Source organism: Ictidomys tridecemlineatus, chromosome 6 (assembly GCF_052094955.1).
Source record: "Ictidomys tridecemlineatus isolate mIctTri1 chromosome 6, mIctTri1.hap1, whole genome shotgun sequence".
Lineage (NCBI taxonomy): Eukaryota > Metazoa > Chordata > Mammalia > Rodentia > Sciuridae > Ictidomys > Ictidomys tridecemlineatus.
The window spans coordinates 139526364-139598452 of NC_135482.1; positions in this window are offsets into that span (position 1 = coordinate 139526364).

Below are 72089 nucleotides of genomic sequence, written 5' to 3' on the forward strand. Positions count from 1 at the left end.
CAGTGACAGAATACAAACTATAGTTACTTACACCTCTGGATTTCTTAGCTTCGCATAAAATAGAACCTTCTTATATCTGAAATGAGTTAAAAATATGAACTGGTTCCCTGATTATTTGTTTTTCATATTCTTTTACTCTTCAGTTGTAGAACTCAGAGCCAGAAATCTTGATGATATATTACAAGCAAAATACTGCCATTTTATGTATTTTTTTATGTTGAAAACATAGCTTTAAATTGGGTTAAGTGTAAGCAACTAAAATGATTATGTCTCAGCGTACTCATTAGGGAATAACTTCTCATGTGAAATATTTCAAATGGAATCAGATTATATTTACCAATATTAGGTTTGAGAAGAGAAATAACCAGGATGTATGGAAAGAAACTAAAATTTCTTTCCTATGATTGATTCAGCTTCTCTAGATCTGCCACAGAACTGATATATATGGAGAAAGAAGGCAACATCTATCCTGTAGGGACTGAGATATGAAATTCATGTTCTTGTCTATTTCCCTGCACTGAATTTTACATCTACTTACATAAGCACATCATGTTTACAAAATGAGTAGTAACTCAAAGGGTCTTTTGAATTAAGGCATAGGAAATAGGGTTTTAAGTACACTTAAAGATGCACTTAGAGATTTAGAAAAGGGTAAAATTGTTTACTATCTCTTTATGTAAGGATATATTTATCTGATGGTAACCAAAAATTCAAAGTAACAATGATGTATGTAAGTTAAAATTTTATTTCATTTTCATTTAAACAAAACATATCACGAGATAAGTTATCCAGGTTTAATCTTTTGAAGCATCATAACAGAGAATGTGTTTATATGTATTTTCTGATTCTTCTTGGAAGAATATTTATATGCCTAGTCTGTTCTGATACATGCCACTCGTACACACACACACACACACACACACACATACACACACACACACAGTTTTGATTCATTTCAATTTCATTGATCCTCATACAAATATTCTGAAATATTATTTCTATCTTTTACCATATCTCAACTTCCCCAGCTGTATTAAATGACAAATATCAAACAAGAAAAAAAATCTTGGATACCTTTTAAGAATATCTATTTTATCTCAAAATACATTAGATATATTTTCTTTCCCTATACTTGATTGAATGTTGTATATGCGCAACATAACTTCTCTTTCTAGTGCATCTAATTTCTTTCTCTATGAAGGGCTTTTCCAGATCTACCTCCTGTAAGCTCTTGGTTGGGCCCCAGTTAGCTAAGAGATGAAACTCTTGAGGCTGAAAGATATGATGAGGTAAATAACATTCCTAAATTTTGATTTGTTATAATCCAAATTTTATAGTTGTTATATTGTAATACAGCATCAAATTAACATAATTGACTTTAATACAATTACAATATTTATAAAGACTTTTCTCTTAAAAATGATCATACCTCTGTGTTAAAAATGACTTATGATAAAATTTAGTCAGAAATAAAATAATGATATAAGTTGGTAAACAGCAAATCTATCTATATGTAAGTTTTTGAATGTGAGTGAACATACGAAACAAAGATGAGATCAAAAGAATAAAAATACATACCATAACTGAGTGAAAAATCAAAACTTACCACTGAGTAGAGTAGCCCACACAAATGAGTAGGAGAGTTATAAAAGGCTGCTACATGACAGAGTTTCTTATTTTCCTAAATTAAACAAAGCCAACTCTAAGCTTGTATTTTTTTTTCCAGGCAGGGGAGTAGATAATGTAATTGCACACATTTTGGAGACACTAGGTATTCTATTGACAACTTTTTGATCACTGGTGATACACCAGTTCCAGAAAGATTAAACAGTTTCTAGTGTTTGTGAAGAACATTCTGTTTTCAGTTTATAACTGTGGATATTTAGCTGATCTTTAGCCAGACCCACATAGTTCAGTTTGAAGGTAATTTGTGGCAATGGTACTATTTACTCCTGACCAAATTAAGTGTATGAAGAGTTTGTCACTTTGTAGTGACAATAACTAGAGTCTCTTCACTTTGGGACATCAGACAAGAATCTTAACACTCCCAGATACCCTCTCCTTTACATGAATAAAATTAAGAAAGCTTCATGCATTAGGACCTGTAATTCCATCACTGTTGGAAACACCTTACCATGCAACATTATATCCTACTCTCAGGAAAGCTCGATTTTCCCTGCAATGTTTTTCTCTTTTGTGCTTCCCCCTGGTGCATTAATCCTTTTCTACCAAAACCAGAGAAAGAGTAAATGGTTGTCGTATTTATATGGGGCAATGTTGGTTTTCAATCTTATAAAACGAAATCTGTTTATACTATATGGAGTCAAGAACTTAGATTTAGTATTGACAAGAACAAACTCCATATTGGAAAGAGAGGCAGAAGAAACACTGAAATACCTCAGATTTGGAAGAGATTATCCATCACTGAGAAACACACATACTTATTCTCTCTCTCTCTCTCTCTCTCTCTCTCTCTCTCACACACACACACACACACACACACACACACACACACACACACACACACATTCATGCGAGCATGCACCAAGAACCATTCAGTGAATTGTTCTCCCAAAGGAAGCTGAGACTGATAATCAGATGAAGACAGAAATGTTGAGAGCAGATTATTAAGATAAGAGTATTCTGAAGAGACAGGAGATTATGCTAAGAAAGTCAAAACTGTAACCTAGTTCAGAATCAAAAGCCCAGAAAGTCAGAGATTCACAGTTCTTAACTGTTCTATAGCAACACAAGTATATAGAAATAAATTTTGGTTGTAGGCACAAGAAACATTGTAAAAGAAAAAAACAATAAGGAGTAGAGGGAGATCATTAAAATATACCTCGGTTTTGAAGTTTCTGTTTTTCAACCCGAATTGGGTGATAAGGAAGAATCCCTCTTCTTGAAGAACACCCCAGCGAAGGCTTTCTGCAATGGACTTGATAGAACATTTTCACACTAGAACATCACCTAAGAAACTTCCTGAAATTGCTTCAGCACATAAATTGTTAAAAAGGAACAAAAATAGAGCAATAGGTTCATAATGTGAGTTTTAATTATTTCCCAATTATTAATTTGAGAGGAATGAGAATTCTCATTCTCTCATTTATTATTTTTTGAACACTGATGCACAGAAATGATCACTCTAAACAGCTAACCCATCATAAACAGATACAAGATATAACTTATTTGATCAATATTTGTTGTTAGAACACTGAGAAACTAGCTTTGGCAAGCAATATTGTACTAGCCTGGAACACAGAAATGTACAATACATGAAAACCTTTTTATATTTGTAATATACAGTCTGGTAAGGGGAGGGATTTGGGAAATGATCTCATGAGAATCAATCATGTATAACTGGTCAGTAAGAAACATGTATGTTGGAAAGGGAAAAAGGAATCAATCCCAATTAAGGATTTAATTATTATTATAATGAGAAGAGATTGTCAGATTAAAATAGGTATCGGTTTTGTTTATTGTTTTTGTTTTTGGTATTGGGGATTGAACCCAGGAACACTTAATCACTGAGCGACAACTTCAGCATTTTTAATTTTTTTTTTTTTTTTGAGACAGGGTCTAGCTAAGTTGCTATGACTGACCTCAAACTTGAGATCCTCCTGCCTGCCTCCATCTCTGGGGTTATAGGTGTGCATGCCCAACTAACAGGTATTATCCATGAGTATGTAATTTATAATTCATGCAGATATCCAATTTAATGAAATGAAACATATTTAATCTGCCATATTTTTTATTTTCAAATCATCTACAGTAAAATTTTTAAAGTCTTCAGATGGTAAATTCCCCAGGTAACTTAATACTCTGGGATAGCAAACTAGGAATACCCAACTCCGTTTGATACTGAGATCCTAAAGCCAGGGCAGACTTGATTACCTATAATTTAATAATATCTAAAAAGACATTAGATCAAGATGAAGTTCCTCTTTTACAATCAATTGAGGCTTGTTAATAAATGTTGCTGTAAATATAAAATTATTTTTAACCTAAAATTTAAATTACTGGTACCCAAAGCCTTTCTATTTAAAGCAGATTATACACACACAACCACACACACACACACACACACACACACACGCACACACACACACCCCTCTTCTGTGTGTATATGTATATAATTATATATAAATTGTCTTTAACTATTGTAGTACTTTTTGAGTTATCAATTCTGAATAAATTATGCTAAATTTGACCTGTAAGAAAAGATACAGTCTCTCTCTCTCTCTCTCTCTCTCTCTCTCTCTCTCTCTCTCTCTCTCTCTCTCTGCTTCCTAATGCAATGTGCTGAACTGCTTTCTTCTACTATAGTCTTCTGCCATTGATGTTCTGCCTTACCTCAGACCCAGAGCTATAGAGTTGATCATCTATGAACTGTGAGCCTCCAAATAAACTTCTCCTCCACTCATTGTTCTTGTCAGGTCTTTTGGTCACAGCAGTGAAAAATCTGATTGAAATATAAGAACATAATAATGCTATTTTCTGTGCATTGTCACCACACCTTTTTTTCCTTAATAATTCACCACTTTATTACTTCACAATACTTGACAGCTGTTTAGTGACTAAAGCCAGGCATTCTAAGTACAGTCAGTGAGATAATGGATTCCTGCTACATAAACTCAAAATATTATTCATTTATGTACTCTTTGCCAAATTATGTAAGGTCTTATACTTCAAATTTTCAATTTATAAAATGAAAATGATTATAGAATCTCCCTAATTTAGTTGTTATAAGATATGAATGTGAGAGTGTCTGCAAGTTAGAATGGTAACTAGCAATCATTGGGTGATTAAAATTACTGTCGGTTATTAGTATTATGACCCTGTGTAAGAATTTACAATTTAAAATCTAAAATTTGCATTGCGCTCTGGTTTTGATTGTTTTGTTTTCTCTTTCTTTCTTTTTGTTAAGCCAATCTTGGACCAGTGCTGAAAATAAAAGATTTTAAAAGTGAAAATTTTAGAAACAAAAACAAAAATTCACATTGGTATGTAAAGAACAGACATCATAATATCCCAGAAGAAAATCCACATGAGGTACTTAATAATGCCATTATAATTTCCAATCATAAAAAGATCAGGGCAATACATTTTTGATCTTCAGTTTTGTGAAGAGATAAGTCAAACTAACATGCAACTTCTCTCTCATTGTGAAACTTATTGGCTTCCAAAGAATAACATCTTCATCTGCTTAATTCATGGGAAGAACTTCATTTTTCAAAATGAAATATTCAATCAATGATATATAGAGTTCACATAGATAAGGAAATGTAGCAATTTGTCATGTCATTTGAACCAACTAAATTTCTTCTTACAAAACAAATTTATATAGAACAGACACATAAAAGTGATAATTGTATAACTCAAATTATGTAGTTAAAGTTTTGGTTATAGTGAGTTAGGTGCCTTATATTATTTAAAATACATGGTTATGAATGCATCTGAAAAATCATAAAATCTATTTTGAATATTAAGAAAATTATCTTTACTTTTTATCATATTTGATGGCAGATATAAGTGGAAAAAGATTAGTTTTTCAATATTTTCTGGGTGTTTCCAAGTTAAATATATTTGGGAAAAATTAGATCATTGGACATTTTTTCATATCGATATGAAAATAATTTTTTAAAATCATTTATAATTATTTTTGAAAAAGATTTTCTGGAATTCAACTGTCATAAAAGTTGACTAAGCCTTTTTGATAGTTTGTTTTGAAACAATTTTATTTACAAAAAAGACGCAAAGATAGAGTCCTAATATATCTCTCACTCAACTTTACCAATATTAATATATTACATAATCATGATGCAAATATCAAAATTATGGGATTAACATTAGCACATGCCTAATGTGGCACATGAGGAGAGTGCACCGCATTAACTAAGCTATGTGTTTTCCCCAGCTTTTCTAATTTCACCCATCCCTACCCAACAATTTATATTCAGTTTTCATCCCTTAGTCTTCTCCACTCAGTGACAATTCCATGATTGTCTTGTATTCCATCTTGGTCCCCAAACATCCTTGATGATTTATTTTTTAATTTGCATGTAATGAGTTTTAACTCATTTTTTAAATCGTACTGTTTTAAAAATTGTCAAGAGAGCATATGATCATCTATCCACCAGCATAATACCCCAGAGAATAGTTCTGTCATCTCTCAAAGCTCTTCTGTAATTATCCTCTTTCCAATTTAGAACTAATCTGTTTTCTGTTCCAATATGTTTGCCTTTTCCAGATTTGAATGGAATCATAAGTAGGTAGCACTGGGGTTTGGCTCTTTCTCTCAGCAAAATGCATTTAACATTCATCTATGTTGTCTGAATCAGCAGTTTTTCCCTTTTCATTGCTGAACGATATTTCATTATATGTTTTCTCATGGTTCATTTAGTCCTTCATCTTTGAGAGATACCTGACTTGTTTTCAGATTGGAGTTAGAGAGCTCTTATAAATATTCAAAAACAAGTTTTAGTCTTTGAACTCCATAAGAAGAAAACAAATATCTCAATTTAAAATATTGTAAAAATTTGAGTAAGCAATTTACCAGAGAAGTTATTCTAATAACAAGCACATAATAATATTCTCAACATCATAAGTTACTATGAAAATAAAAATATAACTACAATGATGGGTCACCACATCTCTTAGGAAGAATTGAAAGGTAATTGATTATCCAAAATGCTGCTGTATGTGCTGTACATGATTGACCTTTGTATGTTTATCAAAGTAGCTAAAACTTCTAAAGTGAACATAGAGAAGTGAGGAGGGGATATTTTGCCTTCTGCCCTATCATTGGGAGAAAACACCATCTCTCATTAAGTATGGTGTTATCTGCAGGTTACATGTGGATGAACTTTACTAGTTTAAGGGTTTCTTTCATTCCCAGTGTGTGGAGTATTTTCATTATGAACATAAAATAAATTTTGTCAAATGCTTTTTCTTCACTTACTGAGAAGATATAGTTTATCTTCCTTATTATGTAAATATAATGAATAACATTGACTTCTGAATCTTAAATTACCCTTGTGCACTTAGAATAAACTGTACTTAGTCACAGTGCATATTCATTTTTACATATTGCTGAATTCAATGTGTAAATACTTTGTTCAGAATATTTCTATTTAGATTGATGAAAACTATTGGTCTGTAGATTAGTTTTTTTAAAAAATAAGTTTTACTGTGTATTTCTAAGCCACAGAATATGATATTATGGATATATATAGATAGAACAAAAGGGTTTACTACATGGAAATAAATTAACTCATCTATCATCTCACAAAGTTACTCATTTTTGGGCATTATGGCAAAGGCAACTATATTGTATGCATTTAGCATGAGTTCCATATACAGTATAATTTTATTATCTATAATCCTCATGTTGTACATTTATTATCTATAGTCCTCATGTTGTTCATTCTGTATATCTGCTACTTTGTATCCACTGAATTTTACCTCTCCATTTATTCCTTCTGTTCCGCCCTCAATAATGACTATTTTCTTCTTTTTCTCCATACATTTGAATTTTGTATTTTAGATTCCACATATAAGTGAGATTGTGAATTTATTCTTCCTTTCTGAATCTTGCTTATTTCACTTACCATAACGCTATCTGGGCCTATTCATGTTTGCACTGTCAGGTTATGCAAAAGGCAAGACCTTATTTTGTTTAGGGCTGAATAATATTCTGTCTATTTATGTACCCAGGTTTTTTTTTCCCATTTACCCACTGAAACTTCAGTTGTTTACTAATTTTGGTTAATGCAAATGATACTGTAACAAAAATGGAAATGAAGATGCTATTTTTTTAAATATGTACACCAGATTTCATACTTTGGGAATTGTTATATTTTCAATCTTAACTTCTTCCAAAGGTTAAAGGCTTGTTTGTGAGCCTGTTGTGCTACTGGGAGGTGATAAAATTTTCAAGAGGAGGGGCCTAGTTGAAGGAAGTTAACTAGGTCATTGAAAGCAGGTTCTTGAAGGTGATACTATTAACCTAACTCCTTTCTCTCTCTCTCTCTCTCTCTCTCTCTCTCTCTCTCTCTCTCTCTCTCTCTCTCTCTCTCTCTCTCCCTTTAAATAAAAATTTTCTGGCTTCCATAAAAGGTAAGTGGTGAGTCTATTGTCTACTCCATACCATAATGCTTTATCTTGCCATGAAACCAAAATGAATGGCTCCAGCTAACCATGGACTGAAAATCTCTGAAATTGTGAGTTTAAATAAACTTTTCTTCGTTATAATTTTGTTTATCTCAAGTACTTTGCCATAGCTCTTGAAACTGACTAACACAAAAAACTTAATCCTCTAAATCATGTATTAATGCTCTAAAGAGGTAGAATTTTGAGGAGGTGAATGGATCTCAAGAGCTGTGTTCTCATGAAAGGATCAATTCAATCACAGATGGGTTATTGAGAGAGTGGTTTTGTTGTAAAAGTAAGCTTTCTCTGTCATGCTTGTTCTGCATAGCCATGTGATGTCTTACACTGCCTCTGGATTCTACAGAGTCTCCAGCAACAAGGTCTTCACTAGATGTAGATGTTGACCTTGGACTTTCCAGCCTCAAGAACTGAAAGAAACAAATGTCTTTTCTTTATAATTTACCCATTCTCAGATATTCTATTATAATGACAAAAATGGACAAGACACTAGTTATCTTTATGAGGTAATGAGTTTATTCCCTTTGGGGACATGCCTTGAAACAGCCTTGAGGAAGGGTCATGTTGCAGTTCTATCTTTAATTTCTTTAAAATTCCCCATACTATTTATCATAATCGCTACACCAATATAAATTCTCACCAACAGTGTATAAAACTTTTCTTTCCTCCACATCATTACCATCATTATATATTGATTATTTGATGATCGCCTTCCTAACAGGTCCAACATAGTATTGCATAATGGTTTTGATTTTCATTTCTCTGATAATTAATGAACTTAAGCAATTTTTATACTTATTGGCCATTTTTGATGTATTATTTTGGGTAAGATCTATTCAAATATTTTGCAATATTTAAAGTCAGGTTATTTATTTCTCCAGGTTCATTATATAATCTTGAAGAATTAATGATTTAAAGAATAACATAATGACCATTTTTATCCCTGATGACATTCCTGTTCAAAGTATACTTTTTTGATATTAATATAGCTAGTCCAGCTTTCTTTTGTATAGTATTAGCATGGTATATTTTCTCTATCATTTGACTTTTGGCCTAATAGTTCTTATGTTTAAAGTATTTTATACACAGCATGTAGTTGAGTCTTGCCTTTATTTTTAATCCAATCTATTTTTATCTTACTTATTATTATTAACTATTTAAATATTCTTCACTAAGTAGTAAAGTTCATAAGGAATATATTTTGTGTTATTAAAATTTTATTCCTTGGGGGTTGGGGTTGTGACTCAGTGGTAGCGTGTTCGCCTAGCATGCATGAGCACCACATAAAAACAAATGTGTCTGCCTAAAACTAAAGATACATAAATAAATAAATGTTTTTTAAAATTATTCTTTGAAAGAGCATATTTCCATTTGAGAATGCAGCTATGAGATCTGAAAAAGTAAACAAATTATTTAGTAAATATACTCTAAAAATTCTATGTGAATATACAAATCTTTTGAAGAAAATTAGAATTTAAGCTTTATATACACTTTAAAGTGATTATTAAATATTATATAAAATCTTAAAATTATATGTACCATGTTCCATTTAATAGGCAATTAAATTAGAAGTAATACTATAAAAATATACTATCAATTATATATTCATAACAGAGGAGAATAAGATCTAGTGAATCATTAGTTGAATAAAGTTTAAATTCAGTACAAATGCTACTGAAAATGTAAAGATTTAATTTGCAGCTTATGTGCTTGGTATTTCCAGGATGCATAATTCAACTAGAGAGTAATAGAGACCTAAACACCTACTTTGATACTCTATTTGTCCTCTCTGTAGTTTATTGTTTCTTTAGTTTTATACCTCTATATCTATATCTATACCTCTCAAGTATGCTCTTTGAAGTCACAGATTATAGTAGTTTCAATATTAATAGACAAAAAAAATGCTCTTCCCAAACAAAATCATTATGAACAATGGGAATCCAATCCCAAAACAAATTTTTCTTTGTAGTGCAGCCTTCTCTGCTAGTTAGGCTTTGCTGTTGATAGACAAACACATTAATCATCTAGTAATCATCTCTTTCTGTACCTTAAGCCCACTCTACTTTGTTTATCATCTTCTAAAATCCTATTGATTTATACCAGGTTGAGAATTTGAGACCATATTTTCTCAACTTGAGTTATGAAATTGTTTTGAGGACCTCCACTTAACCAGGAGAGGAAAGACTCATTCAAATAGATATACAAGCTTAAAGACCTGGTATTAGATCCTCCAGACAATCAAAGGAAACAATGCAATTTTCTTGTGCTATCTCTTAAGATATAGGACGAACTAATATTACATGGAAAACTGTGTGTATGTATTTGGCCTGGCTTACTCTCTAGCCTTTAAATCATTTTGTTAGAAGGCCAGAGGTCGTATACGGGTTGGGTCATGGCTTCATATGCAAGCATGAAGAGAGCATACAAAGGTTTGTCCACAAATCTTTGGATGTATTAACCTGAAAACCAGATGAAATGGTTTAGCTCTGATGAAATAATAAAAACTATTAGACAAAACAGATATTTTATTATAATGTTAGTACCATACTTTAATTCTTTTAATATAAGACAAGAAGGAGTAATAAAATCAAATGAAATAAAATATAAAGAATATGCTTTTGAAGGCAATAAGCCCTGATGAACCTTACCTTCAGTTCTTAAAATACCTTCAAGAATATAGCTATAAGGGGTTGGGGATATGGCTCAGTGGTAAAGTACTTGCCTAGCATGTGTGAGGTCTAAGTTCAATCCCCAACACTACCAAAAAAAAAAAAAAAAAAAGAGAGAGAGAGAGAAGAAAGAATATAACTTTAAACTTTCTCAAGGAAGCCAAACCCAAGTATCATAAAGAAAAGAATTAATTTCTAAATTTACATCTTTAATTTTTAATTAATAAAATTGAGCTACTAGAACTTCTGATTACTGTTTTATATTGCTAAATCACACTAAATGCTTCATTTTATGTAAAATATGAATGTGCCAGTTGGCATTATAAAGTAAATCTATTGTTCAAATATACATATCTCATTATGAGTATAAATCATGAGTCAGAGCATAAAGTTAAATGATTACAAAATATATTTTATCAAGCAATTTTCTATACTCTAGTTATTAACATTTTCTAGGAAAAATAACTTGAAAATAGACAAGGGTTCTCCTGAGGAAGAATGCATAATTTTTCCCAATTGGGTCCAGATGGTGAGATTATATGACCAATGTAATACATTTATGAAATCGTTAAAATGGACAGTGAAAGTCAGAGCCCTTGAATATACAAAGGATTAGAACTCAAAGGGAATTTGGCAACTATGAATTACTGTATAATTATCCCAATTATTTCATTATATGGGAGTCATATTCTACAAATTTTCTTTCTTTTCCTTTCTTTTTTATTTTCTTCCTGGTGGTGGTTTTGAACATCAAACACAGAACTCAGTATCTCACATGTTAGGAAAGCACTTTACTATTTATTTCCACCCTGAATCCTCTTTTCAGATTAACTAGCAAAAAAAATTAGTGAATAAATTTTATATATGGAATTACAGAGATGAGATGAAATATTTTGCTCTAGGAGGTATTTTATAAAGAGTCACCAGGAAGCACTGACCTCACATTTGATTAAAATTCACTTTAATTTTTTGGAAAGAACTAAAATGTTTAATTGATGTGATGTCTGCCTTCAAGATACAAACCAACTTTTCAAATGCCCTCAAAATCTTATATTCTTATTATAGACATTTTAATATATGACACCTGCACAAACAACTAGTAGCCTTCCCAAACTTTACATGGAAAAAGCAAATAGCATAGCTATGTTATTGAATGTTAAAAAAAAAAAGCATGTAGAACATTATTGGAAATGATTCAGTACCTCTAATTAACATTTACAGAATTTGGTATGGACAATTCATTGTACCAAGTACTATATTGAAAAAATATAGATCTGTGTTTAAGAGATATGATTAAAATGGATTTATAAACATAATTTTAGTAAAATAGGAGTAGTATAGAGGAGTCAAAAGAATGACTAATCCAGGCTAATTGTATTACACACACACACACAATTATTCAACACTATAAGAGCACAGTAATGGGAAAACAGAGCAATATTTTGTAAATTGGGGTTGATCTTGTATGTAGTATTAAAAGTTTGATCCTTTCAGTTGCAGTGGGAGAAATCCATGGCAAACAAGTCTTACTGAAGATTCATATTTCAATTTTAAAAGCAGAAAACTAAGCAACAATGTCTTATTTGGAAGTATATGATTTGTTCTGGGAATTCTCCCTTTAGTAGTTTTAGATAGATGTTGGCCAAAACCAACTTGAGAGTCTCCGTACCTCTTGGGGGGTTGCAAATGTCTTTTAACATGCTAATGGTAAAAAGGGAGTACCTTACCTTTAACAGGAGTGTTCTGAAATCTCCATAACTGACTATCTAGCTTCCTTGCAATCAGTTGATACTGTCTTAAACAATGACTATGGATTTCAGGGTTCTCCTGACCCAATAATTTCTTTCATATTGTCATTATGATTGAAAGTACAGATGCATGAGCCCAACGGCAAAATAGGCAATTTACTCAGCACACTAATGGTGAAGGTATCTGTGATAGTCAAGCTTAGATTGTTTTCTATCACCATCAGTGAGTCCCAGGTAGCTATAAGTATAGATCAAATTGATCACAAGTTTTATTTGAAAGGGATTGTTATAACTTTTATCCTTTAAAATCTGTTTAACTATTATATAACTTAAATACAAGGATGATAGAAAACAGTTTAAGTCATACTCCCCCTAGCAAAACCACAGAGGACAAAACACTGCCTTTAGTCACTTTGACTTTATTAGGAACTCTCCAAGTACACTCGTAATGATGGAAATGGCCCTTCTCATGCATTGATTGTATCAAACAATATAAGATGCATATAAATTTTGAAACCAAATATCTCAAAACACTCTTTCTTAGTAAGTACACATAGCAATTTTTTTCAGTTATATTGAGGTAAACAGTTATCAATCTTGAAGAACAATGTAGGAGATTGTAATGGACCAGAAAAGATTTATAGTATGAGCTCACTTTAAAAGGAGTCAGGTTTATGAGTTTCCTTGAAAGATGGAGAGCTTCTCTTATTTACTCAGAGGGATAAAAACAATCATTCCATGATACTCGACCAATATTACCAATGGGAAAACAGTAGCTGTAATAAAAATGCACTTTGCTGCATCAAACTAAATGTTTATGTATGATGAAAAAAATCATGTTTTAGGAAATGAAATTATAAGCCTCAAGGGACTCAGAAATAAATACACTAGAAATCAAATATCACATAACATACTCCTTTAATTAGCTTCTGTTCACTGAAAAGCATCTTATATTAGTGGGTTCACTAAAACAAATTCTGATAAAATTATACTCTCAAGATAAAATGTAATAATGAATACTGTATATGAGTATATCTCAAAATCACACATCTCTTAGACTAAGAACTACTTTAAGACCTTTTTTCTCTTTTATAGAAAATCAAATATATGTATTCTTGAATAGTATAAAATTGCAACCCATAGAAATAAAGGTATGATTTAATAGATATTTTCAGAGCTTTATATAGGTTAGTTCTGCCTGACAAGGAATATATATACCAATATCACCATATATGTGAGTTAGTGGAACAAATGCCTATAAAGACTTTAAAAACAGAATTCTATTTCTAAGATTTATCATTTACTAAGTATTCGAGGCTATATGTTCATTAACTTAGCCTCAGTGATAATTATTTTTCTTTTCTATTAAAAATGGCCTAGTAACAGCTACCAAACCTGAAAAATACTAGTATGTGTATCTGGAAAGAGAAAAGCATTATGTGAATCAAGATGTTGATTTACTGATAAAAACATTGTCTTGGCTCAAATGAATTTATTACTGAAATTTAGTTTTATTTTCTTATCTTTCTTCCTTAGCACAGACAATAGCAGTGTAAAATTGCATTTTTTGCTGAAATTCATTTTGTAAAAGTAAAGTTCTCTAAGATATGTTATAGGCATGGGAAATTGCAATTAGTAACAACCATCCAGGTGACTCATATTTGAAGACAACACTTTGGACTCCTTCAGAAACTATGACATGGATAGATTTCTTACTGGGAATTACTTTCCATCACCTTTTGTTACCTGTATCTGTTTGTCTATGTATTGATGCAGACAGAGAAATACAAGATGTTGAAAGACAGCTTTTAAGTTGTGGCAGTAGATATGTCTTCATCTCTCACAAGCAATCAGCCACTTTTTCCTTCCAAACTTTTACATTTCTCTTGATTTTGATCCCTAACATATATCTTTCTCCAAATGCAGTTTAGTTCTCTGATTTGTGGCCTGTTATATTGCCTACATGAACTTTTGTAAACAAATTTCTAACTTGATATCCAGACTGGTCTGGTGCCCCTCCTATTCATCCTGAGATGTTTTATTAAGAGTGGTCATTGAAAAAGTGTTCACACCACAATAAATAAAAAGGATATTTCACTATGCTATTTATGACTTCAAATGCATTTGTAAGTGTGTATTTACTTAGTCAATACGAATGTATACATATTATTGTACCACATTGTAGGGCAGGCCCAAGATGGCTATAGTTTGGCTCCCTCACTGTGGCCTCCAGCAAGCTGTTTTTAAATGTGTAGTCAAGGTCTTGAACACCCTCACTTAGCATATGTATTTAAGGTCATAAACATTTGCTTGTGAGCATATGCCACTGATGTAGCCTGTTGGCAATGTGCCTTCTTTATTTGGTCTACATTATTTAAAAAAGCCTATGGTCTCAGGGGACAGGGTGCTAAGGGCTAAAGCATGTCTGCTATCACAACTGTGTCTCACATCTTCTTCCACTTGCAGGGATTCTGAATCTGTTTCCCAGGGGCTGAGCCTCAGCCCATCATACATAAACTAATATTAGGTATTACTAATATTTCTTGTTGGGACAAACATAAAGTTGTATCATTGTATGATGTTATTTTAAAGTAACAATATAAACAAAAGTAAAATAATTTTATTTAAAAATAAATATGTACATGTGTACATAAAACATATAAAGTAGAATGCAAAACTTCTCATACTGTGCATCTGTTTGACCAAATATTTCCACTAAGGACTTTAAGGCAAATATTAAATGGTTCTAATTCAAGTACCTTAGAAAATTTGTATAGCTTTGCCGGCTCAAGTATAAAATCTTTGATTTGTATCCTGTGTGCCAGTCACATGGATCATTTCCCCAACACACATGCTTGCTTATATTCTTGTACTTTACCATGAATGGCCTTTTCCTTGTTTCCATCCACTGAAATGCAACTCATCATTCAAGACTAGCTTCATTGTAACATTTCTCTTTTTAGTTTTTTTTTTCTCTCCCTGAGGCAAATTTTATACTTTTGTCTCTTGTGTTAAACTTTTTCATAACCAGTTGGTATATCATTATATCACACTGAAATATGAGCAGCACTATACCATTTCCATGTCCAAAGTGTAAGGTTTTTGAAATTAAGCAGTATATGTATTATTATATATCTATTTATGGATCCTTAACCCATAACATAGTGCCAAGCATAGCTGGTGCTCAATACATTTTGAATGAGATTTCTTTTTTGCATTTGTCCTCCCTATTGAGTCAATATGTCATTAAGCAAAATCTACTCTGTGTAAACCTGCAAAGAATGCTTAGTTTTCAGTAGCTGCAGGTCTATTTTAAAATGCAATAAGACTAAAATATTTCCTGTGTAGTTTAATTTCTGAAATATTTTATTGTACTGTTTATAATAAATCAAAGAAAATTTTATTTTTAATATAAAATAATGCTTATTGTGTATATGGTTACATTATATAATATGATTTTTCATATTCCAACCCATATTGAACTGATTATTAGAATCAAGGAAATTAACACAGCCATCATCTCACATATTTATCTTCTCCCCCACCTTTGTGTGTGTGTGTGTGTGTGTGTGTGTGTCTGTGTGTGTGAGACATGAGTACCTAAAAGCTGCACTTTCAGAAAATTTCCAGTATGCAACATAATATTAACTAAAATCCCATGTTATAAGGCCTGGCGCTGTGGTTCAATGGCAGAGTGCTTACCTGGCACGCAAGAGGCACTGGGTTTGATCCTTAGCAGCACAAACAAAAAAATAAGCAAATAAAATAAAGGCATGCTGCTCATCTACAACTACAAAAGAAATTTAAAAAATTGATATTTTAAATTGATACTTTTAATAAAATTAATGTTTTATATAAGCGCTTGTAATTTATCTATCCAAGTGCAACAGTGTTCCACTTCATCTTTTGAAAACAGCCCTTTGAAAGGGAGATTTTTTTTCCCTCTCCCTCATAGGATTAGAGAAAGAGGGTTACCTTTTCCATCTTCCGTCTAGTTATCTGTCTCGGAGCCATCATCCACCACAGGAAGAACATGTCATCCTGAAGATCCAGGAAGTGACTATCTCCAAAATTAAAACACCATGGAGCTTACCTGGGACCCCACCTCCTCTTATGAGGAATGTTGAATCCTCTTTGAATCCTCTTTGAAAAATCCCTCTGTTCTCCCTGATGGGCAGAATCACAGGTTTGGGACAGGAGTCTCCTGAGCTTCTCCTTTGCTAGCAAAATATTAAACTGTTTTTCCTCTTTTTTTCAAAACTGTGTCCTCATTATTGGATTGCATGGGGAGAAGGACTGAGCTTTCAGTAGCAAAACTGGTAACCCACGAAGGGATGCATGAAGGGACCTGAAAGCAGACCCTGCCCCAGTTTTCCTTGGCAGGCCTAGCTGTCTGGGAAATCCCCCTTTCATGCTTAAGATACAAGGTGGTTCCTGAGCTTGTGGAGAGCCTACTGCTGAAGAATTAGGAGATGAATTGGCCTGGGGTCAAATCAGAAAGCTATTCTGGTGAGTAAAAGGAAGGACTGAGGGACTGTCCCAGCAACTGTTGAATGAAGCCCATTTTGCTTCGGGGAACTCCTGCTTTCTCTCCCTGAATGGTACAGGTTGCTCCAGGTAGTCTACTTTGAGAAAAAGAAAACCACATGTGGTAAACTCAGCACCTTTGACCACCTGCTAAGTTTCCAGGTGTGCACACCAAGACTCTTGATTCCCCACATCTGGTTTCCATTTTATGGGAACATCTGGTCCCTCTTTGTGGGAACATCTGTGGCACTACAGGTATAGGAGTTACAGTTAAGTGAGACTGGAGAAGCTCAGGATTTTATTCCCTTCCGCTGTTTTCTATGTTCTCATCTGTTCATAGGCCCTGGGTTTGGTAATTTCTTCTGGTGATCTATCTCTCTATGTGTTCTTTGTATTCATTAATGAGACATGGGCAACACTGTGTCAATTTCTGCTGATGACCCCATGGAAAAACAATTTTAGTTGAATGGGTCAAACATTGTATGTGCCTATGACTAAGAAAAAGATGACATTTTCTGTAACAGTATGGCTGATGTATGTTCTAGAAGGGGGAGAAAGGTGGCCCTGTCTGCTACTCTTAATTACCATATAATCTTGCAGTTGGAGCTGTTCTGCCAGAGGGGAGGAAAATGGGAAGAAATCGCATATGTTCAGGCTTTCATGAAGCTATATAATAAGGGATCTGAACAATCAGGGACTAGATGGATGGGGAAGAGAAACATGCAGTCTCTAGCTATATGTTTTGTGAGGATAGAAGAGAGTTGGTTGAGGAGGATTTGATAAATTTAAGTATAATGAGCACTTTTGATCCTAATTCTAACCCAGTGTTTGCCCAGCCAGCTGTTTAAGCACCACCTCTGGCCCCTACTAGCTGTCTTATTCTCAAAGGGAAATTTTCAGCAAAGGAGAATACGGAAATAAAGAACTCCCCATTATTGGCATTACCGGACTACAGCAGAGTCTGGGATATTCTGCCCTTCTAAAACCCACCAATGCACTTCTTTGGGCTGAGGAGCACCTCTTGCTAGGGCAGGACAATTCCTAGTAGGGCAATACCCCATCAGCATAAATGCACAAGGGCAACCTGCAGGGTATTGATGAGCTAATAATCTCTTCTCAACCTCTGACTTAATGATTTGGAAAAATTCAAACCTCTCCTATCAGGAAGACTCAGAAAATGACTGAGTTGTTTACTACAATTTTTGCCACTCAGAACCCCACTTGGGTGGACATACAAACTCTGCTTAATATGTTACTCAGGGCTGAGGAGTGCCAACTAGTGATGGATAAAACAAGGAAAGAAGCTAAGAGGCTTCACAATGTGAACCCAATTCAGACTCCTGCACTAGCAGAAGCCATTCCTACTAGGGAACCCAGTTGGAACCTAAATGTGGCAGCAGACAATACAATGATTAATCATTATCAGAAATGTATTTGGGGGGGATTCAGGAGGAAAGTACCCAAACAAAAATGTTTAAATAAAATTTAGGAGTTATAACAAAGATCAATGAAGACCCCTCTGAACTTTAGAGAAAACTTACCAGCCATACAGGAAATACACATATGCAGATCCAGAAGCCCCTGAAAACCTTTAATATGGTCTATATGACTTTCATCAGGCAAAGAGCCCCAGACATAAGGAAGAAATATAGTGAGTGGAAGGGACAATTGATATTGCCTTTAAGGTATACAATTCCCGGGAGGAATGGAAACAAAAGTCAGCGGGTTTTTATTGGCAGCCTCTGCAAATGGATCATTAAATAAGTCAAAAGGAAAGTATAAGAATGGGAACCTTCCCACTGAGGCAGAATCAGTATGCCTACTATAAAGAGGAAGGACATTGGAAATAGCATTGTCCAAGGAAATAAAGAACATAGGACCAGATTGCTCCCTTGAAAAAAAAATGGTCTCCAAAATCCAAGGATCAGATGATGAGTGATGGGGCCTGTTGTTCTAGATTTGTCAGAGAGGCCTCTATACCAATAGCCAGAGAGGAACCCAGCATAAAATTGACAGTGGGGACCCAACCAACTGAATTTCTGGTTGATACTGGTGTCAGTTATTCCATCTTAAATTCTAAACTGACCTCTTTAAGTAATAGCCCCCTGACAGTAGTTGGAGTGCCAGGCCAACCTCAGCATCATCCCTTGCTCTACCACCCTGGAATGCAAATGGGAAGATTTTTGTGTATGCCAGATTGTTGCCTCTCTCCTGAAGGAGGAGATTTGTTGTGTAAATTAAACAAACAGATAATGTTCATCCCAAAAGCAAAAGCGTCACTAATGAATGCCTCTTGAAAATGTGCTCTGGTTCCAGCTTTTGCTCATGAATTAGGAAGAGGATACTGAGCACATTCCACTGGAAGTCTACATAAAAAGTTAGTGAAGCCGCCCCAGAGAGGGCAGGCAATGCTACCTGCATCAGGATCTTGCTTGGGGAGGTGGTAACTTGCTTCAAGAAAAAGCAATACCCACTCAGAAGAGAAGCCCTAATAGATATTCAAACTCTTCTAGACAGATTCTTAAAATATTGATTGATTAGGCCTTGCCAGTCTCTCTATATTCACCCTGTCCAAAAAAAAAAAAAAAAAAAAAAATTCACACTGATGAATACCTATTGGTACAAGACTTGAGAGCTATAAGTATTATTATTCAAGATTTCACCACATGTAATACATAATCCTTGCACCCTATTGTCTATGATGCCAGGTAACTAGGGCTCATTCACAGTTCTAGATTTAAAGGATGAATTATTTTCTGTCCACCTGGAAATGAAGACCCAATTATCATTTGCTTTAGAATGTCAGGATCCAAATACCAAAGTAACTACCCAGTATTACTGGATTGTCCTACCTCAGGATTTTAAAAACTCTCCTACATTTTTAAAATGAGAGTATAGCAAAAGAATTATGAGAGTTATAGCTGGATCAAGAAACCTTTTACAGTGTGTAAATTTTGGGGAGTCTCCCCGGCTCCAAAGACTAACTTCCCCATCTCCAGAGAAGAGCCATCCAATGATGAGCCCTTCTGGCTCACATGATCCTTACCCACCAATCAGACTAGCCCTGCTGGCTCACATGATCCTTACCCATCAATCAGACTAGCCCTGCTGGTTCACATGATCCTTACCCACCAATCAGACTAGCCCTTTTGGTTCACATGATCCTTACCCACCAATCAGACTAGCCCTGATGATTCACATGATCCTTACCCACCAATCAGAAAGCACCCCATTCCAACTGTCAAACCCTTCAACCATTAAACTGTCATAACTTTAAAACCACCCCCGGCTCTATCAATATGCAGAACTGTTCCTCAATAAATGGGCATTGTCTCCGGCGATGAGCCTTGTTTGTTCTTTCATAAATGACAAACTTCTAGCTAACCTGGATTATGAACACTATCTTTCAAATGCTAGAATCATCAGCATCATGTGGATATAAGATGTCCACCAAAAAATGTCATATTTGCAAACAAGTATCACTTATATAGGATTCTAAAATAGCCAACATACCTAAAGTTTGGTCTCAGATCACAATCTGGCTATCTTGAACCTTAGAGAACTCAAGAATCAGAAATAATTGCATTGCTTCCTGGGAATGGCAGGATTCTGCTGTATCTGAATCCCTAATTTTGGACTAATAGCAAAACCTCTTATGAAGCATTAAAAAACACACAAATAGAATATTTGTCTTGGACCCTAGAATGTCAGCTGCTTTTGAGAAATTAAAACACAGCCCCTGCCCTAGGCCTACCTGATTTACAAAAGAAATTGTGATTATATGTTCATGTGAAACAAGACACAGCCCTTGGAGTTCTCTTACAGACAATGGGTGATATACCATGGCCTATAACCAGTGGCATATTTGTCAAAATAGCTGGACCACACAGCAAACACATGGCTCTCCTGTCTGTGGGGAGGAACTGCCACTTGTGATTTAATATAAGAGGCTGAAAAGTTCACTCTAGGACAATCCATTACTGTGTTTATCCCTTACCAAGTCTTTCTCCTACTACAACAGAATGGTATCTCCTGGCTATAAGCTGGGAAGATGGGAAGATAACAGGCCATCCTATTAAATAAAGCCAATGCCAGTCTTAAAATTGTGTCTGCCTTAAATCCAGCAACATTGTTGCCATTAAATGATAATGGGACAATACATCATAACTGCCTGGAGATCTTAGAAATAGTCTAGTCTAGCTGGTTGGACTTGTGTGATCAGCCCATCACAGAACCAAACTGGGACCTCTTCATGGATGGGAGAAGCATCATGAATAATGGTCAGAAGAATACCTGGATATGCTGTAATTACAGAACAAGGGTACTAGAAATTGAGGCTTTACCACTGGGAACATCAGCCCAAGAAAGCCAAGCTAATTGCTCTGACAAAACCCTCTCAGACTGTCAAAAGGAAAAAAAAAAAAACAATTGTCTCTATACTGACTCAAAATATAATTTATTGACAGGAAACACACCTGGAGCTATCTGGAGAGAAAGAGGGCTCCTCACTTCTGAAAACAAGGACATCAAATTCCCTTGAAATACTGGCATTAATACAAGTAGTGGCAGAACCAAAGCAGGTGGCAATCATGCATTTTCCTGGTCAACAGAACATAGATACTTAAGTGGCCAGGAGGAATCAAGCTGCTGATGAGGCAGCCAAAACTGCTACAAGGAGGAAACCATTTACTGGGAATTTAATACCTCAGCTTGAACTTGAGCCATACAAACACTTTTAAACTGAGGAGGATGAAAAATGGGCAAAGAAAAGGGGTTTTAATTCCTGGGATAGTACTGCCAGATGGAGACAAAGTTACCATAGATCTGTTCTCCTGCTGAAAGACTGCTCTGGCCCCTGGGAAACATCTACATGAAAGTGCACACTATAGGAAGGGTGCCATTGTGAATTTCATCAAGCCCCATTTGTGAGGACCATGCCTCCCAAAAAAACATTCTGTGGTAACTCAGAACTATGCCTTATATGTCCCAAACAGTCCAAACACTGAAAGGCAATCTCCTATAAGAGGAGCACAACATGTAGGAATATAGCCCTTTGATGATTGGCAACTGGATTTTACTCAAATATCCCATGCCGCTTGAAACTTCAGATATTTGAATGTATTGGTTGACACCTTCTATGGATGGGTAGAGGTTTATTCTTCCAAAAAAGAAAAGGCCTCAGAAACAATTAGAGTTCTCTTGAAGTAGATGATCCCAAGATATGGACTCCGCTCATCTATGCAAAGCAACCATGGATCATCTTTTATTGCCAAGATGACCCAACAAGTGAACAAAGCATTAGATATCCCGTGGAAGCTACATGCATTCTGGAGACCCTGATCTACAAAAAAGGAAAAACAAAACAGAAACAAAAACAAAAAACAAAAAATATGAACCACACCTCAAAGAATAGGGCTAAAAATCATGCCAAGAAATTCACCTGCAAAGGGAAAAGTGTTGCTAATTGTTCTCCTTTGAATATGAATGGCCCCCAAAATACACTTAAATTGAACCCCTATGAAATAGTGTAAGAGAGACCTTTCCTGGTACCCTGGGGAAAAGGGAGAGGATAGATTACAGTAGGAGAAACCATACTAAAGCAGTATGTACAACAGATCAGTCAAATGTTAACTACTGGGTATAAGTGTGCTTCTTTCAGGTCCCCTCCAGGTTTGGAATCACCTCTTCAACACTTACAGTCTGGGGACCAGGTGCTACTCAGTTCTTGGAAAGAAGAAAGACCACAGTAACAACTGGGAGAGAAAAATAAAACATTGGATCCACCACACTATAATGAAGAAGTGACCAAGGGACTTTCTGGAAGCTATGTCACCTACATGGACATCACGATTCTTAGGGGATCTAAAATACCTGTTCATGAAAACACAATGAGAGATTTTATGTTTTACTAACTCTGTTATTTTCCCCTATTCCCTCTCTAGGCTGGGAAGATGACAATTTGGTCAGAGTAGCACAAACTTGGCCACGCTGACTCATGCAGTTAATGGCTGGATCTATCTTCCTAGACCCAATTCTCTGTGGACCACGGTGACCCCTTTGTATATCCAGTTACAAGCTTTACTCAAATCCGAGATGAAGACTAGATACTAACACAGGACCTCAAAGCCTGAAGCATTATGTATTGGGTTTGAGTAACATATTACACAGGTAAAACTCTTTCTAATGTTCCCTGTTTTACTCTTCCTCTTATAGCAACTAATACCACTTACCTGGTCCATAGGGGAATGCAAATTCCAGAGTATCTCAAAATGAGACCCCTTCTGAGCCAGAGCAACTACCTCTGTGTGTACAAAAAAGATTACAGTTTCCTGCAGAGAAAATTGCAGTAGTAAGTGATTTATTTCTTCCCAGATTGTTCTTGGATGGAATGCATAGGATTTAAAGTTGGGGATTACTTGCTCATTGGGGACCTACTGGATTTCATTAGAGAAATAATGGTATTCTGTGCCCTAGTGGGACATGTGTTTTTCTGTAAAGTTAGTAATTAACTGTGGACTGCAGAACACCTCAGAAACTTCACAACTCCTATATAATATTTTCTAGGAAATTCAGTGACACCATTCTCAAATCAGTCCTTACATGAATCCTCTTATTGGGCAAGCTTGCAAAAGCTCTTTACTGTGCTGACCAGAGACCTCCCAGGGGAGATCCCTAATGGCAATGAATTTTTCTTTGGCTACACCTTATTACTCTGGTGAAGAGTTGGGGTACATCATTGGGTCCTCTGAAATTTGGCCAAAACTTTGATCACTCTGGTCAATGAAACAGCCTTTCAAATTTACAAACCTCTCTGGACTCCTTGGCCAAAATAGTTCTAGATAAACTCATGGCTTGAGACTCTCTGTTAGCTGAGTAAGGGGGGAGTTTGTATTATAGCTAATGCATCTCACTGCATTTATATTAAAACTTGTGAAGACAAGTGTGTAGGTATTCTGACCATGGAAATAGTCAAGGAAGTGTTTCCCCAGTGAGCAAACTCCTGGTGGTGGTGGGGGCGGGGGTAACTGGAACCCTGATTCCCATGATTGGAATGGCCAGCCTCCTCCCTCTGAAGTAATAAGACAACTATGCAGGCACTATCTGGTTTCCTTAGCAATGTCCTTGGAGAGAAGGACATATCCACTTGTTCCTTTACACAAGTGGATACAAGTATTGCACAGATTAGGCAGCAAGCAACTTAGGTACAACAAACATTTGACCAACACACATCCCTTGGACAGGATGGGAACAGATCTAAGTGATTTGTTTACTAACATTTTTTTTTTCCTGGAGACCAAGGATTAAGTCTAGTTTATCAGGCCTTCTCCACCTTATTCTGACTATGCCATTCATCATTGCTTTTGTGTATGTGTCTTTCTATTTACTTTTCTGTTGCTGTTCCTCCCTTTGCAATTATGCAACCAAACACAAGAAGAAAGAATGGAAACAAGAAGTAAAAAGCTTCCATTGTAAAGAATACTTCATCACCCATTTTCAGTAGGAAGTACTAGGGACCAGTTATCACCTACTTTGCCATAGAAATGGAAGATAGAAATTCACAGTGGGGAAATATATCAGTGGTCTACTTCACCTTTTTGTAATCATGGTCCACTTCACCTTTTGAATATAGCCCTTTTAAAAAGGACTTTACAGTCCACAGCCTCCTTCCTTGCGCCCAGGAGCTAGTCCACGTTAGCTCATTTGTCAGTAGAACTTCTCATGGGCTGCTCATTCAAGTTTTAACTAAATATCTTCCATAGAAATTATGTGCATCCAAATCAGTGCACACAGGGAATGTGGCATTTGAATGAACCTTTAAAAAAACCTTCTGTTGTCCCTGATGGGCAGAATCACAGCCTTTGGATCGGAGTCTCCTGTGCTTCTCTATTCCCTAGGAGGCCTTCTGACTGGAGGAGCAAAGAAGACAATGTGTGGTCCAAAGTGGATCAGCAGCCCTGAATCTGGGCCAACAGTACACCCATAATACCCAGGCCAGGACCCAGAGACAGAAGTTTAAGAGCTGCTGTCAGCCATCATCAAACAACACAGCGCAGCACAGCCCATCTCTGGGCCCTTTCCTTGATCTACAGCCCAGCACAGGGGAAGCTCTTTGAGAAAGGAGAAAAAGGGAAGATGGTGAAGTCCATCACTGCTTCCCAAAGGCCTGATCTTCTAGGGGTACACCTAGCAACACAGTCAAGTGTGGAATATGAGCCCACATAGAAAACAATGACACTATTGTAAGAGTGAAGCTTTGGGGGAAAATTCAAGACACCCATTCTGAAGCTTGAGTAAGAATGTGGAAACCATACCAGTATGCAGGTATAGTCTGTTAAAAAATCTAGATGGATATTTTAGTTTTCAGGTACCATGTGAAAACTTGAATCTTAGTACACAGATTTAGCAGACTTTAGAGATCCTACATCTAGAATGGTTTAAGCAATCCTTTATAACCATTTAGTGAAAAAAATATCACCTCTGGGTTTTCTGATATTTGAAATTAAACATAAAACCAATTTCCATCAACATAACTGTCTAAAATGCATGTAAACAGATTTATGAAGCAATAATGCCCTGATAGAACTATATTCAGCCTTTCAAATTAGGTGCATTGGGCCATCAACCACCCTGCATATTCTATCAAGGGTAAGAGCAACACAATTGGGCAGAAATTATATGATGTAAGATATACATTCTTCCATAAAGTTTTAAGAGGTAGGGTAGAAGAAGGGAACACAAAAACAAAATTCCCAAGAATTCAAAATAATTCCACATTGTTCTCATACTCCGTGAAACTCTAAGATGAATAGGAGACCTCAAACTCCTGTGTCTAGATCCAGGCCCACCAAGACACTTCAGTATGCTTCCAGCTGGCTCATTCTTGATCATCATCAAAAATAGTGCCCCATTGGCAGGGAATGCATGAATCATAGTAGGTTTCAGTCCAGAATATAAGGCTGTTATTTCTTCATTTTTCACAACACCTAGAAATGTTTCATGCTTTTTCAGTATTGGAGCCTTTTGCATTTGGGGCTGGCGGTTTAAATTTTAATGAGTATAGATGGGTGTGAATTTACAAAGAAGTGTAACATAAGGAAAACAATTTTATTAAACTAGATGGTATGTAATATAGGTGCCAACCAGAACAAAGCCCACAGTTCAACTAATCTCCATAGATTTGGGATGGGCAGCTGTGGCCTAAGAGGGTCATTTTTGTTACCACTAATGTCAGCCTTATCATTCCGTGCTACTCCAAGACCAACAGGGGCACTCTCAGTAGAAGTGTTCTTAGACAGCCTATAGAGCAGAAGTGAGGCAGGCTGACAATTTTAAGGAGTCTTACCAGGTATGTCTGTCCTGTGGGCAGAATGTAAAAGCTGGGCAACGCCTCCAGTTCCCTTCAGCTTTCTGCTATCAGTCAAGCCTGTGGCAACTCTTAGCCATGGTGTCATGAGAACAGGGTCAGGGAATCAAGATGCTTCATGAGAATAGGGTCAGGGAATCAAGGTGCTACCAAATGGTCATAGTGGAGAGCCAGGAACATTTGGGGTGGAGATGCTTGTCATGCCTGATGTGCTGCAGAGCTAGAGCTGGTCCTGCATTTGCTTTTTCTTTATGAAAAAAAAAAAGATTTTTTCTACTTTTCTCTCTATACATAAATGCTCAGTAGCTACTGAATGGCACTTCATCTGAACAGGCATGAATTGAAGCAAAACAGAACATGGGACTGGCTTCTAAGCAGAGCACTGCTTTACAGTCCACAGCCTCCTTTCTCGTGCCCAGGAGCTAGTCCACGTTAGCTCATTTGTCAGTAGAACTTCTCATGGGCTGCTCATTCAAGTTTTAACTAAATATCTTCCATAGAAATCGTGTGCAGCAAGTGGAAGTGAGGAATGGAAACCTAAGTCTGGTGAATTTATGTTTCTTTCTATTTGCTTACATTGTAATTCACTATTTGGGTACAGTGTGTACCATTTCAGATCTGTACTCCAGACAAAAATATAATAACTTGAAATACTGTGTTAAAGAAATTTGAGTGTTCTGTCATTAAATTATTTACCTAAAATAAATAAATAAATTAATAGATAGATAGATAAAAGGGCTTTGTTCTTCCATTCTCTTCTCCCATTTGCAGGCTCTAAGATGATCTAGGAAACAGGTTATCTTTTCCATTTTAGGCCTGGTTTTCTGTCCTTGAGCACACACCCACATGAAGAAGAAGTCACCCTGAAGATCCAGGAAGTGACTATCTCCCAAATTAAAATATCATCAGGGCTCACCTGTGACCATCCCGGACCCCTGCCATCCAAATCAGTGCACACACGGAATGTGGCATTTGAATGAACCTTTAAAAAAACCTTCTGTTGACCCTGATGGGCAGAATCACAGCCTTTGTATCGGAGTCTCCTGTGCTTCTCCTTGGCTAGCAAAGAAATAAGCCCCCCCCCCCCAGTTTTCTCAAAACTGTCTCCTTACTATTGGATTGGCATAAGGACTGAGCTTTCGGAAACAGGATATTTCTTTAAACAAGTGTTAAAAATTACCAATTGATGTAAAGAAGACTATAAAATAAACCTTATAGAAATACATTGGCTATTTAAACATAGTTTAATAGTTGGTACAAACATACATAAAGTTATGCTACTATCAATCCAGCTCTATCCTGTTTTACATAGAGACACATATTATATATTTCATCTACTCTAACACAAAATCAATTCAGGAAACCCCATTATTGACATACCACTCAGGTAAGGAAAAATACCTCATTAAATGCTTTTATATAATATATGTTATTTTATACTTATTTAAGAAATTAGGATTTACTTAACTATAGACTTTATCTTGTATTATTTGAATGACAAACAATACAAAAAAATGCAAATAAAATACAGTGGGTAAGGTGTTTTCTAACCCTTTTGACATTTAGGGCAAAATATTTCTGAAACACTTTACTACTAAGGTAAGTTTTTTTTCCACGTAAGACAGTTCCATCAAGAACACTGATGTTCTAACACTTCATAAAGAACTAGTAAGTATTAATTCTGGGTTCTCAAGCTCTTTTGTACTTACATAGACACAGAGAACTTTAATTCTTGTTCCAGGAGCATTTCCAAAGATTTCTAAATCACCACTTCTATTGTCCTCATGCTATTTTCTCCCCTGGGGTTAATACTGTTATTTGAGATTTTACTCAATGCCACTGATACTTATTCTGTAATCCTTGATGTTTGAAGTTTTGGAAACTTGTTCAGTCCCTGACATCCACTTCACTACTATCTAAGCAAGGTCACTGGAGCATGCCATCAATTACAAGATATGTTCCAGCTTGTGATATTAAAATATGAAAAAAAACCTGTGACATATAGTCAGAAGAATATGGAATTATATTTACTGGCATAAACTATTGGATTTTGATTTCAACAGTATAGTATCAATTTTTAAATTTTTAGTTATTACCTTTTCCTATTTAGAAAAAAATAAAAGCCATGATGTATATGCAGAAATCTTAATTTCAATAAAAAAAGATATTTTGTATTATTTCTTTCATGAAATATAATAATATATTATTTAGTTCAGGAATTGCAATAGAAATTTAAAATACTTTGAAAGTTAAGAATAAGTTATTTCTTTAAAGAGGAAACACAGATTCTATTTCTCCAATCCCAGCTGTATCCTTATGCAAAGTTGTTTGTTTGTTTGTTTGTTTGTTTCTACACCTAAAGGATAACTTCCCCTAGGAAGAGAATTTGTTAGAATCTAAGATCTGTATTTGCATGATTTCTCCAGAAGGACTTTCATGAAAATTAGTCAAAATCACTCAGAGTAAAGTTCAATAAATGTCCTAAGATAAACCATGTATTTAGTTATTTGGGGCTAACTTTGTGTGATATTCAGGACTTGTGAGGTCAATGTACTGAGTTTAAGGACTGATAAACCATTCAATAATGCTACTATAATTCTCATGATTAAACGTGTCAAATTTTTTTTCTTGGAACATTTTTAAACTCCTTACTTATTAGACATCAAGTGGTTTCCTTAAATAGGAAAATTCTGCTAGCCAAGGAAACTAATGCTCAGAGTCTTAGGATCTCATATTCTCATAATTTTCTTTATAGCAGTCTTTGCTTGTGGGGTTATGAAACCAACTATAATATTTTATAAAGTTTAAATTGGTATGAGTCTTAGCAGTGTAAAATGCACAACATCTCTGAATTTTAGACAAGTCAAATTCATATATATTTTGAGTCTCTTTATGTCAGTATAGTATCCACGGAAATGGGCAGAAGGTGGTGTGATAGCATAAGTCATTGATTCACAGAAGTACAGACTTAATATGCTCTATGTGCATCTTTTGGCTTCTTCCAGTGTGTTTTCCCTGCTTACTGCTTTTCTGACATATCTTTGGAATATGGTCTTCTCTTTGCTACTTCAATGTCATGCTAAGGTATTGAAATATATTATGGACATACATGAACAATATAGATTTCTTTTTGTGGGAGTTTAGGGTTAGAAGTGGTTTGCTGCATTTCCAAAGTTTTGACCAAAGAGAAGAACAAAGAATCCTTCTTATGAAACTTGCAAATCTTATCATCCTTTCTTATTTCCATATTATTAGCATAAAGCTAATAATAAGTATCTGTCCTAATCTCCTTATGGGTTTTCCAGGGCCATCTCTGTTTCTCCCTTCCTCTTTTTCTTCCTTTCCCTCTTTTCTTTTCCCTCCACTCTGTTCCTCTCTTCCTTCCTACATTTCTTTTTTCTTTCCATTCTCTCATTTTTTGAATGATCATATGTCTTTTTAAAGATAATACATAAGTCTATTATCCCATTGAACAGCAAGTAAAAAAAAGAACTAAATTTAATAAAATGAATTCTGGTGAGTATCATCTAAATATTAGCCTGCTACACCTGCTGTGTTCATATATAACTCAGAACTAAATAGAGGATGTAGGAACACATCAGAAGGTAATGAAAGTTGCTGAAATAAATACAGTAATACTGTCACATTTATTCTATGTTCTTAGAAAAGATCTTATATCTGTGGACCTAGGAAAGTTGTGTCTGTGCACAGAAAAGGTAAAAGATAAATGGAGAATAATTAGGAAAGTATGTACAGGAAAGGTAATGAGTGAGAGAGGAGCTGAAAGAGAATTAAGTAGAATATGGATGTTGAGAGCTGAGGAAGGCTTTAGAACTGCCATACTTGACTCCCTACCTCACCATCTTCAAGTGAGCCCAACAGATAAATTCCATTTTTATCTTCTCAAGTATAATGTCCAGATGGCATGAACTCTCTAACAAGTAAATTTATTCTATGTGTTTTGTTATATACAGGGCACAATTTGAAAAGTTCACACCTTTCAATCTGGTGTTCTTTGTGGACTCTTCTTCCTTTGAATTCACCAGGAATATGCCATGTAAATGTCATTCTAGTAATTTTAAAATAAATTAATGGTACTGAAGTTCAAGTAAAAGAAGGAAGACAAAAGACAGGCATTGGGCAACATAGGGGAATAAAACAGGAATGTCCAGATGATTACATTCCTTCAATATGATGGTAGGATGTCTACTTTAGTCATCTTGTTGACTGAACGTGTATGATGTCTCCTGGGTGCCCAGCATGCTAGCTACTTGGTGCTGAGACTTGAAAACTATTTCTCAAGGTCAGGAAGTCCAAGTCAAAATCTTAAAAGCTATTTATGTGCAGATGAGTGATCTCTCGTCTGTAAAATGTTAATACAATCTCTCACTTCACAGACTTACTTTGAAGATTAAATAAAATAATGCACATGATGCTTAGAGGAGAGATTGGTTTATAAGGGATGCCCTATTATATTCGATACTTCTTATCCCAGGTTAGAAGAAACTCAGTCACTTCTCAAGGCATATGAATACAAAGAGATAAGAAAAGGCATCATAAAATAAATTATATTTAAGTTTATTTTTTTCTTATGAATTTTACTTTTATATCTCTATTTTTATTCAAAATGGTACGTACCTAGTATAAAAACTTAAATATCAGGGAAAAGTTATAATTAACAGTAGTAAGACTTAATATTAATTGAGGTAAACTTTGTATGTGCTTCTATGCCTAAGATTTATCATAACACCATAGTTTGACATTAGTTTTATTAAATTCTCAAAACAATCCTATGAGACATTTTATTATTTTTCTCTAACTCAGAGTTGAGAAAACCAAATCACCAAAACATTACCTAAATACTCCTGAGTTCCACAGGTCTCTAAAGAAGGAAACAATAAATAAATAACAGGCAAAATCCTACCATAGATAAATAGTCATTGATCATGCCTGAGCTAATTTTATACTTAGAATATAAAATTTATATGTATAGGAAACACCATATATATGTATATGTTGTTGCAAGCAGGTTCTCTCTCATGCATTTTTTCACAGTAGCATTTCAAACAGCATCTTTTATAGAAACAATCACAAATAAACAACTTCACATTTAGTGACTATACAGTGTTCCATTGTACATTTCACTCATTTATTTATTCATAATAGAAATGCAAAATTGTTTCTAAATATAGATTTTTTTCATGAAAAGCATTAAAATTAATATCCTCATGAAAATAGAGTTCCTCTAAAATTGCCAATGTAAGTTGACTTAATCAATCAAAACTGGTAGAATTTATTAAAACATAGTGAAAAATTCCTTTTAAAACACTAGAATATAATTACAAAGCTATTTAAAATTAGCCTTTCCTTTTACCCTTGCTTTCCCTTGCTTCTTGGTCAAATCTCTGCAATATAAATTGTCTAATCCCATTCAAGTTACTGAGCAAACTTTATCCCAAACCTGGACAAATATATACATATTCAACAGACACACACACACACACACACACACACACACACTCAAACACACACAAACACATACACACTTATATGTGTGTGTGTTTGAGTATGTGTGTGTGTATAAATGTATATATTTTACATATAAAAATAAATGTATATTAAGGATAGTTAATATATGTACATTATATATATACATACATTATATATATATATATAATGTACGTTTATTAACTATCCTTAATACACGTATTAAGGATAGTTCTGACAACATTTTGCTGGTGACCAATGTGACATTTTTATCAAGCATAAAAATAGTTTTAAGTTTTATTCTTTAACTTAACATTGAATCTGCATTTAGAGCAAAATATCACATTGGAAACATTGTTTCTTATTCCATAAAATTTGTGGAAAACTAAAAAATTGTTCAGAATCTTCTTAAATCTTTCATCTGAATTTAATATCTTTAAAATACAAATCTTACTAAGTCATTTCTTTTAAATTTTATAACCAGGTACCATTACAGCATGAAGCTAGGTTCAGAAAGTAAAAGTGAGGACATTCCAAGCTGAAGAAACCAATATTCAGAATCATTTACAAATACATAGAAACATAAACATTGTGGGATATGCTTGAACATTCACATTGGTAAACATGCTGTTGGACTTCATCACATTTATGGAAAGGTATAGAAATACAGACAGTTGACAAGAAAGATGGGACCTGTCTTCCAGAATGCAAATTTACCAATAATATTCTGCTCCATCACAAATACTTCTTTTTCTATTATTATACATATATTTAATGTTCACAAAATATTCTTTGTCAAAACAATGCATATGAGAGAAAAAATAACAATAAAAGGAAATATTCTTAAATTATATCACTGGTACTTTAAGTTTACATATAAACACTAATATAATAATAAACAGTAATTTAATAAATTTGATGAAAATCCACTTGTTTTAATCAGGTTTTTTTTTTAGAGAAGGAAAAATGTATTTGGAGCTCATAATTTTAGAGGGCTTAGTCTCTAGGCATTGATCTGGGATCAAGATGGGACAGAATATCATGGTAGAAGAGTGCAGTAAAGGAAAGCTAGTCAGGACATGGCAACCAAGAAGCAGAGAGAGAGAATGGCCACCAAGAAGGAGAGACAGAATGAGAGAAGAGAGAGAGAGAGAGAGAGAGAGAGAGAGAGAGAGAGAGAGAGAGAGAGATCAATCCACTGCTTTCACCAAGGGCAAATGTATATCCCAAGGCACACCCTAATCACCCACCTCCTCCAGCCACACACAACCTGCCTACAGTTACCAACCAGTTAATTCTTATCAGAGGATTAATGTATTGATTAGGTTAAGACTCTCAGAACTCAATCATTTTATCTCTAAACTTTCTTACATTGTCTCCTACACAAGCTTTTGGGGGATACCTCATATCTAAATCATAACAATGCTTTAACAAAAATGGATGATTTTCTTTTAAAACATATTCTGGTAAGTTTACTGGGGAGCCAAGCTTAAGTGAATTTGAATATTTTCATTTTTGTTTATTGTTTTGTGACTGACTTTGAATTGTTTCCTGAAATGGGAATGAACAAGTCGGTAAGAGATTTTAGTAAACATTTGTTTATTCTCATAGTCACTAAATAAAATAGAACTTCACTTAAAGAAGGAAGAAATTTTTTAAAATTTAAAGTGAGGGAGAAAAATATAATGCCAAGGTTTGAAGTGTTTTAAATGAGTCAAAGGGTTCAGGTTTAACTTTCCACAAAATTACTTTTTTATCTTACAAGTTTTATGTTTGATCTCCATGGTTCTCCTCTTTCCTAGAAGTCTCTACTATTTCTCAAATTTTATAAATCTTAGGTAATCTTTATTAAAAAGTAAATGAATAAATCTGGCAAAATAAATTGGATTGATTTTACAGAGTTAGTTTCACTATCCTTCATATTTCTCAAGAATTCTAAAGTGATGAGTGTTTTTTAATGACTGTTGTAAAGGTGATAGTATATACCACAAAGCTTAAATTTAAGAAATAATTTAAAAGGAAACTAGATGCTAAGCTTTTAAAATCAGCACTTATTATTTTTGAAATTGTAGGTATCATTCTATGTGACTATGCATGAGTTCTAAACATTATTTTAGCTATCTTTTGTGCTAAAAAGGCTCTAATATGCAATGACAGGCTGGTAATCAGCTCTTGAGATAAATATAATTCTGGATACTTATACTTTTAAATCTTGCCAAAGTCAACAATAGTGAATGCACTACTTTATAGCAAATAATTTTTAACTGTTTTCCAAACAATATTTCACACAAAAATAAGAGACTGATATGGGAATTCAAAATAGAAACATCTGTTTTAAAATTTAAAATGAGAATATTCTAAACCAGAAAAAATATGATAAACTAATCTATTCTGACCCATTCTCAGTCTAAACCTATTTCTACTCCAAAAACTTTGCTTATTTTTTCAAGGTTAGCATACATATGCATGAAAAATGGAAAGGACCTTGATATTTCACATATTTTGACCTTTTTGAATATGCCTCATGAATTTATTTCCACATATTGGCATTTAAGTTGGCGTTCTCACAAGTGAAGTCCACATATTTACTGACCATTTAAATTACTTACCAATATCTCTTTGTAAGAGTGTATTTTATCTTTGTTTTTGTCTACAGATGACTTTTGTTTATTTTTATTTTAGAATAAATCATTAGCCATTCTATAAGCATGTTTTTCTCTGTAGATCATATTGCAAACCAATTACTAATATCTAGAGCTCTCACGTATAGAGTGCCCTTTCCTATTCTCCAAAGTTATGCTGAGATTGTGTTTTGTTTTATAGCTCATTTTTTTTACCAAGTGTTTTAGTGTCAATTAAAAAGTATTTAAGTCTGACCCTGTCATTTATTATTATATGAAATCAGAGAGTTTAAATTTTTGAAACTTTCACAAAAACTTTCCTTATCTGTCAGCAATTGAAATAATGATAGTATGTAAGATACAGTAGAGTTCTACAAACATAGCCATTGTTTATATTATTACTAATGTAATTATCCAGTGAGATTTACATTAGACTTTCTTTCCCAGTTCAATGAAAGAGCTATATTATTAAGATCCATAACAAACAAACAAACAAAAACAACTCAGTAACCATAGTTTTAGGACAGACTTGGAGCATGAAACTAAAATATGTACATTAAGGATCTATGAACATGAACATGAGAGACTGAGGTAACCAGGAACAAATTTCTATCACCTTATTATTAGTACTGATGCTACTTTTTTTTTTTTTTGGTCTTTGGCTTTTAAAAATCTGAGCATTATGATTATGTAATACTATTTTCAACTTCATTTTCTTTCAAATAATATTGTTAAGTGTCTCCCAGAATCCCATATGTTAAAGATTTGGCCCCCAGGTTGGCAGTACTGTGAGTTTGTGGAAATTTAAGAAATAGGGCCTAGTGGGAGGTTTTGGGTTCACTGGGGGTGAGACCTTTAAAGGGATTATGGTACCCTTCTTCCTCTCCTTCTTTTTCACCTGTGAGGAAAAGGGTTTTTGGCCTCCTATTCCTAACAAACTTGTCAGAAGCCTGAAAGCAACAAGACCAACTGAAACCTCTAAAACTGTCTGCCAAAATAAATATTTTTCTTTATTACTTTATTATCCCCGGTATTTGTTATAGTAACAGAAAGATGATTAATGCAATTACTATTGCCATCTTCGCAGTGGGACAAGGTAAAATTGAATTAAAGAAGACATACCCTTACCCCCAAAGATACTTTTTAAATTTATAATCAGTAAATATGACTTTGCCACTCAAAGAAAGAAGAAAGGAGCAAGGGAAATTAACATGTGGAAGTATTTTATCTGTTCTATTAGGTAGTTTCATTTATATCACATTGTTCTCTCAGCAATTCTATTTCCCATGGTAATAATAGATACTTTGTTCACAATAAACTTGCAATGCTCCTTAATAACTTTTGAGAGAGTGAAATCACAAGGGCATTTTGACTCATAAAGTTGGTTTGTGATAGAGCCAAATTTCTATAACTGCAAAGCCATATGATACAGCGGGGATCTAAGTTGAAGTACATGTTAGCTATTATATGAAATAATTCAATGGAAATAATGTAGAAGAAATTGTCCTAATGATGTAATTTATTTCTCTCTGTATCAATAATATTTCTACACATTTTAAGAGGTATATGGCTTTATAAAAATATGAATTAACTAAATATTAAAAAATAGAACACTAATAAATTATTTCTCATAATAAATTTTTAAGCATGTTTCAAGATAACTTCACTTCCATACTATTTTTTATCTTTTGTCTAAATAACAGAAATTTTTAAAATGATTAAGCAAATTTGAATAATTTGTAAGAAATAATGCCATACTACAATGTTAAAATGTGCACAAATTTATCTTCATTATCTAAAAATTCTGGAAAAAAGAAATGCTCAAAACCTATGTTTTCCCTTTATTTTGAAATATTATAGAAATGACTCATTTCTACATGGGAGAATTACATGAAATACATTTGTTCTAATGCACTTGAATTTAAAATTTTATATTAAACACTAGTAATAGAATTATGCATGCAATATTTCTGCTTTCTATTATGCAATGCCTTTTTATTTCTCAGTCATAAATTATATTATTGAATTCAAGGTATTTAAGAATGAAAAGAGTACATTTGCATGTTTTGACTTTATGTGTATATACACTAAGGAATTCACAAACAAATATACAATGATCAGATTGTTAGCATAGGAGATAACAAATTAAGTTTAAGTGACTTCATTGCTGTGGCAAATTTTAATTTAGCAATACTGTATACTAGTAACTAGATCAGTTATAAAGACCATCATGATGAAATGAATAGACAGACTTCTTGCTATATTAGACTTAAACTCGAGTCTGAGAGCTTGGCTGTGAAAGAAAATTTGTATCATAATATATAAAATCACAAATTATGATACTGGTATGCAATATAAAGAAAAGGTAAGTATAGCTTCCCCTAAACAGATCTGATTTATTTTCTTTCTACTAAAACCTCATATAATTCAAACCAAATCTTTCTCTTTTAATGACTTTGTTTGAACCAAAAATATAATAGACATTGTAATGACCTTTGAAAACTCCTTATATTCCACAAATGAACCTCATTTGATCGTGATGTATTTTTACTGATCTTACATTATCTTTCAATGGCTACTATTTTGTTTCTAATTGGTGAAATAATGGTTTAATTCTCTAGAAAGTTTGGAGTTGATTAAAAAATATTTGTAAAAGAAATAATACTAATATCCAAAGTTTATTTTTAAAAAGTTTTCTCTCCAGATAGTATTCATTAATGTTTTGCATATTAATGACTCATATTGTTCTTAATTTTGTTAGCTACTGAGATGCAATATATTTATTATTTCAAAAAAGTGTTTTGTCTTCAACAAATAAATGCATTTTTATTTAGTAATAGTCTTTTAAAAATTTTATTGTTCTTTTTTCTAAATTTGGAAGAGAATATTTGTAATCATTTCTTTGTCTTTACTGAGGTTTATTTTGCCTCATGCATGCCAATTTAGGTCTTTGTGGGAACACTGCTGTGTAAGCTGATTTTTGCTTGCAAATGTGTAAACATTCACAGGTATCACAAGCCAAGTCATTCACTTAACCCTTCCACAAAGTAACAACTGCTTACTTCACTCTTCAGTAGTTCTCTTTTTCAGGTGACATTGGGAGTATAATAAAAGATTTCACTTTGATAAATTTAGGTACCAAGAAAATCTATAATGTAATTCAGCAGCAGTACTCAATAAATTGGATAGAGTATTTCCAAACAAGACACTAAAAGTAAAACTTGCTTTAGAAAATCTTAAGTCACATATAAGTCTGAAAAATCAGGAGAAATATCGTCATCTGCTATAGTATGATTTTCTGTTTTAATTTTAGTTATTTATTTCTCCATAGTCTTTTACAATCTATGGGAATTAATCATGACAATAATATAAAAGTCAATTTTGATGACATATTGTTTTCTTTTTAGTCTTCGACATTCATTTTATCTTAACAAGCTTTGCTTTCTATCCCTATAAAACTGAAATTAAATTGCTTGTGATGTCCTCCCCTAGTGCAAGTCACCGTTTCTGACCTTGGAAGCAGCAATAGATTCTAATTGATCCCCGTGTTTTTGCATCTGTAATACTAAAAGCATTCCTGCCCAGTAGCCACAATGATCTTGATAAATATAAATATGATAATGTCAGATGTAAATATAAATCTGATAATATCTCAATGGCTTTACATTCTCTTAGAGGTAATCTGAAATTATTAACTCAAGCTGAAAGGCCTTATGATGAACAGGCTTCACCTATGACACTAATTTCTTCACCTATCCTACTTCTTCCTTTTTGTACTTTGAACATTCTTCACACATTTCAAACTTTCTTCATCTGAGAACCTTGTACATGTGGTTCCATTTATTTAGAACTTTTATATCTTTGATTTTTTTCCTCTTTTACCAGGTATAAATCTTCTGGGCACTTTTTTCTGAGAGGCATATTATAGCTGTTCAATCTATAGCAACTGCTTTTTCTTTTGTACGATTAATCACAAGTTATAATTAAAAATTTAGTGATATGATTAAGTGTCCTTCACTTTCCTCATAGACCCAGAGTTAGGAATCGAGTTTGTTTGTCCCCCAGTATATATTCAGCATATCCTGAAAAAAAATGTTTTGAAAAATCAAGCCACAGTTTTATTTTGAACATCATAAAAAGTGGATTTTTGAAATCTATTCACAGTTTAATCACTACTTAGTAATTAAACTGATATCTAGACACAATTATCTTTATTATTACTAATTTTTAGTACTGGGCATTAAAATCAGAGGTATTCTTCTACTTACCTATATCCCCAGACCTATTTTATTTTTGTTCTAAAGCAAGATCTTATTACATTGTCCAGGCTGGCATTGAACTTGAAAACCTCCTACTTCTACCTCCATGAGTATTGTTGCAATGACTTAATACAATTTTTTAAAGTATATGAGAGATTGACATGTGTATATATGTGCAAAGAAAACACAAATATAAAAAATAGGATATCATCAAATGTTAACATACAAAATACATATTAGTAGTAAGTTGAAGATTAAAACAGAATTCTGGAGAAATATAGCTGCTCTCAGTCCTAGAAGAGAAATGGCCCTCCTGGGTCATTGTAAAGAAGATGCTATGCCAATTAATGACTCATATCCTCAAAAATAGTTCCACAGTAAATACAATAATGAGCTTCATGGGGATGTGTATTCACTCCATCAATATAGGCTGATGGAATAAAAGCAAAGTTCTTCTATCTAGAATGAAAATGATGTGGCCCCCAAAAACTGATGGAGAACTACCAGTGGAGTTTTAATTGAATCACTTTGAGTAAATGTAGTTACCAAGTTAAATTCAAATAACAAATAAGTATCAAATTTAAGTGGTTGTTTCTTCTTTTAAGTTGCTGATTTTTGTTCCTTGAATATACTATAGTGAGTGGTAAGAGCAGCTAACAATTGATAGATCAATTTATTCTAGTGAGGTTGATATGACAAGTATAAGAGTATTTAGGGTCACTAAAACCACATCTTTCTTTAGTTTTAGAATGTGAAAAGGATCCCTTCATATTGGTTTTAACCCTTATGTATATAGCATGCTATGTTTAACTTGTTCCTTGTAAACTATAATTCAAAAGGGCTATTAAAAATATTAGTATCCTTGTGTTAAAAACGATTTGGTCATCTTCCAGGTAAGAAAGTTTTATTGCACTGCAAGATCAATACTAGGGTGTTTGAAGCAATTTAGGCTCATTTTTATTTCTTGAATTCTCAAAACATTTTAAAAGAGCCTTTCAAATATATACAAGTAGTCAAACTGGTAGGCTCAAATTCAAGTCAGATACAATGCTATAAAATGACTAACTTGCTAATCTTGACCAGTAAATTTAATAGGGAAGCTTAGATGATATCATGCACTATCTGAACAAGCTATAAATTAAAAGACTCAGCAGCCTCATTAGTCTCTGCATCAAGAGCTCAGAGGCTAATGATCTCACACATACCTAAAATAAGTCAGACGGAGAAAGGAAGAACAGTTCTTTACAATGCTGTCACCCTGAAGCAATGCATATCACCATTAACTGGTTATTTATTAATGAGAAAGGTTAAAAACTCTATTTTACTTTCTGCATTTGTTCCTTAACTCAGATTGCTAAAAACTCTATTCAAGTTTTATACATTATTTCCTAGAGTCAGATTGCTGAAACTTGAGGCATTTTGGTTTGAATTACATCAAAATAGCCACAACAATTATAACACAGAGGGAAAGCTGTTTCTGATAAAAGTGAAGCTATATTGAATAGTACATTTGGCTTGAACCTGTCACAGTAGGTTGCATGTGGCTGAAATTGAATGTTATATAAGTCTTTAATGAAGATGTGACTGAAAATTATTTAAGAACAAGGAAAGTAAGCTAAAGTTAATATTAGCTTTTCTCAATCATTTAAAATTGTTTCTTAGAACAAGAGCTCATAACCAATAAAGCTTTTCTAATGTCTTGTGCAAATGACAAATAGCAGTGTTTCTGAATGTTTTTGCAAACAGTAGAAAACAATAAAGACAACTTCCTGTAATCCTAAAGCCAATAAAGAAGAAAAATTATTTCAGAGGCATATGCTAGGAATAGTTTTTTTTTGTCACTGAAGGAAAAAATAAATGATTGACAATAGATTCAATTTATGAACATGTGCATGGAAAATGTGTGATAACTCTGTAATTAAATTGTAGACAACAGCACATTCCCAAGAGAAAGGTGGCACATAATGTGATCAACAGCTTGGTGAAATCATCCAGCTTGACACATCGTCTAGAATATGATAAAATAAGTAAGAATAAATTATGGTTTTCAAGCTGCATAAATAGAGGATAAAGAGAAAAAACAAAAGGATATTACTATTAAATAATTACTAATGTTTTCATTTTAATAAAATAATATTATTATGAAATAATTAACTGTTTTCATTTTTAATAAAGTGATTTAGTTACCTGAACACTCTAACAATTAAAGGAACACAATATTAAATAACATTTTTATACTTATCTATATATGCAGAACACGTATATGGCTAGAAAATTAATGCATCTAAATAGCTAAGTTTACCCATTGGAGACTTTACAATGGAAGTAAACTGTAGAATTCTACAATATGAATTGTAGAATATGAATTCTACAATTTTCTATCAGAGTATACTAAAACTAAGTAACTCAAATATCTTTGAACTATGTCTATAGTTTCTCACCCTAACATGGAGATATTAATAAAAATAGATACAGAATTATGGTGAAAACTAAAATATCACATTAAAAATGTTGTTATATACTAGCTGCTCATTATTTTTTTAAATACAAGCTCCAGAACAGTCTAAGCAATTCTGAGCAATAAAAGCAATGTGCTGAGAGCCATTGCCAAGTAGGAATGATGCATCGAAATTTTCTTGTCAGCCTACCCCATGTTGCTTAGAGGAAGGATTCTCCATTGTGGAAATGGGCTTGCCTTTGGACCCAGGTCATTTGCAGTGACATTGCATGTATGCTTGAGTAAGGTGACCTTGCTCAAGGACGAGGGCGGATCCGGATTTAGGGCGGATCAGGTTTTATGGAGTATCCTGCTCCTTGGGTTTAGGGAGGTTCCAGGTTTAAGGTGTACCCTGCTGCCTCAGGCACGCCGGATCCTTGAGTTCCCTTTGAGTTCTCTGTGGGATTCAAAAAGTATTTGGGATTCAAAGCCTGGTGGAGTTTGTGGATTTTGCAGCAGAACGTGTGTAGAGTGCTGGTGTGAGTTTGGGAATAAAGGATTGCTGTTTGAATCTACAAGGCTGTGAGTGGCTCGTGATTTTGTGCCCAGCCAGACTGCGGCAGCAATGTTGGAAACATCACAACTCCTGACTTTAAATTATGATACAGAACTATAGTAGGAAAGGCAGCATAGTTCTGCATAGTAACAGACATGTAGACCTGGAATAGACTAAAATGGAATAGACTAGAAAATACCGAGACAAACACATACAGATAAAGTCATCTGATCTTTGACAAAGGCACCAAAAACATGAGTTGGAGAAAAGACAGACGTTTTAATAAATGGGAGAAGTTGATATTCATATGTAGAATAAGATAAATAGACCTCTCTCACCTTGCGCGCAAAAATCAATCAAAAATGGATAAAAAAAAAAAACAAACCTTGGGAATTAGGTCAGAAACTTCAACCTCTAGAAGAAAACATAGAGTCAATATTTGGTTATGTAAGTTCAAGAAAAACTGTCTTGGTAAGGCTCCTAAGGCTCAGAAAATAAAGAAAAGAATAAATGGGATGGCATCAAATTAAAAAGCTTCTATACAGTAAGGGAACAATTAAGGGTGTAAAGAGAGAGCCTACAGAATGGGAGAAAACTTTTGCCAGCTACCCTTTTAAAAGAGGATTAATGTCCAGAAAACATAAAGAATTTAAAGATACTACACACACACACACACACACACACACACACACACACACACTCACACACACACACCAGTTAATAAATGGACAAATGAACTGAGTAGACAGTTCACAAAAGAAGAAATACAAGCGGCCAAAAAATACCTAAAAAGTATTAAAATATCTTTAGCAATGAGCGAAAGGCAAATCAGAATTACACTGATATTTCATTTCACCCAGTTAGAATGGCAATCATCAAGAATATACATAAGAATAAACATACCAGTGGTAGGATTGTAAAATTAGCTTAACTATAAGGATCACTATGAAGGATTTTTAAAAGACCAGAAATGGATCTCCATATTACCCAACTATACCACTGTTCTATGTTTATACAAAAGAATAAAAATTAGCATGCTATGATGACATATGCATACCCATGTTTATTATAGCACCATTAACAATAGCCAAGTTATTGAATAGCTTCGGTGTCTGTCGACAGATGAAATGATAAAGAAAATATGGTAGTATACACAATAAAGTTTATTCAGCCATAAAGAAGAATAAAATTATGTAGAATGCAGAAAAATTGATAGAACTTGAGAACATTGAGATTAGTCAGATTCAGAAAGTTAAGGTTGTTACGTTTTCTTTCATACATGAAAGCTAGCATGAGACAGTAAAGGGACCTCATGAAAACAGAAGAGATACCAGAAGAATAGAGCAAGCAGAGAGAAAAGGAGGGAAAATGATAGAACATAGGAGAAGGATGTGAACCCAATTTTGAGCTGTGCATGTGTGAAAATATCACAATTAATTCCATTATTTTGTATAATACAATGCACCACTAAAAATGACTAAATAAGATATAGTTTCTATTTGAACTTTATTCATACAAATGTTATCTGTGGTCTGGAAGATTCAACCAAATAGAATTATCATCTTTTTAAAAAAGTTTTCATCCATCAAAATCATTGTAATTAAAATTTGTCTTATATTTTAAGTCACATTACTTTTAAAACTTGCATACAAACATAAAACTCTACCTATTTATTGGGTACCAGGTGATGTTTTGATGTGTATGCATTGTAAATGTTTTAGTCTGGTTAAATATGTGTGTCTCCTTTAATATTTATCATTTACTTATGGTGAAACATTTATAACTCTCTTCTACTTTTTTGAAAGATAAAGTTCATTATTGTTATCTGCAGTCATCCTACTATACAACAATAGCACACCAGAATGTCTTATTCCTATTTGACTATAACTTACTGTCCATTGATCATCCTTCCCAGTCACCCCCCTTGAATATATATATATATATATATATATATATATATATATATATATATCCATTTATCATTTGAAGTCATTTTCAGTTTTTGTGAATAGTCCTGTAATAAACATGGAAGTGTTGATGTCTCTTTGACATCAACATATCATATTGACTCAATCTTTGACATATTGGCTCAATTTCCTTTGGCTATATATCCAGTGCAGTAGCTGCCAGTCTTTTGTAGTTTTTATTGCAGTGCAGAGGAACGAACACAGGGCTGGACATATGCTAAGCAAACACTCTAGCCGAGCTACATCCTTAACCCCAGATCATATGGTTGTTCCATTCTTACCTTTCAAAGACCACTCCATAAGGTTTACCATAATAATTATACCAATTTACATTTCCACTACTAATGTGCAAGTATACCTTTTTTTTTTTCCAAATTGGCCAGCACCGTTTTTTTCATAGTAAACATTTCTGCAGGGGTGAATGATATCTCATTGTGATTTTTGATTTGCAATTCCTGGTGACAGTGAGGCAGAGAGAGAGAGAGAGAGAGAGAGAGAGAGAGAGAGAGAGAGAGAGAGAGAGAGAAAGAGTACTGCTGGCTATGAACATGTCTTCTTTAAAAAACAAACAAACAAACAAACAAAAAAAACATCTGTTTTGGGGGCTGGGGATGTGGCTCAAGCGGTATTGAGCTCGCCTGGCATGCATGCGCCCCGGGTTCGATCCTCAGCACCACATACAAAGATGTTGTATCCGCTGATGACTAAAAAATAAATATTAAAATTCTCTCTCTCTCTCTCTCTCTCTCTCTCTCTCTCTCTCTCTCTCTCTCTCTCTCTCTCTCCCCTTCTCTTTAAAAAAAAATAACATCTGTTTAGGTCTGTTGTCCATTTTTAAATGAAATTTTTTTCTATTTAATTTTTGGAGTGTTTGTATATTCTGGAAGTATAGTTTGCAAATATTTTCTCCCAATCTTTAGGTTGTCTTTTCAAGGTGTTGTTAACTTTGTTGTGCAGAAACTATTTAGTTTGATAAAAACACCTTTGTCTTTTTAAAGGCAATGAATATAAATCATTTCCATTCAAACACTTGGACTTTCTTGGTTTCTAATTTTATTGTAATTCCATTCTTTTTCTTACAAAAGTCTTTTGATTATAAAGTTGTTTTGAAATGATATCAACTTAACTTTAATCATAAAGATAGGAAAAGATGAACAAAAGATATAAAAAATTTACTGAAAAAATCTATTACTCCTCACATTATGAATTTTTATTGTCTTATTTTACATATTTCTATATTTCCTATTTCTTAAAATATTAAGTAATTATTATGTTTAATTGTTTTGTTTTCCAGTTTTCATATAACAATATGAATGATTTATTTACCATATTTATAATATTAGAGAATTTGGACTTTGCATGCTTTACAGTGAGTTTTAAACCTTCCCATATTTTTTCTTACTTCTTAGCATCTTGACATTTCTTTCCTTCAGCTTAAACAATTAGCCATTTTACAGAGGATAATTCAGTTGTGACAAATTTTCTCAGCATTTATTTATCTGGGAATGTCTTATCTTTCCCTCCTATGGAAAGAATACCCTTGCTGGTTATACTATTCTTGGTTGACATCTGTTTTTGTTTTTTTTTTCTTTCAGTACTATGAAAATCTCATCCTGATCCCTCTTGGTCTACAAAGATCCTACTTAGTAGTCTGTTGTCCTTTGAATTAAGACACACTTATATGTAATATCTTTCTTTTTCTTTTCCTTTGCCTCATTGAGAATCTTTATCTTTAGCCTTTTAGAGCTTGATAATTTGTCTTTTTGTTTTTATCTTTTGTTTTTAGATATATATAACATTAGTGTGCATTTTGACATATTATACATACATGAGGTACAACCCATTATAATTTTTAAAAAATTATGTTTTAATTGGTTATACATGACAGTGGAATGTACTTATTCACTTTCATATATCATACATAAGTGAGGTATAACTTCTCATTTTTCTGACCATGTTATAGAATCATATCAGTCATGAAGTCATATATGCACATAAAGTAATGTCAACTTCATTTTACCATTCTTCCTATCCTCATATCCCCTCCCCTCTCTTCACTCCCCTCTACCTAATTTAAAGTAGCTCTATTCACTAGTGCACCCTGCTTATTGTGAATTAGCATCCATATATTAGAGAAAACATTTGGTCTTTGGTTTTTGGGGACTAGCTTATTTTTATTTTGATCCCATTCTTGTGGTTGAACAAGATGTGGTGTTACACTGGTCATGCATTCATATATGAGCATAGGAAAGCTATGTCTGATTCACTCTACTGTCTCCTATCCCCCTCCTTCATTTTTCTCTGTCTAATCCAATAAACTTCTATACTTACCCTCCCTACCCTCACTGGTTATGGGTTAGCCTCCACATCACGGAGAAAACATTTGAACTTTTGCTTTTGGGGATTGGCTTAATTTCACTTAGCATGATACTCTCCAGTTCCATCCACTTACCAGCAAACACTAAATTTCCATTCTTCTTTATTCCTGAGTAATGTGTGTGTATGTGTGTGTGTGTGTGTGTGTGTGTGTGTGTGTGTGTGTGTGTGAATATCTATATCCATATATCTATATCTATATCTCTCTATATATGTATTCATATCACATTTTCTTTATCCATTCATCTGTTGAATGGCACCCAAATGGGTTCCATAGCTCGGCTATTGTGAATTTAGCTGCTATAAACATTGACGTGGCTGTGTCACTATAGTATGCTGATTTTAAGTCCTTTGGTTATATATGCTAATGAGTGGGAAAACTGGGTCACAAGTAGTAGTTTTGAGGCATACTCAGTCCAGTGGAATCTGGTGACTTTTGACTTTCCTATACCTGGGAATATTTGTAATTTTTCTAGGTTTGGGAAAACTTCTAGAATTGTCTATCTAAATAAGCCTTCCACCCCTTTGAAATTCTCAAGTCCCTGTTGAACCCTAATAACTCAAATGTTTACTCTTAATTATGTCCCAAATTTTCCATAAGTTTTTTTCTATTCCTCTTCCTTCTTTTTTTCCTCCTTCTTACTGTATATTTTCAAATAGCTTACCTTTGAGCTAATTCTTTCTTCTGTTTGATCTGCTCTCCTATTGCTGTTTTCTATCATGTTTTTAATTTTGCTGAGTATATTTTTCAGCTCAAGAATTTGTTTTTTTTTCTAAAGGTATTTCAATCTTTCTGTTAAGTTTCTCTGTTAAAATATTGAACTGTTTCTGTTTTCTTGAAGTTCATTGAATTTCCTAAATACAGCTATTTTGAGTTCCGAATCCAAGATTTTGCAGTCATTATTTGTTAAATACTTAATAACTGGCACCTTATTTTGACCATTGGGTGAGGTAATGATTCTCTGAAAGTCCTTCATGCTTGTTAGCACATTATATAATCTATTCATTGAAGGATTAAGTGTTATTCCAGTCTTTATAATTTGTCTTGGTGCTTGTCCTTCCAGGAATAGTAATCAGAGTGCTTATTCTCCTGGAGCCTTTGGATACTTCTACGATTTCAATATTCAAAGGCACCCTAATTCAGGCTCATTATAAATTCATTTTAGTGTTTTGCTGTTGTACCATGAAAGAGTGCTCCAAGCCCAGTTTGTCCCAAATCTGCAGTTATTCAGAGTGAACTGGAAGAGTACCTAAAATGGGTAGTCCACCAACATCAGCCACCACCTATGGTTGGAATAGGCCCAGATGCCTTGACCATAACCATTGGTATATGGTCAGGTATTATGTGATTCTGTCCACTTCTGGGTATTACAGTGGAGGCTCCTATGCAATGACTTGTTGCCTACATTCTTTTTCTTACCCTGAGTAGACAATTGCTATTTTTGTGTTGTGCTGCCTGGAGATTAGGGAGAAATGAGATGAGTGTTCCCATGGCCACTAATGATACCATGCTGGATAACACAAACAGCCCATAGATCATGGAGAGCAGTGTAGTAGAAGCTCAAGACTAAGACCTATGCTACTATGTGTGCCTGTTGCTGAGGTGGGATAATGGCCTGAGATTTCTACAGTCCACACATGTGACACAGACCATCAGAAATCTAACCCACTGAAGCCATGAGTCTCCATCTGGTACTGGAGCAAGTTCAGACGTTCTGCCCATGGAAACTGGCTAGGAAATAGGGAACACTGTGATCTGCCCACTGTGAAGTTTTACCAGTCTAGCAGTGGATTTTAAAACAGTTTTGTGTCCTCAATTTCCTTCCCTACCACCAACTTTTAGTCCTTGATATTCTGCCCAAGTTTGGAAGATAGGGGTGGAGTGTCTTGTCTATCCAAGCTGATATACACTGTATCACACCTGAGTTTCATTGATGCAGGTACCAGCACAGTCTGGGAATATACATTATGCTTGCATTCTGACCAGCAGTGAAGCAGTTCACTACTGGAATAAATCCCACTGGGAAAATAGATCTATTTGACTCCAGGGAAGATGTAAAAGCTATGTCTGGGGCTAGGGTTGTAGCTCAGTGGTAGAGCACTTGCCTTTCATGCATAAATCCCTGGGTTCAAACCTCAGCACCATATAAAACTAAATTTTAAAAATGGATTTTTTTTAAAGCTATGTCTGTGTGGGCTAGACTGAGGATATACCTTTGGACATCCCCTGGTGCTGGGTATCACGAAGACAGTACAGACTCTGAGCTCTAAGGCAAAGACAGGTATCCATTTCACTGCCTTAAGACCCAATGAGAGGAGCCTTGCTTCTTTCCATACTGCCCAAGACTGGGGGAGAGAGAATCCCAGTGTTACCTTGGCTGCCCAGCATCCAGAAGTTCAGTCCACAGGTATGGCTTCAGAATACATACTGTGGAGCTCTTCCTGCTACTACCTTTCACTGTGACAGACGGCAATGAGCTTCCTCTCCCTTGCTCATGCTCAGCTGTTTTGTTATGGGGAAGAGGGTAAGGTGAACAGTGCTTTCTTTCCTGGCTTCTTCAATATGCTTTTTCTCATTAAATACTAAAACCAGATTCTGTGTTCACTCCCTGGTTTCCCTAGCTCTTGTGAAGGCAGATCAGGATGTGAATAGCTGTTTGAAATGATTGCTCTTCTGGGGAGGTCACTGGAGCTTCTTAATTACCATCTTGTCTGCAATTCTCATTTAAATTGTAATGAACACTCGGGTTTGTTTTTCTTTTTCTTAAGATATTAAAATTTCTAAATAATTTATATATTTCCTTCGTAGGCCACTGTCTTTCATCTATCTATACACGCAGAGTATTTCAGGTTAAGCCTTAGGTTTATTACACATAAAAATAATAGAGCAACTTCATGTTTTAAATACCAGAACAGAAAGATTGAACACAAAAACACTTTTCAAATCATGTTTACTCTTCATTTTACCAGAACCACAGGAGTGAGACTAAAATAAATGACTCATACAGATGAAAATAAACTTGGACTTCAAACATAATCACTCTGTGTTTCCAAAATCCAAACACCAAATTTGGGGTTTATCTAGGAAGCTGCTGTGTTTTGTTTTGTTTTTTAACATCATGGATGAGACACTTATGTCAACATAGTACAGTCTGACTCCAAAATAAAAACTAATATTACTATACATGATGAAATTAATGAATATATCTTGTATGTTGGTGCTTAGTCAAAAAGTAGAACATGAATAAAAATATGAATATAAAAAATAATCTCTTCTAATTTGCATACTTGCTAAGGGTCATGAAACAGCATTTCCAAACTGCCGAGGCTCTGTCCACTTATGGTTCAAATCATTTTTTGCAATTCAAGCATGTTGGTTAGTCTCCATTGAAATACATCTTGTCAATAATATTCCTTTTTAAAAGGACACATTAAATTCCAACACAGTAGGAAAGCTTTTCTATTTGCTTTTAATTTAACCATGTTTAAGTAAAATTATGTATGAGAATATTCTGAACCATTTTGTCTTTATTTTTCATCAGTATATACAAGAATGTATGCAGTTTGCAAAACCATCACTGTTGTTTACAGAAAATGTATCTTTGATTTTCTCAATGTCTTTAAATTCTTTCTGACATGTAAATCCCTAAGGTTAAAATCCCATTTAAAGTTCACATTTGAGTTTATAATGGTTTTACTTGTGTCCTGGTTCAGATTTAATCAGAATGTAAAATAAAAGGAACACATAACCTTTTACATCTAAAATAGATTATATAATGTTTGTAATTAATAAGCATTACCTCATGGGTAAATGGCATTCTGCATGGCAATTTTATAGCATCATTAATATCAATGGTAAATGTCAAAATACTCAAATGTCAAAGCTTTTCTTTACAAGTACTCTACTTAACAACAAATGGTGTGGCACCTGTGAATTTATAATAACATTATATTGGGATTTGGGAAAAGATTCACAGACATATGATCGAGTTAATATCAGCTTAACTTGTATCAGGCCTCCCAGCATTTGTGTTTGGAAAATGTGAAACTTTTCCTGAACTTGTAATGTCAATGTAGAGCCCAATAGGGTACAGTGATGTTTTAACATTTACTCTGCCAGACAAAATAAGAATGGCCTAACTATTTGCCAAGCATGATTCAAACTAAATTGCTGGGCTATGACAGTTTGTAGCCCAAAGTTTTACTAAATGAGTCCTCTGTCCATTGGAAAACGGATATAGTTAATTGTTCTATGTTTAGAACTTCACATTTGTGCCATATTCTATTTTATTTCTACAAGTAAAACCTGGTTACTTGAATACACATATCTTTGAGCATTTACCAATGTAGTCAGTTTCTGCCATCTTTTATAACATGTGTCCCAGAAGAAACTGCTGCATCCTGTGCTCTCTCTTCTCAGTATTATTGTGCCACTCCAATCTAACTAACAGTCCTGTTCAACCGCTCCTGTCTTCTGTCTTTTTCCAGAAATGGGGAGTAAAGCCAGGAAGCCAGGGGTGCTCTACTACTAAGCTATATCCCCAGTCTCTCTTTGTGTCTGTATGTGTTTGTGTGTGTATGCATATACATATTCGTGTGTACCTATATTCTTTCTTGTTTCATTTGAAATAGGGCCTGTTTCCCAGACTGGTCTTGAACTTGCAATCATGCTGCCTCAGGCTCCAGAATCACAGTCTATTTTTTAAGGGTCTTCATGACATACTAACAGACCTCTTACACCACTTAGAACTTTATAGCACCTCATTTTCTTTCTTTTCATTTTTCATTTCTTTTTTTCTGTCCTTTCACAGAATTTTTAAATTCTTATTTGTGTGTTAGGCACAGTGCTAGATATTACTGATAAATCATTAAATAAAATGAAATTTCTGCTGTCAAGAAGATTTTAACCTCTACTTTGTACCTTGTCACCAGTTTTGAAAATGCATCTATCATCTTATATATTCTGGTTTCTAGCTTCTTTGATCACACTTTTGTTTCATGCTCCCTGTCCACATCCTGGTTCATAATAATACTAATTTACCATTAAATGTTTGCTGAATTTCAATTTTTAAACCTAGCAGCATTTTCTCTCAAAAGTAGAAGCAAATTTCATCAAAATATGCATACCTGAATTAGGCAAGTAATCATGAGGAGCACCAAGGAAATACATTTTCATTATTGACTTATATGCTTACCATTAACTTCTCTTGTGTGGAATGTATAAATTATCTTTGAAACTGCATCTCTGTTTATCAGAATGCTTTGTTACCAATTCAGTTAATGTGTCTTAAGAATGATAATACCCTAAAACATGACTATATCCCTACTATTAAACAAAGTAGGTAAAAAAAAGTTCAGATGTCAAAAAATATTGTCTGTCACATATATCTCATATCTGTAAAGATAAATACAATTGTATATCTATCATAGACACTTAGAGTAAATAAAAAAGGCAATCTTACAATGTTAGGAAGAGCACTATTTGATTTTTTTATTTTTCTGTGCAATGTTCCAGACCAATGAACATTGGCTGTGACAGAGTGCCTGAGTCCTGAATCACCTTTGTCCCTTATGTGAGTCTATAGAATTTCCAGACCATGACAAATAACTAGCAGATATACATCTTGTCCTCTCTTCTGAAAATCCTTTTGGGTAATGATTCCCCCTTATCATTCCTGAAATCACCTCTTCCTTCTTGTGTTGCTAAAATTAGATATAGTAAGCTATTCAAAAAGAAAATCAGCAAAGCATTTAAAAATATAGTCCTAAAAGAAGGAAATATTTGCCCTCAGTGTTCAGGAACTAGAAAATATATACTCATAAAATTGCTAGTTTAAGTACACATAATCTTAAAAACTGGCAATTGATCCAACGAATCATAAAATGCTTTTCTTGTAAAAGTCATAGGAAATAGATTGCTACAAGTGAAAAACAAAACAAAACCAAGCAAACAGTATTTAATTTCTAAGGTAAAAAAATGTATAAATATTCTCAGAACAATAAACTCAATTCAGGGTCTTTTTGTTACATTATGTTCTTTATAATTTTATCAGCATGCATTATTTTGCATATTTAAAATTACTAATGTTCATGTGTTAAAATTAAGCTGCTATTTTCTGTTCTATACTTCATGTTTCATTTTTATTATTTACTGAAAATTATTACATTGTATTTTCATGGCCATGTTACTAAAAGACACTTAATTTGATATTAACTTAAGTCTCCCACACCCAGGACTTTCCCAGTTCACCCTTTACTTTGAGTGTGGGCTGTCACAAGCAAAATTAAGTTAGTCTTTTCAAGCAGTCTCTGATGGACTTAGGACCAATTCTCTGCCTGGTTCTGTCTTATTCTTTAGGCTAGAATCCCAGATATTACTTTCCTTTGTTGTAAAAACAGGGAGGTTTTAGAAACCTCTGAAGTGATTGTGAAGAAACAGAAGGGAAAAGCTGCATAAATCTTTTGCAAGTGAGGTGACCACCAAAAATTGTAAAATGTAGCTTCTTAACTGTATATGGAAGTAGCTCTAAGTTAATGAGCTTTAGTTAACTAATGTCATATGAGAAAATATAGGCTGTGATCCAAGCAACTGAAATAAAAAAGAAATGTGAAGTGTTATAAGTTGCATAGTACATGTAGCCCCTGAGAAGGCAAAGCATGGAGATGTGAGGAAGAAGCAGAAGCTGCAGAATTAGATCCCTGAGACTAAGAAATACCAGGAGCATAGGATGCTGTCCTAGGAAAGCTGCAGAAACTGAATAGAGACAAGCCAATAAAAAGGCCATTTTGGCTGCAACCAACAAGACCACGGGGCAGATCTATACAAGCCTTTGGACAGAATTTCATGGTGTCATGTGCCCCAGATGCCAAATGTGGAGTTAGAGAACTTGTTTTCCCAGCTAGATTTCAGTCTTGCTTTGGTCCCATCCTCTCTTTCTATACTCCTACTTTTTTTCCTGAATGGAAATGTTTATTCTGTACTGTTATATATTGGATATTTGTAAATTGCTTTTAATTTTGCAGGAGCTCAAAATTCGATATTGCCTTGAACCTCAGAGAAGACTTTGGAATTGAACTTTGAACAATCTCAAAACTATTGATATTATGGGGACTTTTGGGAATGGACTAACATGTATTTTGCATTGTGAGATGGGGCCAGGAGAAATTTTAGGGTTTGTATGTGGGGTATCCCCCAAAGACTTAACTATGAGACAATGCAGGAAGGTTCAGAGAGGGAAAGATTGGGTTATGAGAGCCTTAACTCAATCAGTGAATTAATTGTCTGATGGGATTAATTCAGTGGTATCTGAAGGCAAGTAGGATATGGCTAGAGGAGGTTGAATATTGGGGGCATCACTTTGGGGTATATACATTTATATATTTATACCCAGAGAGTGGAATCTCTCTCTCTGCTTCATGATCATCATGTGAGCCATTTTCCTATGCCGCACTATTCAGCCATAATATTCTGCCTCACCTTGAGCCCCAGGAAATGGAGCCAATTATCCAGGGATTGAGACTTCTGAAACTATGAACCATCAAATATATTTTTATTCTCTATAATTATGTTGGTAGGTTTATTTAGACTACCTATGAAAGAGCTAACTAAATTAGGATCTAAAAAGTAGAATTTAAAACAATGAAGACTTGCAAGGATAAAAAGAAGTATTACATAACCATATAGACTCCTTATATAGCAATTCTAAGTAGCTATTTCCCTAATAACACATCTTTAAATACATTGAAAACTGTTTGAGCTGAAAAATAGATCGAGACAAATCCACTCTTTTAGACAGAAACTTCAACACTCTCCTCTCCCCAATTGATTACATGAGAAAATTATGACATAAAAAGAAGACCTAAATATTATCAAATAATATAACCTAATTCACAAAACAAACAATGGAGATAAAATATATGAGGAACTCATGGAACAAATAAAAACAAGTAAGGTCAACTTAATCCAACCATATCAACACACATTTTAAATTTAAAAAAGTGTACCAAGAATTTAACCTAGAAACTCTAATAGTTATCTATAAAATCAGAATTTGGAAATATCACACTTTTCAACATGACCCATGAGTCAAAGTGTCAAGGAATAATTTTGAATATCTGACATAAATAAAAATGAAAATACATACTATAAAAAACAATGGGATGCAGGTAATCATAGCCTAAAGATAAATTTATATCGTGGATGCTAAATTAGAAAAGATAAAAATCTCAAATGAATAATATGAACTTTCATCCTAAGAAACTATAACATAGAATAAATTAACCCCAAAACATGGTTTAAAATTTGAAAATCAAATTTATTTTATGAACAGAATAAAGAAAAATGACAATCATCTCAAAAGATACTAAAAATAATTTAGTAAAACTCATCATTTTATTTATTCTCAGTAAAAAACTAAGCAAATTTGAAATAGAAGGAATCTACAGTTAACACCATAATTAATGGCAAATATAAAAAATGTTCTCAATAAGATTGGAAACAGGTTAATAATGTCCTCCTTACCATATTGATTCAACATGATATTGGAATTTATAGTTAGTTCAATCAAACAATATAAATAAGACCTAAATATTTGTCATGAAAATTCAAAAATTTTCAAACAAAAAACTGTAGTTACAGAGTATGAATTTCAGAATAGCCCATGTTTAAGAAAGTTAATGCCCATATTTTCCTAAATTAAGCTGTCACTAAAAAGATAGTATGCTTACTGCTGTTATTTATTCCCTATTCTGAAACATGAGAGATATTACACTCAGAGTAAAAAAAAAAAAAATCCACTGAGCACAATGAAGAATCTGAATATGTTCCTTTAAGAAAATTATACTGTTAGAATCCAACTTCTATTGGAACCTATTGTAAATTAGATTTCAATCATTATCATGTAAGTTTTGTAGAACTTCATGCAAATTATTTCCCAGATTCCTTGATGAGAGAGTAAACCCTGATTAAAGCTTTTTTTTTTTTTAACTAATTGCTTTCCTTTTTTTCCTTCTTTTATTTCTCTCTATGCAGACCCACATATAAATGAAGATTTGAGCTATTATTGCTTTCAAAGGACTACCTTGGTAGTGATTCTTCACCCCTATGTGGAAACCTGGACAACCAAAAGAATCTGCTTTCTGTTTCTGAAAAATAAATGTTATATACAAACTATCAAAGGCAAAACTTTGATAAACTGAATCCAAAGAGTGGAGAAAAATAAAGACACTTGAGAGAATAAGTAAGAGAAAAGATTTCATCAGAAGCTGTTATTATTCCCTCACTTCTGAGGAAACTCAACTGGTCTTAGCAATACCTTGAATCTGTGTCCTCAGAGTCTGGCCAGGCTTTTCACGAATGGAGTATTTTCAATGATTAGGAACTTCCCAGACACATTGTCTATGCTCTCTTGCTACTTTGCAAAGCTAGAGTTTAAGCTGTAATTAGCAAGATGGCTCTTCCACATCAGCAGTTTGAAGGTGATGTGTAAGGGATGACTTTTCCTGTGTTCACTGTAAAACTCATGATTAGCTAGACAGCTTTAAAAATAGATCCACTGGAGAGGCCACTGGCTGCTGCTGCAGATGCTGCTGTCCTAGACGCCACTGCCCTTCCTGGAGATCTTTTCTATGGGCACTGCCTAGCTACCTCTGACACTACTTCCAATGCTACCTCCCAGCTTGCTGCTGCTGAGGAGCAGAGGTCTCCTGTCCAATCAGCTGCCACCTGTACTGCTACCACAATGGCTGTTGCCTCTGAAGCCACTTCTACCACCCCAAGGTCATCTGGAGGTCTTCTCTCTGGGTGCTGCTGCCTTTGCAGCTGTAACCACTCACTGCTGCCACAGAAGACACTGCTGCCCCAAATGAAACTGACACTAACACCATTGCTGATCCCAAGGATTGTCTGGTGATGCTGCCCCCACAGCTGCAGGTTGTAGCTCCTGCTGCTGCTGACCTGCTGACCTGCTGACTACTGCCAACAACCACTGCTACTACTGCTTCTACCACCACCTAGAGGACTGCTGTGGGGGAGACTCCAGGTTTGATTGAACGTGGCTGCACCCATCTTGAGGACACCAGCCAGGGCCTGGGGCTTGAGTGGCAGCAAGTTTACCACAAAAGCCTCTATCTGGGTACTCTGGCCAGGACCTGCAGGTCCAGTGTGGGGGAACCTGCAGGTATAGAACAACTGGGGTCCTCCTGCTGGGAGTACTGGTGGCCCTTGCCTTGCTGCTGTATCTTGGGGTTACTGCTTTGCATGCGTGTATTCCTAGTGGTCCCTCTGCAAGTAGAAGCCCCCCTCTTGGGACTACAGTGTGGTGGAGCCTGAGGTATCTGAGCCCACATTGGTGGGATAGTAACTGGGTCTTCCAGAGCTAATCTGGATCTGTGATCCTGATAGATGTCAGAAACAGCACTGAGAAACTTTTGAACACTGATGGAGACAATTCACCTTTCCAGCAAGATTTATTTTATTTTATTTTTTATTTGATATTATCTCTACCATATTTTTACAGGTGTTTTTTATGCATCAGTGTGTGGAGGACAATGATATATGAATGGTGTTTTGAATTTTTGTTGTATTCTCATTTTTTCAATTTTTTTTCTCTTTCTTTGTATTATTCCCCTCTCTTGTCTGTATTCTTGGATTTTTTCCAACTTTTCTCCAACAGATAGTCAGTCTTTTTGACTCCTGTTCCATTCTTTCTGTGAATACTTGCTTTTAGCTTCTCTCTTCCTCCCTCACAAACATTGTATACTATGCTACCTCTGTTCTCTTGTCCATCATGTGAAATTGTACACTGTTTTAACAAATCTTTTCTGTAATACTATAGATAGTTATTCAACTCATCATATTGGTTTAATTCAAGAAAGCAGTAGATGGCTTAGTGGGAGCTATTAGGTTTAAGGCTATATATTCTGTACATATGTACACTGGGTGCTGTTGATATTAATCTCACCATTCAAGGGAAGGCACTGGAAAACTTCAGGGACACTATAGGTCTATAGGGCAGAACTTGTGCCATCTTACATCCATATGTCTAGATGGGAAAGCACAAAAACAACATGAGAAAACAAGGAAATAAAGTGCCCCAAACAAACCAACATGCTTCAACAACAGAAGTCACTGATAACTCAGTAGAAGAAATGTCCAAGAAGGAGTTTCATATGTACATAGTTTAATTGATCTGTGAAGTAAAGGTTAGTATAAAAAGTGGACTCAAAGAAAAAAATACAGGAAGTGAAAGATCCCTTCAATAAAGATTGTAAAAAGAAAAAAAGCAGAAACAGTAAACCACATGATAAATTTAATAGAAAGCATCACCAACAGACTAGACCACTTGGAAGACAACTTCAGACAATGAAGACAAAATATCTAATCTTGAAAGTGAGTTGAACATGCAGAGAAGATGGTGGGAAATCATGAACAGAACATCCAGAACTTTGGGATAACATGAAAAGACTAAATTTAAGAGTTATTAGGATAGATGAAGGAGAAGAGATACAAACCAAAGGAATGCACAATCTTTTCAAAGACAAAATAGCAGAAAGTTTTCCATACCTAAATAATGGAATAGAAAATCAAATATAATAGGCTTAAAGAACCCTAAGAGTACAAAATTACAGCAAACTCACACCAAGACACATTATAATGAGAATGACTAACACAGAGAGAATAAAGATAAAATCTTAGACTGCGAGAGAAAAACTTCAAATAACATATAGGGGGAAACCAATTCAGATGTCAACTGATTTCTCAACCCATACCCTCAAAGATAAGAAGTCCTAAAATAATATATTTCAAGCTCTAAAATAAAGTGGATGGCAACCAAGAATTTTGAATCCAGCAAAATTAAGTCTCAGATTTGAAGATGAAATTAAAATCTTCCTTGTTAAACAAAAATTCAAAGAATTCACAACTAGAAAGCCTATACTACAGAACATTCTCAATAAAATATTCCATGAGGATGAAGTGGAAAAAAGAAAGTGAAAACCAGCAAAGGGAGAATCAGCACTAAAGGTATATTCAACCAAAGGAGAAACTAAATCATATTAAAAACCAGAAATAAGTCAGGGAATACAAATCATATCTCAAGCATAACCTTGAATATTAAATGCCTAAACTCATTGATTAAAAGACAAAGACTGGAAAATTGGATTAAAAAGCAAGACCCAACAATATGCTGTCTTCAAGAGACTCACCTCATGGGCAAAGACATCCAGAGGCTGAAGGTGAAAGGATAGGAAAGACTTATAACTCATATGGATTGTGTAAACAAGCACGGTTCCCATCTCATTTCAGATAAAGTAGACTTCAAACCAAAGTTAATCAGAAGAGACAAAAAAGGACATTTCCTACACCTTAAGGAAAGAATATTGCTTTAAGCAAGACATAAGAATTATAAATATTTATGCCCCAAACAATGAAGCATCTATGTACATCAAACAAACCCTTTTCAATTTCAAGAGTCAAGTAGACAACAACACAATAATTTTGGGTGACTTTAACATATTTATCTCACTACTGGACAGATCTTCCAAACAAAACCTAAATAAGGAATCTATAGAACTAAATAATACAGTCAACAATTTAGACATAACAGACATATATGAAATATTTCATCCATCAACAAGTGAATATGCTTTCTTCTCAGCAGTACATGGTTCCTTCTCTAAAATAGACCATATCTTATGCTACAAACCAAATCTTAGTAAACACACACACACACACACACAAAAAAAAAAAAAAAACAGGTAATACCCTGCATTCTATCAGACCACAATGGAATAAAATTAGAAATCAATGATAAAATAAAAATTATAAGCTACTGTAATGAATGGAGACTAAATAACACTATTGAATGATAAATGGATAGTATAAGAATTAAAGGATAAAATAAAAAATTCTTAGAGGTAAATGAGAACACTGAAACAACATATCGAAATCTCTGGGACACTATGAAGGCAGTACCAAGAGGACAGTTTATTGCATTAAGCACATTCACTGAAAGAAGAAAAAGTCAACAAATAAATGACCTAACACTACATCTCAAAGCCCTAGAAAAGGAAGAACAAATCAACACCAAAAGCAGTAGAAGACAGAAAATAATTAAAATCATAGTGAAATCAATGAAACAGAAACAAAATAAACAATTGAAAAAAAAATTGACAAAACAAAAAGTTGGTTTCTTGAAAAAATAAATAAAACAGATAAACTCCTGGCCATACTAACAACAAGGAAAACAGAGAAAACTCAAATTACTAATATACAAGATGAAGAAGGAAATATGACAACGGACATGTCGGAAATACAGAAGATAATTAGAAACTATTTTGAAAATTTATATTCCAAGAAAATAGAAAATATCTAAGACATAAACAAATTTCTAGAGAAATAAAACCTAACCAAAGTTATGAGGAGGTCATACATAATTTAAACAGATCAATTTCAAATAATGAAAGAGGAAAACTCCATCAAAAGCCTGTTAACCAAGAAAAACTCAGTACCAGATGGATACTCAGCTGAGTTCTACAAGACTTTCAAAGAATAATTAACTCCAATACTCCTCAAAGCATTCTGTGAAGTAGAAAAGGAGGGAACCTTCCCAAATTCATTCTATGAGACTAATATCACCCTGATACCAAAATCAGACAATGACACAATAAGAAAACTTCAGACCAATATCCTGATGAACATAGATGCAAAAATTCTCAATAAAATTCTGGCAAATTACATACAAAAATATATTAAAAAGATAGTGCACCACCATCATGTGGGGATCATCCCAGAGATTCAGGGTTGGCTCAACATACAGAAATCAAAAATTTAATTCATCATATTAATAGATTTAAAAATAAGAATCATATGATCTTCTCAATAGATGCAGAAAAGCCATTTGACAAAATACAGCATACCTTTTTGTTCAAAACACTAGAAAAACTAGGGATAGTAGAAACATACCTCAACATTTTAAAAGCTATATATGCTATACCCAAGGCCAGCATCATTCTAAATGAAGAAAAATTGAAAGCATTCCCTCTAAAAACTGGAACAAGTCAAGAATGTCCTCTTTCACCACTTCTACTCAACAATTATCCTTGAAACTCTATCCAGAGCAGATGAAAGAAATTAAAGGGATACACATAGGTAAAGAACAACTCAAAATATCACTATTTGCTGATGACATGATTCTATATCTAGAAGACCCAAAAATTCCACCAGAAAACTTATAGACCTAAAAAATGAATATAGCAAAGTAGCAGGATATAAAATTAACACCCATAAATCAAATGCAGTCCTATACATCAGGGATGAATCCACTGAATTAGAAATTAGGAAAAATACCTCATTCACAATAGCCTCAAAAAAAAAAAAAAAAAAAAAACCCTGAGAATCAATCTAACAAAAGAGGTGAAAGACCTCTACAATGAAAACTACAGCATACTAAAGAAATTGAAGAAAACCTCAGAAGATGGAAAGACCTCCCATGCTTCTGGATAGGCAGAATTAATATTGTCAAAATGGCCATACTACCAAAAACTTTATGCAGATTTAACACAATTCCTATTAAAATTCCAATGACATTATTTTAGAAATTTTTAAAAATCATAAAATTTATTCAGAAAAATAAGAGATCCAGAATAACAAAATAATCCGTAGCAAAAAAAAAAAAAAAAAAAAAGTGAAGCAGGAGGCATCACAATACCAGACATTAAACTATACTACAGAGCTACAGTAAAAATAATAGCATGGTATTGGCACCAAAAAAACACTTGTAGACCAATGGTACAGAATAGAGGACACAGAAACAAACACACATAAGTACTTTTATATCATACTAGACAAAAGTGCCAAAAATATTCACTACAGAAAAGATAGCCTATTCAACACATGATATGGAAAAAACTGGAAATCCATATGTAGCAAAATGAAATTAAATCTATGTCTCTCATGCTATACAAAAATCAACTCAAATAAAATCAAAGACTTAGGCACTAGAACAGACACTCTACATGTAACAGAAGAAAAAGTAATCCCAAATCTTTAATATGTTGGCCTAGGATCCAATTTCCTTAACAAGACTCCTAAAGCTCAAGAAGTAAAATCAAGAATAAATAAATGGGATGGGATGGATTCAAATTAAAAAGCTTCTTCTCAGCAAAAGAAACAATCAATAATGTGAGGAGAAAGCCTACAGATTGGGAGAAAATCTTTACCAAATGCACTTCCAATAATGCATTAATCTCTAGGAGATATAAAGAACTCAAAAAAATTAACAAAAGAACAATAACCCAATCAATAAATGGGCTAAGGAACTGAGCAGACACTTCATAGAAGAAGAAATACAATCAGTCAACAAATTTATGAAAAAGTGTTCAACATCCCTTGTAATTAGAGAAATGCAAATCAAAACTACACTAAGATTTCATTTCACTCCTGTCAGAATGGCAATCATCAAAAATACAGGCAACAATAAATGTTGGTGAGGATGTGGGCAAAAAGGTACCACAATACATTGCTGGTGGGACTGCCAATTGATATAACCACTGTGGAAAGCAGGATGGATTTCCTCAGGAAACTTGGAATGGAACCACCATTTGACTTAGCTATTCCATTCCTCAGTTTATACCCAAAGAACTTAAATTCAGCATACTACAGTAATGCAACCACATCAATGTTTATAGCAGCTCAATTCACAATAGCTAAACTATGGAATCAACCTAGGTTTTCTTCAATATATGAATTGATAAAGAAAATGTGGTATATATTCAATGTAATATTTAAAGAAGAATGAAATTATGGCATTTGCCAATAAATGGGTGGAGTCAGAGAATATCATGCTAAGCAAAATAAGCCAGTCCCCATAAACCAAAGGCCAAATGTTTTCTCTAATATACAAATGTTAATTCACAATAAGGTGGGGAGCACTAGAGAAGAATAGTTACCTTAGATTAGGTAGAGGGAAGGGAGAGGAAAGGAGGGCAAGTGGGAATAGAAAATATAGTAGAATGAAGCAGACATTATTACTTTATATAGATATATGACTGCATGACCAATATGATTCTACAATATGTACACTCAGAAAAATGAGAAATTATATCCCATCTATGTATGATATATCAAAGTACATAAATGCATTTTGCTGTCTTGTATAACTAATTAAAACAAATTAAAAAGGTATAAAAGAAGAAAACAAATAGATCCCCTGAACCTTTCCAGTGCTCAGATTTGATCAAATTACAATCAGAAGCAGATATATCCTATAGAAAACATATCCAAAAATTTTAAACTTTTATTGTTAGCTAAAACTAATCTATTAGGCTGATTAATGATTAATTTTATTCATGGTAAATAAGCACAAATAATGAATGCTTGAACAAAATATTAAAATGAACAAATTAGGTTGTGCAAACGGATATTCCCTTTGACGATCAACAAGCTATAAGCAAATATCAGATTTTAACACTGTGCCCATATATTGAATGTTCACTATGCATCTGGTTTATTTGTCACGATGTTTACTAATTATATTATTCCATGTCTTTTATGATATACTTCATCTGTCTATTAAAAAAATCCTGAATTTTTGTAAGTGTTCAAAATCTAAAAATCTCCTATCTAGTCATCAGAAAAAAGCATAACAAACAAACATTGAGTTATGTTCCTCAGAAAGAGCTGGCCAATACTTCTCAAATTATCAAATATACATATATATATTTGAGAAGGAAGTGAGGCACTGGATTCAATTCTCAGCATCACATATAAATAAATGAATAAAATAAAGGTCCATCAACAACTAAAAAATATTAAAAATAAAAGAATAGATCAATATTTGATCATTCCCTTTGATAAAAAATACTGTTTTAGTTTAGATCTGGAATGTTCCTGAAAGAACCACGTGTTAAAATTTTGTTACTTAGACTAACTCTCCTGGTAGCTAGTGAAACTTTTTCATGGGATCTAAGTCAAGAGATTTTAGGTCATTGGAGACATGCTCTTAAAAGGAAATACCTCATCACAGGCCAAAATGCAATAAGGCTAACTGACCATGTACTGAATCCTCCAACACTATTGGCCAAAATAAACTTTCCTTGTTTTAAAGTCATTATCTCAATTATTTTGCTATAGTAATGGAAAACTAACAAAAGGTACTATGGCAATATAACAGATTAATAACAAGAGAAATTGATGTGAGTATATAGGAACTACATTGTATTCACAACTCTGGAAAAAAAAAAACTTATGCTGATTCCCACAATTTACACATGAATAATTGCTAAGAAAATTCAGAGCTAGTCTTGAATTCAGAGTTCATCATGTCATCTACAAAGAAAACAAGACTAAAAATTTCCCAGATATTAGAACATTTTAAAATATATCTTTTATTTTAAGTATATCTATGTCATACAGATATTTTGTTTGGAATTATATTTGTCCATGTCAATTGCAAGGGTGTTCCCTAATTTATAAAGTACTAGGTAACAGTCTTATAAATATGAAATTGCTCTAGTCAGCTTCTGTTGCTGTGACCAAAATATTTAACAAGAACAACTTAGAGGAGGACAAGTTCATTTTGGGCTTGCAGTTTCAGAGGTTCAGTCCATGGTCAGCCATCTCCATTGCACTGGGTCAGAGACAGAGGCAGAATGTCATGGCAGAAGGGTATTGTGGAAGAAAGCTGCTCAGCTCATGGCAACTGGGAAGCAAAGGGAGCAAGAGTCAAGGACAATATATAATCTCTAAAGGCATGACCCCAGTGACCTATTTCCTCTAGTCATGCCCCCTTGCCTTCTAACCAGTAATCCATTCAAATTGTTAATCCATCAAATGGATTAATACCTTGGTTAGGTAACAAACAGCTCTCTTACTCTAATCACGTTACTTCTGAACATTCTTACATTGCCACATGACATCTCATGTCCTAACCATAATAGAAGCAAATCTTGAAAGTTAAAAAAATATATATCTATTACAGATCAGAGTTGGAAAACTACATCTACTTTCTGATTATTTATTAGTCAAATGATATTCTTCTTCCATTAGATTTTTACTCTTAGTAATTTTACATATCTGTTAATATTTCCTGTTTTATCATGAGGTAGAAGGATTTAATATCCTAGTTCATTTGGAGAAATCAATTATTTCTCAAATTATACACATAGAAAACTTATTTTGCTTCTGAACTCTGTCATTTGTGTCACCAGTATGAGCTATTAAAAAATCGTTTTTGTCCTTCCCAACTTTATATCAGACGTCTGTTTTAGTTTGACCAGGAGACCTGACCGGAAGACAACTTGTTCATTTCTCTCCCTTCTTTGGGGAATTGCTTTGTTTTCTTGTATTGGCAGGAGAGGAGAATGCTGACAAGATGATATTGAATCAGACTCAAGCCAGTCAGTTTGGGTCATTAACTTCTGTGCCAAGTAACAGTTTCACATTTGGCCTGCAAACAAAGTCATTTCTTTTAAATTGCTAGTGCCAAATCGCTTTAATAATTTATCAAACTTATCACCATCATCATCATTTTAACACCACAGAGATGTCATTGTAATAAGACTTTAATTTCATCTTATGCATTTTACAGTTTTGACTCTAAATAAGAATGGTTAGTGAAAGTAAACATAATTAAGCTCAAAAGATAATCTATCTAAAGAGTTTTTTGCAGTAACTCCTTTTAATAAAGATTCTATTATATTGAGCCTATAATGTTTTTCAGATAATTGTTTTAATTATTTAATGTATATTTCTTAAATTGTTGGCAAAATGGAACTCAATTTTGAAAGATTCATGAACACTTGTTTGATCTCTGGAAATTTTCTGATTTGACTTATGCATGTTTTTAAAAACAAGAGATAGACCTAAATCAGGAAGTTCATTTTGTGTATCAAAAACTTCTTAAAGCAAAAGGAATTATTTCTAGCATACTAATTTACAAAATGTGGCAACCAATGTGTTAATCTGTTTGGCAATGCACCAAATTACATCGAAACCCCTATGCCAGGATGTTAATGCTTTTGTGCTTATAGTGATCCCTTTTAATTTTTCATAATGCCAGGAACAAATCTGGTAGCATCTAATGGTTCTCTACAGTGTAAGAGACCGTGTTCTGACTTTGTTCCATCTGTCTGCTAAGCCATTGATAGTGATTTATTCATCGTAACCAGTTCAGTGTGTTTACAATGCTATGATGATTGCTCTGCAGGAACACACATGTCACAGGATCACCTGAAACATAATTTAAAATTTTCAATATTCATTTATACTTAGCAGCTAGCATCCTGGCTTATAAATAATTTGTACAGAACTCCAAAGACATTTAATATACTGGAGAACTCTTCACTGATTAAATGACACTCAATGGCTTTACTTCTATTATTAGAAACTATTGATTAATTAAAATGGAAGACTTGGTGTGTTAATACTTATTTTTGGATTTATTTCTACACATTGTACAGTAAAGAGTACTATACACTTTCTTCAGATTGGTTTTTACTTAGCCTCTCGGTCTTTTGTCACCAGCATCACCTATTCTACTATAGCACCTAACAGCTGACAGCTTTAAACAATATTTTAGTCATTGTCCAGTTAAAGTTTTTATGGCCAGGTGACAAGGCAGCCACTGGGCCCCATGCTTTTTACTGTGTTTCCTTGTCTTTTTACTACATGTTTCTTCAGAAAAATCTTGGAAATGTAATATATATCATTTTCCTATCTAGTTAATATCTAGTTGTGGTCAACTAAAATCAGTTAAGTCAGAGGAAATTTTCAGTTTTGTTCCTTGTAATGAGTGACATCAGAGCCATTATGTCTCTCTTTGCTTCTACAGAACAGTCTCTGATAAACTTCATGTGGCTGGAATTTCTCACAAGTCAGGGCATATTTATAGTCATCTAATATTTATAATTCATGAAATGCAAATACATCTGGATCCAACATATTTAAATTTAGTCCAATATAAATCAAGGGTTAACCAGCCTATCTACACATCAGAATTTCTTGTAGAACTTCTAAAAACCTACAAATCATCAGGTCTAAATCTATAGAGTTAAAATTTGAGGAAAAATTAGGCAGTATAATAGAAATATAAATATTGTTTAAGCAAAAATTTCACCAAAGTTAAGCAAGAAAGGAAGATTTCTTCCACACAAAAGAGAAGATTGAGCTCACATCTGTGAAACAAAGGGCAGGGATATTTTTAAGAGCTGGAGTGAGGGGAAATGTAAGATACTTATGTTTATTAGTGGGGCCTTACCCAAAGGAAAGGAAAACATTCCCATGTTATATATTCATGATAAAAAGTAGTTTTATACCTTTTGAGCAAGGAACCGCCCAAAATTAGGTTCCTAGTCTACCAAAGAGATGGGTAGACTAGGAACCTAACCTAGACTAGGGTCCACTTTCGAAGAAGTGGACCCTGGGTTTTTAAGAAAATACATTCTTGTGTTCTAAATCTTGAAAAGCTTTTAAGAGGATTTACATCTCAAATGGGCCTGGAAAGAATTGACATTTAGAAATTTTCTAATCATGCTCTATGAAAAGTGAGGTCAGAAAAAAAGCCCCTTTAGAGTTTTGTCTTGCTGAGGAAATTGTAAGACCACCTTGGTGGATGACATCAGAATCATCTTGGTGAATCTGAGAGAAATTCTCTGATCATTCTGACATGTGGCAAAAATTGAGGACTACTGTTCTGGAGCAAGTTCATCCTATGGCTTTATGAAAATATATTTAGATTTTTCAGGAGAGAGAAATAGTGAACAGCCTGAGGTCAGGAAAGGGACATGAAAAAGTGAGCACAAGTTACACAAAAGGCAAATCCTACCTGTTCTTAAAAGTGAGGTGAATTTGGGGAACTGGAAATATTTCTTTGTTGTCATCTGCTTTAACTTCCCTAAGATCTAAAATCCCACATTGATTTTTCCCCCATAAATACCCCTGGTATTTGCTGATATGGCAATATCAGATCCTACCAGTTATTTATTGTCTTCATTAAGTGAACTGATTAGAATTTTTAACTTTTGTCTGTTACAGAACAAGGATCTGCTGTAGAGCTGAGGTAGTCACAGAAGTTTTCCATACCCAGTTCTTGTGATCACACTGAGTCATGTCACTCAATAGCAGGCATGAGTATATTAGAAGGGATAGGAAAAGGGAAGGACACTCACAAGGGAGAGAATGGGTCCTTTCAGAGAGGGGTATGGTGCACTCTTTCTGCACTCCAGTTTTATTGGAACTTGCAAGGAAGTTTCCAGAGAGTCCCACCCAATTCTACCTCTTGACTTTTGATTGACAGCAAAATTGCTTCAATTTTTCAAGACCCTACTACACATGGTAAATATCCAAGACAACTCTGAGTAAATTTAGCCCCTGATGACCAGTTCTAATTATCATATCCCCTGAGCTCCTACATCTCATCTGTGTAAGAATCACAAAAGTGCTCCCCTCCTCCTTTTCAGTGTAACCTATGTTCTCCTTATTGGCAGGGAGGAAGCAGCAAGCGAGGAGACTCTTGGGCCTGCATTTCTCATGAAGATGACAGGTTGTTTGCTGAGGACTGTAACATATCATATTGAATTAAGCCAGCCAATGCTACAGGCAAATTGCTTTTTAAAAGAAAGCAGCAGAGTACAGCATTGTAGATCCAGTCTATAGAATTATATCCTTAAACATGAGCAGTGGGAACATAATGTTATCTGGTACCTATCATGTTGAAGCAAATACGGTCAGAATAAATTCACAGGTGAGTAAGACAGAACCTAAGGAATGAGAAATAGAATGCCTAAAGGTAAGGCCACAAGAGTACTAAGATTGTATATTTTGCACATATTATTGTTGTATTCGGGGTGGTTGTTTCTGCAGGTTTTGGTGCTAAAAGTGATGTGATATCTCAGAGATAAAGGTTTTATATTCCTCAATTCCTTTGTCACAGTCACTGTGAAGTATCCCTTGAAGTCATCCCTACCACGAGGGGGTAGAGGGGAGTACCTGGCTAACCATTTTCCCTTTACAATTCCTGTAGCTTTGTGTCTTATATGTGTACTCCATCCAGTTATTTCATTTATCCATTCATTCACTCCCTGGGAGTTAAGAATAGAATGAAAAAACCTAGTCCCTGCTTTTCTGATTCCACAGGGAAAACCCACTTATTGGGGTTTTGAAATTATCATGATTATTGCAACAATGTGATCATACTATTAAAAAAAGCATGGGCAAAGAGATCAAGAAAAGGAAAATTGTGCTTTTCATTGAAGAATTTGCTCTACTAAAAATTGTAATTTTGGTGGATCATTACTTACAAGTAAAGGAATTTACTGCACTATAATCAGATGAAACAAAACAGGCAGACCAAAATGAGGAAATGACATGTGTTTTCAAGGAACCCAGCTGAGCAAGGCATCTCAGCAGAATCCTTGTTCTATAGCATTGTTATTACTATAGAGCTCAACCCTGTCTTTTAGTGCTTTAGGTATCAGACATTTGATGAAGATTAGCAGATAAGGAAGAACTACTGAATTACAGGGCAGGAAAAAGAGGAGAGATTTTTGTAATTGCACAGCATTGTTTAGATTACTGGCTATATCATTTTTAGGCAGATACCTTTAAGGAAAATTTACTTAATCCAAAGCCAGTATTTTTTTTTCCTATAAAAAAGGACTGTCATTGTTCTTTCACAGAATTGTGATAATTGGATATAAACCACATATAAAGGACTCAGTAAGAATATTGGCACAGTCAGAGCTAAAAAAAACTTTCATACTGTACATAAATCCCATGGATTAACTTGGAGTCCTAAGGGCTTGGATGTAGCATGTCTGGCGTAAAATATGACATATTTTTACTAAATTATAGTTTTGCCTATGGCTAGTCTTTCTGGGAGAAAGCCACTTTCAATTTAAATGTGATTAATAAAAATGCATGTATGAAGGAAGACTAATTATTTTAAAAGTTCTAATTCTCTTTTATTCAACATATAAGGGTTTCACTATATAAGATGACTTTATGGTTATAAGTTGAACTTTAAATGACGTAGAGAATGTAACTCAGTGAATATCAGACGGTTTTATGAAAATATATGAATGCCAAAAAATAAAAAATTAAGAAAATATATAAATGCCTAAAATAGAAGTCTAAAATATTGACAATAAAAAATAATTTTGACTTACATTTTTAAAAAACTTTCAGAAAAAGCTTTAATTCAGTAATGCTTACTAAAATTATAAGTCCTTATTTTTCCTGAAGTATTAAATTTAACATTTTTTAGATACTTCTACCTCAAATACTGTGAGTGTACAGTCTTTGTTCCTCTGTAATTTAATAAGTTGACCAATTACTTATAGTAAACCAAAAATATGAACTGTAATGTAATTGAGTATCTAATAGGCCTCTTCAGTGAAATAATTTACTAAGAATATGTGACTCCCAAAACCCTTATGAACATGCAAATATATCCAATAAGGTGACCACATTTAGACATCATTAATATTTGATGCATTCAATCAATTCCAAGGATTTTTATGGCACTATAAATCTGCCTGTCCTCTAAAACTATGAGAGCTTTTTTGAAAAAATGCTTTTACATTTATTTATTGCCTTGTCAGAATAAACTGTAGTCAAATATAGTCTCTCACGTGTGTAATTGTTATTTATATAAAAATATGATAATCCAGGCTCTAGTGTTTAGGTCCTTCAAACTATTTCAATACACAGATATTTCTTTTACTGCTACCACTCATGAAAATTAGAGAAGGAAGAGGTACTCTTGAACAATGTGGTATTCAGCTTTGTTTAACTTTCCTTGCTAGAAATTTACTAGGCAAATTGGCACAATATAAGATATCATTTTCTGTTTAAAATGATGACTCTGGATTCTTCTGTCTGCCTATGTAAAAAGCCTAAGTAAAACAAAGAAATTGCCCTTTTACATTATGCCTTAAAGGACTGTTGCAATTCTTTGTTTCCTGTGTACCTACTTAGAATATGTATCTGGAAAGAAATGTTTAGGGCAACAGTCTTCAAAACTGGAAGTGATTTTCTTGGTAGCCATTCTCTTTCATATACCTCTGGAAAAAAAAACATTTGATATTATAGATTGTACAAATGCTTACCTCTTAAAAAGACACACATTTTCTCTAAATTATCTTATTTTCTTTAAATTGAATCTAAGTATAAAAACTCGCCTATGTGAGACCAAGAATACAATAACATTTTGACAGCCAGGTATACTTGATACAGTAAGGTAGCCTATAAAACATCTAAAACTACTTTCTTACCCACACTATAGCTTATTATAACTATTCTACTAAATGTCTAGTTCATCTGTATTTGCTTCAATACACCTGTCTTGCATGCCTCCCTTTCTGTCTAGAACTATATTATAAAATGTTGCCCACCTTTCAAAGTCTGCCTTAAAAAAAATGAGCTCTAGACTTACAATTTATTTAAATTTAAATTTTCTGAGAAAATATAGAAACTAATAATAAAACAGTGAAATTATGAGAATTGTACAAATTCGAAATTCTCAATATTTTCATTGCAGCATAAAATATAAAGTTTTTATTGTTAAATCTTTATCAATAAAGCTCATAATTTGACTTATTTTCTTTCCTATACCTCATTATGATCTACAGTCTTTTACTCTAAGATTTATTATTGTGTGTATGTAAGTTGGCTAACTGGGTTTCAGTCCATAAAGTAAAATAAAAAATGCCAATTGCTTTCTGTGAAAATTAATTGTCTGAATTTGCTGTCATCTTAGACTGATTAAATATTATTTAGTTACTTGGTTATTCAATTTTGAACAAAAATTTATTTATTACAATAATGTCTCCATTTGGATATTCTGTTCTTTAATCATTTAAGAATCTGTCATTGTCTCAAGTGCCCTAGTTTCAACATATTTTCAAATAGAATTCCATCAAATTTAAAGAGAACCTACAAAACCAAACTATTGCTAATAATTTTATTTAAAAAATCGTATATATAGCATATATATATATATATACAATATATCATTGTATATATATCAACTTCAATTACCTTTTTCTAGATTTAAAAGAAACCCAAAGACCCATCTGCATGTATTTAATTTAATTCAACATCTGTGTTTCAGCCAGCTTTTTCACTGCTGTAACTAAAGGACAGAACCAGAATAATTGTAGGGAAGGAAAATTTTATTTGGGGGCTCACAGTTTCAGAGATCTCAGAGAGTAGGCTCCATAACTCAGGGCTTAAGGTGAGGCAGAACATCATGGCAGAAGAGAGGGGCGGATGAAAGCAGACCACATGATCATCAGGAAGCAGAGAAAGACAGACTCTAATCTCCAGATACAAAATATATACCCCATAAACCACACCCCCAAGGAATCACTTCATCCAGCCACACTCCACCTGCCTCCAGTTACCACTCAATCCCATCAGGGATTAATTCACTGATTAGGCTAAGGCCTAATAATTTCTCCTCCAAACCTAATTGCATTGTCTCACACATGAGCTTTTGGGGTACACCTCACATCCAAGCTGTAACAATCTGTATTATTCTGAACCCTATAAAGTTAGTACGCTTTGGTGTGAATCAGTTATCAAATTCCTACAAACTTAAAAAGTTTTTTCTTTAGAAGTCAGATATTCTGAGAAGATATACAAGTCACTGATATTTTTTATTAAATTTACAACATCTACATAAGTAATAGAGAATTTTTTTAAACAAAGTGCAGATAGAAAGGCATGAACAAAGCATTTCATTTTCTTAAAATTAATAGAAAAGAATTTTGAATGATTTATTTTAGATAGGAAAACAGACTTTAACATTTTATGAAAAAAAATAGCCCTTAGCTCTTAGTAAAGATGCTGAAACTTAAAATTTCAATTTAGAAAAGAAAAAAAAAATGTATCGCTTCTTAAGGAAAAAAA